General features: G+C 36.6%; 1 pseudogene; it reads left to right on the plus strand.

The window, feature by feature from the left end:
• The first annotated feature begins 29,652 nt into the window (after positions 1–29,652).
• LOC114888069 lies at positions 29,653–31,349 on the plus strand (annotated as a pseudogene).
• Positions 31,350–72,089: the final 40,740 nt, after the last annotated feature.

Consider the following 72,089-nt stretch of genomic DNA (forward strand, 5'->3'; position numbering starts at 1 on the left):
CACTCTTCTCTAATAGATATGGTTGTCTGTCAGTAATAGGTTTGGGTTTCAACTTTTGAAAGATAAATGGAGCCCACAAGGTGAGGTTCCCAGGTGAGGCTGCCTTGAGCAGAGAGCAGGGTTGCCTCAGACATCTTGTGAAAACACACAGACTGACAGCACTCTACCAACGGAGTTTTGACTCCTGCTCACACTCAGGACAGAGGGACTGGTTTTCTCCTGGCTGAAAAGGCTCTCTGGGTTTACAGAAATGTACTCAAGATCATAGAGAAAGGGGAGATTCAAGATGGCAGACACAAGAGATCTCCCAGCTCCAAGTAATACCAAACGGTGAAAATCTCCCAGAGATCTCCATCTCAATGCCAAGACCCAGCTCCACTCAACAACCAGAGAGCTACATTACTGGACACCCTATGCCAAACAACTAGCAAGACAGGAACACAACCCCACCCATTAGCAGAGAGGCTGTCTAAAATCATAATAAGGCCACAGACACCCTAAAACACACCACAAGATGTGGGCCTGCCCACCAGAAGGACAACATCCAGCCTCATCCATCAGAACACAGGCACTAGTTCCCTCCACCAGGAAGCCAACATAATCCACTGAAACAACCTTAGCCACTGGGAGCAGACACCAAAAACAACGGGAATTACGAACCTGTAGCCTGTGAAAAGGAGATCCCAAACACAGTAATTTAACAAAATGAGAAGACAGAGAAACACACAGCAGATAAAGGAACAAGATAAAAACCCACCAGACCTAACAAATGAAGAGGAAATATGCAGTCTACCTGAAAAAGAATTCAGAATAATGATAGTAAAGATGATCCAAAATATTAGAAACAGAATGGAGAAAATACAAGAAAAGTTTAACAAGGACCTAGAAGAACTAATGAGCAATCAAACAGTGATTAACAACAAAATAAATGAAAGTAAAAATTCTCTAGAAAGGATCAATAGCAGAATAACAGAGGCCAAAGAAAGGATAAGTGACCTGGAAGATAAAATAGTGAAAATAACTACTGCAGAGCAGAATAAAGAAAAAAAAAATGAAAAGAATTAAGGACAGGGCTTGCCTGGTTGAGAGTCAGCCTGCCGATGCACGGGACACAGGTCCATGCCCCAGTCTGGGAAGATTCCACATGCCACGGAGCGGCTGGGCCCATGAGCCATGGTCACAGAGCCTGCATGTCTGGAGCCTGAGCTCTGCAATGGGAGAGGCCACAAGAGTGAGAGGCCTGCATACCACAGGGAAAAAAAAAAAAGTATTAAGGACAATCACAGAGAATTCTGGGACAACATTAAACACACCAACATTCGAATTATAGGGGACCCAGAATAAGAAGAGAAAAAGAAAGGGACTGAGAAAATATTTGAAGAGATTATAGTTGAAAATTTCCCTAAAATCAGAAAGGAAATAGTTAATCAAGTGCAGGAAGCACAGAGAGCCCCATACAGGATAAATACAAGGAGAAACATGCCAAGACACATATCAATCAAACTACCAAAAATTAAGTACAATGAAAAAATATTAAAAGCAGCAAGGGATAAACAACAAATAACATACAAGGGAATCTCCATAAGGTTAACTGCTGATCTTTCACAGAAACTCTCTAAGCCAGAAGGGAGTGGCAGGATATGTTTAAAATGATGAAGGGGAAAAACCTACAACCAAGAATACTCTACCCCAAAAGGATGTCATTCAGATTTGACGAAGAAATTAAAACCCTTACAGACAAGCAAAAACTAAGAGATTTCAGCATCACCAAACCAGCTTTACAACAAATGCTAAAGGAACTTCTCTAGGCAGGAAACACAAGAAAAGGAAAACACCTACAAAAACACACCCAAAACAATTAAGAAAATGGTAATAAGAACATAAATATCTATAATTACCTTAAATGTAAATGGATTAAATGCTCCAACCAAAAGACATAGACTGGCTGAATGGATACAAAAACAAGACCCTTATATATGCTGTCTAAAAGAGACTCACTTCAGACCTAGGGACACATACAGACAGAGAGTGAGGGGATTGAAAAAGATATTCCATGCAAATGGAAATCAAAAGAAAACTGGAGTAGCAATTCTCATATCAGACAAAATAGACATTAAAACAAAGACTCTTACAAGAGACAAAGAAGGACACAACATAATGATCAAGGGATCAATCCAAGAAGAAGACATAGCAATTGTAAATATTTATGCACCTGACATAGGAGCACCTCAATACATAAGGCAAATACTAACAGCCATAAAAGAGGAAATTGACAGTAACACAATCATAGTAGGGGACTTTAACACCTCACTTTCACCAAAGGACAGATCATCCAAAATGAAAATAAATAAGGAAACAGAAGCTTTAAATGATACATTAAACAAGATGGTCTTAATTGATACTTATAGGACATTCCATCCAAAAACAGCAGATTACATTAACTTCTCAAGTGCTCATGGAACATTCCCCAGGACAGATCATATCCTGGGTCACAAATCAAGCCTTGGTAAATTTAAGAAAATTGAAATCATATCAAGTATCTTTTCTGACAAAAATATTATGAGACTAGATATCAATTACAGGAAAAAAATCTGTAGAAAATACAAACACATGGAGGCTAAACAATACACTACTTAATAACCAAGAGATCAATGAAGAAATCAAAGAGGTAATCAAAAACACCTGGAAACAAATGACAATGAAAACACAATGACCCAAAACCTATGGGATGCAGCAAAAACAGTTCTAAGAGGGAAGTTTATAGCAATAAAATCCTACCTTAAGAAACAAGAAACATCTCAAATAAACAACCTAACTTTACAACTAAAACAATGGAGAAAGAAAAACAAAAATACCCCAAAGTTAGCAGGAGGAAAGAAATCATAAAGATCAAATGAGAAATAAATGAAAAGTAAATGAAGGAAACTATAGCAAAGATCAATAAAAGTAAAAGCTGGTTCATTGAGAAGATAAACAAAATTGATAAGCATTAGCCAGACTTATAAAGAAAAAAAGGGAGAAGACTCAAATGACTAGAATTAGAATTGAAAAAGGAGAAGTAACAACTGACACTGCAGAAATACATAGGATCATGAGAGATTACCACAAGCAAGTATATACCAATTAAATGGGCAACCTGGAATAAATGGACAAATTCTTAGAAATGCACAACCTTCCCAGACTGAACCAGGAAAAAAAATAGAAAATATGAACAGACCAACCACAAGTACTGAAATTGAAACTGTGAATAAAAATCTTCCAACAAACAAAAGCCAAGGACTAGATGGCTTCACAGGTGAATTCTACCAAACATTTAGAGAAGAGCTGACACCTATCCTTCTCAAACTCTTCCAAAATATAGCAGAGGGAGGAACACTCCCCACCTCATTCTACAAGGCCACCATCACCCTGATACCAAAACCAGACAAAGACGTCACAAAGAAACATCAGGCCAATAGCACTGATAAACATAGATGCAAAAATCCTCAACAAAATACTGGCAAAGAGAATCCAGCAGCACATAAAAGAATCATAGACCGTGATCAAGAGGGGTTTATCCCAGGAATGCAAGGATTCTTTAATATATGCAAATCAATCAATGTGATACACAATATTAACAAATTGAAGGAGAAAAAACATATGATCATCTCAATAGATGCAGAGAAAGCTTTCAACAAAATTCAACATCCATTTATGGTAAAATCCCTCCAGAAAGTAGGCATAGAGGGAACTTACGTCAACATACTAAAGGCCATATATGACAAACCTGCAGCCAGCATCATCCTCAATGGTGAAAAACTGAAACCATTTCCACGAAGATCAGGAACAAGACAAGGTTGCCCACTCTCACCATTATTATTCAACACAGTTTTGGAAGTTTTAGCCACAGCAATCAGAGAAGAAAAAAATAAATAAATAAAAAGAATCCATATCGGAAAAGAAGAAGTAAAGCAGTCACTGTTTGCAGATGACATGATACTATACATACAGAATCCTAAAGATGCTACCAGAAAACTACTAGGGCTAATCAATGAATTTGGTAAAGTAGCAGGATACAAAATTAATGCACAGAAATCTCTGGCATTCCTATACACTAATGATGAAAAATCTGAAAGTGAAATTAAGAAAACACACCCATTTACCACTGCAACAAAAAGATTAAAATATCTAGGAATAAACCTACCTAAGGAGACAAAAGACCTGTATGCAGAAAATTATAAGATACTGATGAAAGTAAGTAAAGGTGACACAAATAGATAGAGAGATATACCATGTTTTTGGATTGGAAGAATCAACATTGTGAAAATGACTCTACTACCTAAAGCAATCTACAGAATCAAGGCAATCACTATCAAACTAACATGGGCATTTTTCACAGAACTAGAACAAAAAATCTCACAATTTGTATGGAAACACAAAAGGCCCCAAAAAGCCACAGCAATCTTGAGAAAGAAAAACGGAGCTGGAGGAATCAGGCTCCCTGACTTCTGACTATACTACAAAGCTACAGTAATCAAGACAGTATGGTACTGGCACAAAAATAGAAATAAAGATCAGTGGAACAGGATAGAAAGCCCAGATATAAACCCACACACATATGTTCACCTTATCTTAGATAAAAGAGGCAAGAACATACAGTGGAGAAAATACAGCCTCTTCAATAAGTGATGCTGGGAAAACTGAACAGCTATATGTCAAAGAATGAAATTAGAACACTCCCTAATACCATACACAAAAACAAACTCAAAATGGATTAAAGACCTAAATGTAAGGCCAGACACTATTAAACTCTTAGAGGAAAACATAGGCAGAACACTCCATGACACAAATCATAGCAAGATCCTTCTTGACCCACCTCCTAGAGAAATGGAAATAAAAACAAAAATAAACAAATGGGACCCAGTGAAACTTAAAAAAAATTTTGCACAGCAAAGGAAACCATGCAGAAGACGAAAAGACAACCCTCAGAAAGGGAGAAAATATTTGCAATGAAGCAACTGACAAAGGATTAATCTCCAAAATTTATAAGCAGCTCATGCAGCTCAATATAAAAAAAGACAAAAAACCCAATCCAAAAATGGGCCGAAGACCTTAGTAGACATTTCTCCAAAGAAGATATACAGATTGTCAACAAACACATGAAAGAATGCTTGACATCATTAATCATTAGAGAAATGCAAATCAAAACTACAGTGAGATATCACCTCATACCTGTCAGAATGGCCATCATCAAAAATCTACAAACAATAAATGCTGGAGAGGATGTGGAGAAAAGGGAACCTTCTTGCACTGTTGGTGGGAATGTAAATTGATACAGCCACTATGGAGAACAGCATGGAGGTTCCTTAAAAAACTAAAAATAGAACTACCATACGACCCAGCAATCCCACTACTGGGCATATACCCTGAGAAAACCATAATCCAAAAAGTTTCATGTACCAAAATTTTCACTGCAGCTCTATTTACAATAGCCAGGACTTGGAAGCAACCTGTCTATCAACAGATGAATGGATAAAGAAGATGTCATACATATATATAATGGAATATTACTCAGCCATAAAAAGAAACAGAACTGAGTTATTTGTAGTGAGGTGGATGGACCTAGAGTCTTTCATACAGAGTGCAGTTAGAAAGAGAAAAACAAATACCATATGCTAACACATATATATAGAATCTAAGAAAAAAAAGAAAATGGTCATGAAGAACCTAGTGGCAAGATGGGAATAAAGACGAAGACCTACTAGAGAATGGACTTGAAGATATGGGGAGGGGGATGGGTAAGCTAGGACAAGGTGAGAGAGTGACATGGACATGGACATATATACAAAATATAAAATAGACAGCTATTTGGAAGCAGCTGCATAGCACAGGGAGATTAGCTTCTATTTTTAGTTTTTTAAGATTTGTTTACCTAGAGCAGTGGGATATGGAGGGTGGGAGGGAGGGAGACACAAGAGGGAAGACATATGGGGATATATGTATATGTATAACTATTTACTTTGTTATAAAGCAGGAACTAACACACCACTGTAAAGGAATTATACTCCAATAAAGATGTTAATAAGTGCCCCCCACCCCAAAAAAAATGTTGAATGGAATACTTAAAACTTAGTAAATATTTGGTGGAGAATAAAAGCAAACAGTAAGTCATATTACTATAAATATCAAGGATGAAAATTACACAGGAATGAATAGTGGTATTAAATTTAATTTTTAGAAAACTGATAAAGTTAGATGATAAAAAGACATGAAAAATAATTATGGAAATAATATCTGAGAATTTTAGTTAACTATGACTTGTATAATATGAACTCAAAAATACTATCTATGCATATTATCCTTATGTTAGTGAAATAAATTATGTACTTGAGATTTTTAAGGAAGATAATTATACAATAGTCTTATGCAGAGGTTATATCTCAAATAGAGTAACAGGTTCACTTCTAGGCAACAAATTTTTAAAATGTTTTAAAATAATCTAAAAACCTTAAGATTAAATTTACTAATTGATTTGAATTATCTGCTTTTCATAAACTAGATTCATTGATTAGTTTAAAAGATATATAAAATAAAGTCCTTATCCTTAAAGAACTGTCATAATGTGAGATGACAAATTCATCTGAAGCATGTGAGATAATACCTCTTAATCCTGTGAGAAATGGGATTAATAGAATTGCCATATGATCCAGGAATCCCAATCCTGGGCATATATCTGGAGAAAACCATAATTCAAAATGATACATGTGGGACTTCCCTGGCAGTCCAGTGGTTGAGACTTTGCCTTCCAATGCAGGGGGTGAGGGTTCGATCTCTGGTTGGGGAGCTAGGATCCCACATGCCTCATGGCCAAAAAACCAAAACAAAAAAAAGAAGCAATATTGTAACAAATTCAATAAAGATGTTAAAAATGGTCCACATCAAAAAAATCTTAAAACAAAATGATACATGTACCCCAATGCTCATTGCAGCACTATTTACAATAGACGGGACATGGAAGTAAGCTAAATGTCCATCGATGGAGGAATGGGTAAAGATGTGGTATGTATATACAATGGAATATTACTCAGTCATAAAAAAGAACAAAATAATGCCATTTGCAGCAACATGGATGGACCTAGAGATTATCATACTGAGTAAAGTAAGTCAAACAGAGAAAGACAAATATATGATATCGCTTATATGTGTAATCTAAAAAAATGGTACAAATGAACATATTTATAAAACAGAAGTAGAGTCACAGATACAGAAAATAAACTTATGGGTTACTGAGGGGGGAAGCAGGGGAAGGAATAAATTGGGAGATTGGGATTGATGTATACATACTATAATATATAAAATCGATAACAAATAAGGACCTACTGCATAGCACAGGGAGCTCTACTCAATAATCTGTCATGACTTATATGGGAGTAGAATCTAAAAAAGAGTGGATATACGTATATGTATAACTGATTCACTTTGCTGTATAGCAGAAACTAACACAGCATTATAAATCAACTATACTCCATTAAAAAAAATAATTTAAAAAATGAGTATACACACCAAGGATGAATGCAGTTGACTTAGGAAAGCACATTACACACAGAGTAACTGAGGGCATTACTATAATTGAACTCATCTTTCAATCCACTATATTCTTGACCTGCTTGGATGATGTAATGAGGACAAAGGTCAGCTGGTATTATAAAGTCTTAATAAAGGGAATGGCTCCATAATGCTGGTAGCAATAAGGGAGCAGGCAATGCAAACACCTTGTATCTACACAAAGGAAAAACTTTCACTGATAATTATGTAGGTTTTATGGGTGCACTCTATTATGTTCAGTTCAAAACTTCTTTCCTTCTATCAAAATGAAAACCCACTTATTAAAAAAAATCATAAGAAGTAATTAGAAGTGTGGTCCTACAAATGCAAGTTTGCCCCCAGTTTGTTTAGTCACAAGAATTTCATCCAGTCAGTAATTTATAATGTTGTGATTATAAAGATAATGTGGTATCTTGAGGCATATCATCTAAACATGAGAATTTTAAAAGTCCTTATTTTTCAACACTTGTTATGAAAAAATATTGCCTTCTTTGTGTACAATATCAAGCAAATACAATAATTTCATATATATACATATATATGTGTCAGTTTTATATAACTACAGACACAGCATGAAGATATTTTAAATAAAGAAGTAAATTCAAGCAGATAAATTCACACTATGAGAAGAATACAGAGAAATGGGACAGAAGCAAAACAAATGAGGTCTATAACACTGTCCTTTTAGCTGGGTGCCCAGTTTAGCTTATCCTCATCCATGTGCATATATACTATTTTAGAATCTTTTCTAATTGAGAAAATTGTTTACAGCATTCCCCCCTTATCTATGGTTTCACTTTCTGTGATTTCAGTTACCCAAGGTCAACCATGGTCAGAAAATATTAAACACAAAATTCCAGAAATAAGCAATTCATAAGTTTTAAATTGCACATCATTCTAAGTAGTGGGATGAAATCTTGTGCCCTCTAGGTTGGTCCCACCTGGGACTTGAATCATCCCTTAGTCCAGAGTATCCACACTGTATACTCTACCCACCCATAAGTCACTTAGTAGTCATCTCAGGTATCCGATCAACTGTCTTGGTATAACAGTGCTTGTAAAATATACCCATATTTTACTTAATAATGTCTCCAAAGCCTAAGAGTAATGATGCTGGCAATTTGGATATTGTCTTACTGCACCTAATTTATAAATTAAACTTTATCATAGGTATGTATGTATAGGAAAAAACAGAGTATGCATAGGAATCAGTACGACTAGAAGTTTCAGGCATCCACTGAGAGTCTTGGAACACATTCCCCATGGATAAGGGGGGCTACTGTATATTTAAATTATAAAACATTTAGTCACAACTTGACACTTTTCTTCAAATATTTGGAGATGTTCATCTAAAAAAGGATTTTGACATATTTCGTGATGGCACATAGACCAAAAGAAATAGATTAAAAAATTGCTTAGAGACAGATATTTTTATAAGGTAGAATATAATAATAATTACAATTGTTATACCAAAGATTCTCTTTTCTTTCCCCCCCAGAAACAATGAGCAACTGATCACTGGAAGTATTCAAACTTACATGGTATGCTTGTATTTCAGAGTGGTTAAGAAAATATTTCCAAATTGAGTCAAAAGGGAGATAGCCTTTAAAATAACATCTCATGCAGAAAATCTGTGATTCCTTAATTACTGAATGAAAGAAATAAAGCAATAAACACTTTTTCTTTATAATTTCTCACTATTTTTAGAAATATGCTTACAATGTTACTTATTATTATTTAAAATGATGAAACTTCATTTTTACTAATTCAGCCTGATTAGAATTTATTTCAAACTTAGTAAGGTGGGTCTAAAAAATATGGACAACAGATGAATGAAGATTTGTTAAAGAAAATTAATGAAAGCATAAACTGCAAGGGAATAGTCATATCATTTGAGAAGCTTATTTCTCTCCAGGGTACTGTTGTAACTATTAGCACCATGGTCATAGAAAGAGCTCCTGACTCTACCCATTAACCAGATAAGAGATCTTGGACAAGCTTCACAGTCCCTCTAGGGCTCTTCTTTCATCTGTGACAGAAAGGATTTAGTCAAGATGCTCTCTGAGATGATTCCAATCTCTATGGATTTATTACTTCAGGTACCACATAGAACCATATCAAGAGGAGAATATCATTTATTGATTTTGGTAACTTTATCTTAAATAATGAATTACATTAAAAACTTCTCAGGTGGTACTCTTTTTCATATTATCAAAATAGTTGAAAATACATCTTTAAAAATGATGCTTTTCAGGTTTGTTTATAGGCTTTCATGGAAAATGGAGCATTTCACAAGCGGTGATAAGCAATACAGCCATTTTTATAGAAACACAGATATAAAGTTATATATTTTTAGAAATTTTCCATCCGATGTCAACTACATATGTCTTTATCACCTACAGTTATCTTTGGAATTAAATCTTTTGGGAGATGAATGATATAGACTACTTAATGCTTCAGCAGGTTTAGATGCTTATAACTCATAAAAAGTTAAAATGTTTTTCCTTTTATTTCATATTCATTCTAAGTCTTTATTGTTGCCTTTGAAACAGACCCCTTAGAAACAAAAAAAAAAGATGTTAATGATCATTTCGCCCAGTTTTGGCATTTTCAAACCAGGACCACAAATTCTTTTCCTTCCTCCTGTCAAGAGGTGAAAGCTAGAAGGCTTGCCCCAGAAGCTCTGAGGCACCCTGTGAGAAGTTTCACTACACTGAAGTGGTTGCCATGCTGGAGAGGCCACGTGGAAAAATTCTAGTTGATTCCAGCTGAGGTTAGCCTTCCTGCCACTCCCAATGAAGCATCATGTGACTGGAATTGGTTTGGGACCTTCCATACCAGCCCATCTGCCATCTGAATACCCCTGAGTGACTTCCATCAAAGTCACATGAAAAAGCAGAATCACCCATTTGAACGCTGCCAAATTACTCTCATAAAATTATTAAATATAATAAAATAATTGTTTTAGGCAATTAAGTTTGGGCAGATTTTTTTCTTTAATGTAGCAATAGATAAATAGAATGTGGTAACTGGAAGTGAGGTGTTAACATTACAAAAACATTACAAAATCTAAAATGTGTGACTTTGGTTTGCGGACAAGACAACATGAAAAATCTGAAAAGCCTTGAAGTAACTGGTATAGAGGACTTGACAGAGATTGAAAAAAATACTATACTGGGAGCTGGCAGAAAGTTTGGTAATACTGCCACCCGACGTAACCTGAGAAATATAAAATATACTTAATGAACTTGATAATAGAGCTAAGATGATTTCTGGGCAAAATTTTGAAGGTGCCACCTGGTTTCTTCCAGCTGTCTACCTAAAGGAGAGAAAAGAGAGATGGACTAAATAATCAACTGTTTATAGAATATGGAGTTAATGTAAAAGACTTTGGACAGCCTCTCCAGGCAGCAAGTTCTCCTCAAAGTAGGAGACAGTCTCAGGGTAAAGATCAAATTTGGGGCACTTTGAGGAGAACACAGCCTCAGCAAATCCAGGCTGTGGTCATAAGGTCCTTGGTTAGGACTTCAGAAGGATTTAAGTCTATATCTTAGTTACAAAAAGAAAAAGGGGGCTTCCCTGGTGGCGCAGTGGTTGAGAGTCCTCCTGCCGATGCAGGGGACACGGGATCGTGCCCCGGTCTGGGAAGATCTCACATGCCGCGGAGCGGCTAGGCCCGTGAGCCATGGCTGCTGAGCCTGCACGTCCGGAGCCTGTGCTCCACAACAGGAGAGGCCACAACAGTGAGAGGGCCCGCATACCGCAAAAAAAAAAAAAACAAGGGCATGCCATATAGATGCCCTGAGACAGACAATAGTGCTTAGTGCATAGTCAAAGAGCAATCTCACAGGAAAACCAATGTTGATGAAAATAATCAATAAATAATCTATAATAGGAATAGAAAAGCATTTTATTGAAGCCAAACTGAGGGCTATGGCCTGGAAGACCCTCCTAGATAACTCTGAAGAACTGCTCTGGAGAAGCATGGTTTTCATAACAGTTTTATATCTTGTCAGAAAAAAGAATATCAAAGAAGTCAGGGATACATTCTTTCAAGGTTTCAACAACAAACAAACAAAAAAACCCAGAAAGATCAGCACGTACACAAACTCAGTATGAACTTGGCACCTGGGAAGGGAGTCTTATCATTGAAGGAGTACCAGCATTGGCATCCCAGGAAGGGAGACATTTAATCTTTATTTTTAACATGGACATTCTTTACTTCTGGTCAATGTGACCTTTTCTTCAATAATTAAAGCAGATGTATAATATATGTTTGAGAGGCCACAAGCAGGCTATTCTAGTTAGCATAAAATTTAAGTTAACTCATGTATAAGCCAGAATGACTTCCCCATACCCAATATGTGAAAATTTCTTTTATCACAAAGTTAGAGAATAATTTATCTTAAATAGATTCATGGATATGGTTTTGTCTAATGGGATAGATTAGGAACTGATACACAAGAGACTCACAAGATTTTAAAGGAATTATATTAGCATAGATTGAGAGGGACAGAAAGAATAGAAAAAAAATTGAGAAGCCCCAAATTCTCTAAGCAGGGAAAAAAATCTAAGAAAACTGGATTTTAAGGAAACTAGATTTTATGGAAAAAGCTACATTACTGTGTATGGACTAGGACATTTTCAGAGGGCAGGTCCAAAACCAAGAGCCATGTAGAATTATACTCAGAGATCAAGACTGAGCCTTAATTAGGGAAATGAACACATCTACCAGATTATATTTAAGAATTGCTGCAGGACAGTGATTGTTACATGTCTCTCATTTTTCCCCTTGTAGAACAGGAGTGTTTATTCTAGTTAACTTATGCCTGTCTCATCTTTGGACATTAGGTGGACGGGGAACAGATAAATTGTCTCTTAATTTCATAAGTCTTTAGACTAAGAGCAACTTTATCCAAGGCATAAAAGCCAAGGAGATTCTTCTGTAGCTAGATATGATTTCAATGACGAGATCCAGGACCTTGAACCTGAACTTTACAGCATAATAGGATGAGACTTTTGGTGGTTCTTGCATGAGGAAGAAAGATCAGTAATTTTGTGGTCAGGGCATTAACTTAAGTGGTTTCAAACATGGAAGCAAATTATTTGAAATTTCTCTCATGGGTATTCAGGTCTGTGGTCCCCCACCTTGAGTATGTGCTTGGTTGGGTCTGCTTCAACCAACAGTGTAGGGCAAAAGTGGTGCTAGATTATAAAACTTCATGCAGCTTTCACCTTCTTCACTGGAAAAATTTCTCTTGGCACACGGACCCACCATGTAAGAATTCAACCTTGAGGCTGCCATACGGAAGAGGCCACAATTAGGCATTTTGTTGACAATTCCAACTGAACTCAGCCTTTCAGATATACCCTCCAAGTCACCATATATGTGAGTAAGCAATTTCTGCCTTCTAGTCCAGATGGTTTAACAATTGAATATCATCAAGTGACTTCTATTATGTCACATGGAATAGCAGAATTATCCAGCTGATCTCTACCGGATGTCCTACCCACACAATTTATAAGATACAGTAGAATGACTGTAGGATTTTTACCACTAACTTTTGTGGTCATTTGTTCCACAGTAATAGATAACTGAAACACAACCCTTCTCTTTTACAAGATAAATCTTTAACAGAAAAATTATGGCAAGGAGAAATGAAGTAATTTTCACAAGTTCATGCAATTATACGGGGGAAGACAGGGATGTGAAGCCAAGATCCATGGCTTATTCTTATTTCCACTATACCTCTTTGTCCTGACAAAGTGCATTTTTAAAAATATAGTGCTATCTTGTAATGTTTAGATATTAAATAATCAACTTTACGAAAGTCAAACGTTTATTATTAGTCCTTTCTTTTTTTCTTTTTATCTCATTGTCTTGTATTATTTAACTTTTTTCTTTTTTTACTATTTAACATTTTAAGACTTAGCCCATATATGAAGAAAATAAGCATAGCTGAATTTTTAAATCTTAGTGGACTTCAAAATATAAATTCATTATTTATGTGATGAAGATTTATGCCCTGATCTATTCCTCTGCCACATTCACTGTCATCTCTTATAAGTTTAACTAGGAACATTTAATTTCATACTGACATCCTGACAAATCCAGCACGAGGATCAAGAAAGATTCTTATCAGACAGAATTTAAAGACTCCAATCCAGTAAATTAGCATTTCAACACTGAGGTAACTTCTTGGAAACTTCACTCTTTTCTTGCAGTCACATTCTCCTTCCTAGATTTGTTTTTGATGAAGCCATTCTACATTCTATGTCAAGTAGCTGAGTCGTCCGCCCTTGTTTAACCTCATGCCAGGGTCCTGGTTTGGATTTCCTGCCCATCTCCCCTATGTACCTAGGATTTTAGTCCCACCATATCCTCCTAGATTCTGAAAATTTTAGCCCTGACGCAAGAATTATGCCAGTCCTCTTCAATTTCCTTGGTGTTTCTTTAATCTTGTCTAGATTCTTTGCTTTAGTACTTAGCTGCCTTAACTTAAAGTTACTTAACACCTAACTTTACTCTCTTGCTTGTCTTTCTGGACATGAGTGTGAATGCCTGCCTGTCTGTCCACCTGTCTTGATCCATTATTGCCTAGTATTCACTGTTGTATTCTCCAGATGAAATGCTTTGTCTGTCTGGCTGGATTTCCATCACTCTGTTCTTGTACAATTTCTAAGAGCTGATTTTATGTCAGCATTAGTGTTTAGCGTCCCACTTCTACCCAATCTAAACTCTTTCTGCCACTGCCAAGTCCCAGATTGGTTACAGAACAATTGTTGTACAACAGCTAACAGGCAGTCATATCACTCTAATAATTAAAAATACATTGTAAATCAATTGTATTAATAAAATTTTAATAAAATTTACCTCTTTTCATAACTTTGAAGAAAATAATTGTGTTGTGCTTTCTTCCTTGTCTTTGACAGAAATAATAACGGAAGGCCACAGATTTACGAATTGAATCTCAGTGTTTTTAATGTGTACATTTTACAAAGGCTCTGACTTTCAGGTCACCTATTAGTAAAGTGAAAGTGATAGTTTTTATAACTTGCTTTTCAAAATAGCATTCTCACAGTGGAAAAATATGGCATACTTATTTAAATATAAAACCACAGCTTTTCTTTGTGATGCACTGAAGTAAAGTCTATGACTGGTATGCGTATGATGGTTTTTCCCTAGAGCAAATAAAGTTCATTATTCTGAACTGAAGTCTTGATCAAACATGATGATATATATACATATATGCATATCAGCTATTGTAATTACTTACAAAGTAAGAAAATAAAACATGTTACAAAATTTTTAAATGTGCTTCATTATATTGTATGTGGGCTGGGTCCAATCAGGAGACAGAGAGACATAGTAACTGAAGTAGAGGAAGTTTAATATAAAGAGTTATTAAGCTATGACAGAATCATAACTGTAAAAATGAAAGAGAACTCTAAAATGTACTCTGAAGCATTCCTCTGTCTTTTCCTAGAGCTAAGAAAATGTACCTAAGTAAGGACATACTTCCCTCCATGCTACTGCCCCCGCCCCAGCGGGCCAGCATAGGGTTCAGACCTAGTGAAGAGTGAAGAAGTTTCTTGTATTGTCTGAGACAAAGCTAGTTTACAGACATCAAGCAAACAGGGAAGAGAACCTCTGGGCTGGGCCAGCATGGTCACCAAGGGACTGGGTGTTCTGGGTGCACAGATGGGGCAGAGTGACACTAAATGTGCCCACACACCTGCTCCTTGACAGACAGCATGTCAGGAGCAAGAAAAAACAAAATAACACTTATCCTAACCTGAAAAGGAGAAACCCCTTTCCACCTTTCTCCAGCGCCCTCTACCGACGAAGCTTAAAATCATGCTCACTGTAAAGGAAAAAATGTTCAAAGAGTCTATTATTTAGAACAGGTATACAAAGCTTGAATTTGCAGTTGTGAGACAATACATGGATAACTGTCACACACATCATATAGGCTATCTCACCATGTTGTAAATATATGTTAAACGCAAAACTGAACAACTCGTTTGGGTCACAAATTTAGCCTGTAAATATTATAACAAATGTGCAATAAAAATTAAAAAATGCAAATGTATGGATACCAAGGGGGAAGGGGGGGTGGGAGGAATTGGGAGATTTGGATTGACACATATACAATATTGATACTATGTATAAAATAGATAACTAATGAGAACATACTGTATAGCACAGGGAACTCTGCTTAACGCTATATGGTGACCTAAATGGGAAGGAAGCTCAAAAATGAGAGGATATATGTAGATGTATAGCTGATTCACTTTGCTGTACAGTAGAAACTAACAGAATATTGTAAAGCAACTATACACCAGTAAAAAATAATTAAAAATAATAATTATAAATACTTCATCATTTTAAAAGATTAAGGTGGTCACTACTGACAGTCTAGATCTTTTGTTTCCCTCTAAATTAGAACTTGATATAACCTTTGTTCTAGATAATCTTATCTGTGCTGCCAGAAGGAGTGTAAATTAAATTCCATGAACTTTTTATCAATTTTTATATTTGACTTCTATTATATATAAAAATAGACTTCTATGTCTTTCTTTTGTTTTAGTTTCTATATTAGGTTTCAAATACATGGCAGTGGCAATAGTACACAGCAATAAATGCTAAATTGCGATGCAGCTTACAGCAAATGCCTGTCCACAGACTAGTTTTATCCATCCTTTTTGCCTGATATGATTAGAATTACATGTAATCTTTCTGTGCTCAGAACAAAGTATCTTTCATTGTTCCAACACTGGCAAATTGGGACCCCACAAGACAGTCAGCATTTGTTGTACTATAAAAAAAAGTGAAGATAATTCCAAAGAATTTGACCCCTCTTGGGTTATCTAAATTTATTCTGAATGGGAGACTAAAAATCCACTGGAAGAGTGTTTCTCGCCATGCTGAATGTGAGCCCCTTTGATCTTCTTATATTAACAACCACGCATTGACTACTTTAATGTAGTTTTTGTCTCACCCCAAATTAAGGAATTATTTATATTGGTGGTCATTAACATAATGATATTTTTATACCAAAATTGTGCTTCTAAATGCCTTAATCTCCCAGGAGCAATGGAAATCATTCTAGAATTAGATTTATGCTTCTCATTTCCATATGAGCTAAGAGTTTTTGTTCTAGAAATTTAGTCACAAGGTAAGCCTAGTTCACTAGTTAAAGATGTGTGGTCTAGGGGCTTCCCTGGTGGCGCAGTGGTTGAGAGTGCGCCTGCCGATGCAAAGGACACGGGTTTGTGCCCCTGTCCGAGAAGATCCCACATGCCGCGAAGCGGCTAGGCCCGTGAGCCATGGCTGCTGAGCCTGCACGTCAAAAAAAAAAAAAAAAAAAGTGTGGTCTAGAGTTAAAATTTTGAATTTTAGGTTTATATGTATTTACCCATCTCCTAAGTCTTTCAGCCATTACAGGACCCTGTGCTACAGAAAGAGGACATAGCTCTGAGCGAGAGGGACTCAGCCCCTGCCATCATCCAACTTATCTTCTAGCCCAGAAGAGACACACATTAAATAGTTGAATATCAACTGAACTATTGAAAATTTTGGTAGGTAGTTTGAAGAAGTATGTATGGTACTATGAAAGATGAAAAGGAGATCTTTTCTGTCCTATGTATTAGGGAAGTTTTGACCAGGGAATTACACTTGACTTCAGGTCTGAAAAATGACTAGGAATTGATAAATGTTGGAGTTGTGGGGTTAAGTGAGTTGTCCAGGTAAAAGGAGTGACCCATGAGGTATGGAATTGCCTGAATGATAGAGGATCTAACAGAAAAGTATTGTTCTCAAGGGAACGCATTGTAAGAAGAGTCTAGGGAGGGGACAGGGTCTTTATCAGGCATTATTTAAAATTATTAAATTTATTTATCAATTAAATAATTATTAGTTATGAAAAACCTCATGGAACCTCATTTTTCTTCCTATAAAAATGGAGCAAATAATGCCTCCGTTTCAAAAATGTTATAAAGATTAAATAGTAGAACGTTTACAAAGTCTTTGACACAGAGTCTTGCCAGGCTAAGCAATCTGTGAAGTATTTGCAACAGCAGGGAAATACAGTTTGTTTCTATTCATTTTTCTAATCTATAGGTTTTGTGTAATTTCACCTCTAATTGTAATTTTTAGTAGTATTTTTACATTTTAGATTGTTAAAACCAATCTTGTCATTATTTATATATTTAGAAGTGACAGTTCTAGAGAGATAAGGAAGGCACTAAAGTGTAAATAAGTTTAAATATATATATATATACATATATACAAACTATATATATATACCATATATATACATATATATAAACTAGAATGTATATATTTTGGAAAACAGATGCTTATGTATTTCAGTACATAAATAATTAGGTCTCTAATTTGAAGAAAGGTGACCTTAGGCATCTCCCTATTAACACATTTCTCTTTTTCTTGAAACCGTGGAAAGCACAATTAGCCATGTGGCGTCTGTTTGATTTTCCTCATTGGGCCAGCGAAACTGCTTGAACTTTTAAGGTACTTTCCAATATTCAATCAAATAAGCTTTGAAGTATATGAAAAAACAGTGACCCTTCTTGTACCCCTGTTAAAGGAACACTGGGCCTAAGTGTCAAGGTAACTTGACTTCATTTTTAAGGGGAACAGGAACACCACAGGAAGGTGTCAACGTTCCTCACTAAGCATTTTATTATTTAAGGGCTGTCAGAAGCCAGCTTGAAGTGGACATGTTGTTTTTCACTTTTACCTTTTCAAAATAAAAGTTATAAAAATCTCTTTAAACCTCAATTCTTGTACTTTTGTATGTATATTTTTCCCTCAGGGAGCATTTAAATGGTTTGTTCTTGTCATTCCCTGTCTCCCATTTAGGTTTGTTCCTCTAGGGTATTCTTCTTTTGCATTGTGTTTTACACCAGGAACTGACAGCTCCAGTCTTGCTAAAAGAATACACTGTCTGTTTTTCTCTGATGAAAATACCGGCCCAATGCTCCATTGACCTTTTGCATTTTCCCTCTTTACCTCTGCTGAATCCTTGTTGCAACAGGAGCTCTCCTTTCCCAATATCGCATAAAAAAATGCATGTATGACAACAGAGAAAAATGTCAGAAACATGAAAACCAAGTGCTGTGTTTTGGGTCCGTATCACTGTGAAAGTCTAACTTCTAGCGTCCTGAGAACAAGAAAATGTATTTCATGCCTTCCAAGGAAGTTGAGAAGAAAAAAAGATATTTACTGAAATATTAGGAATGGTCCCATCAATTTCTTTATGGATACTGGAGAAAGGCTAGTATACATGTGTTTACTGGAGGTCAAAATCTATTCATGGACAAAACCTAAGAGCCAGAAATCATCTGGTTAGGCCTGCCATTTATAGCTTTAGAGTCATTTGTAAAATAACAACATTAGTGGTAAAGCTAAAAAATGGAAAGCATGTGACACCATGGAGTAGTATTTCCCTTAGCACGCCATGGCTCTGAGAAATAGAATATTTCCTGCCATATCAGTAAACAAAGGATGTCACACTCATCAATGATTGCAGCCCTCCAGCATGAGCTGGTGAGCCCTGAGGAAATGGAGGGCTGAAAAGAACACCTGCTATCTAGCAGCTATCAGAGTGCAGCCACTCCCCGAAGCCACTCTCTACTGTGAGACCTGAGGAAACTCAGGATGTGAAAATACAGGACACTCGCCCCAGAGAGCTGAGGTGCATATCAAAGGAATGATTTCAGTGAGTCCAGACTCTTGCATCTTCCCATACATAGAAAAGTACTAAATTCCTTAACTCAAGATACCTGGTTTTCTTTAATTAACAATAATATTTTGATGTTCAGACTACCTGCACTTTGTTACAAAACTTCTATATAACCTGGCTCCCCCGCCTCGCCTCCTCAAAGCAGTTTCTCAGAGCTATATGAAACGCTGTCTCCCGGGTTGCAGTCCTCATTTTGCCCCAATAAAACTTAACTCGCAACTCTCACATTGTGCGTTTTTTTGTTTTTTTTTTTTTTAAGTCAACAGTTGCCTCATTTAAGAAAACAGCCACCCCATTTGCCTTTCAGGCTTTCTTCTTTTATTCATTTTTGTCTTCATTTTTACAGTGACACCCTCTATGGTAGTTGTAAAAAATTAATAAACAGAAATCTCAATTAAATACGGCTGGGGGGCTTCCCTGGTGGCACAGTGGTTGAGAATCTGCCTGCCAATGCAGGGGACACGAGTTCGAGCCCTGGTCGAGCCACAACTACTGAGCCTGCGCGTCTGGCGCCTGTGCTCTGCAACAAGAGAGGCCGCGATAGTGAGAGGCCCACGCACCGCGATGAAGAGTGGCCCCCGCTCGCCGCAACTAGAGAAAGCCCTAGCACAGAAACAAAGACCCAACACAGCAAAAAATAAATAAATTAATAAACTCCTACACCCAGCATCTTCTTAAAATAAATAAATAAATAAATAAATAGGGCTGGGAAACCAGAAGGAGGAGCTCTCAGGCCCTGCTAGTATAGCAGAGCCCAACAGGAAGAAGAAAGAGTCCTCTTCCTTCCTGGCAAGGATGCAGCCAATGAAAAACCATGGACTCTAGCCTCCCAACTTCCTTTCTCCTCTAAAAAAGAGTTCTCCTTCCCTTGCCATGCAAGGACTTGTATGTGGCTGCCGTGGTTGCAGACTTTGAGTTGCAATTCTCTGCTGATCCTGAATGAACCCATCTTTGTTGGAGAAATATCTGGCAGTCTGTTTCATGTCTATGTAGTACTTATGGAAAATTAGTAAGCTTTGAAAGTAATGCTGTTATAATTAACATAAACACTGTGTCTTTTCCTGTTAGAGTATTATGGGGTGCTACTGGAATAATTGTCAAGAAAAATAAAAATTAAAAATAAGATCCTTAATTCTCCTCTGTGAAAATAAGGGAAGAAACTACTCCTCCCTCTCCCAATTTTCTTAATACATTTATATTAGAAAACTTGTCATTGTAAGTATTTCTCATTTCTTTGAAATGTATATAAATCCTTTTAAAAACTAGACAGACTTTTTGTTAGCTTTATGACCTAGGAATGCTTTTCTCAAAGACCTAGGAGCCATCTCTTTAAAATGTAAAAATTAAGGGAGATTGCATTACTATTTCCAGTTTCTGTGAAAGGGTAGGAGTTTAACTTCAGTGGGAACCTTATTCTGAATTGGAAAACTATCTCCTGTTATGAAGATATGAGAAGTTTGTTTTTCCTCTAGTAGCCAATTAGCTAACACAGATGGTCACCCCAATTACCAGGTAGAGTTAGTATGTACATGTGTGACAAATGGTGCTGTCAAGTTCTCTTACTTGTGAACTAGTTGCTGTTTATCTTATTACATGCATGTAATGAATTACATCTGCCGGCTATATAAGGGAATAAACATTTTTTTTCCATCTTTGCAATCTCTTAGCTTAGCAGACTACATGTGACACACATCATATTCTGACTTAATGCTGTTAAAAAGAAACAACAGCTCCAAATGGAGTCCCCTATGCTAAGCCCTATCTAGACTTAATAGCAAACCTAATTGAAGTTTCATGAGTGGAATTTTAAACCAATCAATTTGGAATTTCCTGATCAAGACTAGTGAGGTAATCTTGATAAAAGTCTTGCTTTTCTCTAAGGAAAGGGGACCTTGCCTGAAACAATCCGATATTTTAACTTCCTTGTCCCACCTCCTTTTGCCTATGAAAGCCTCCTATTTTGTACAGCTCCTGGAGCTCCCTTCTAGGTGTTAGATGGGATGCTGCCCCATTTATGAACTGTTGAATAAAGCCAAGTAGATCTTTAAACTTCTTCAGTTGAATTTTGTTTTTTAACAATGCTTATTCAATAATAAAAGTGTTTTCTTACTCCACTATGTTTGTGGAGAGGATTTCTGGGCTGGGACATTTTGTTTTTAACTATATTTCCCCAACAGAATATGATTTGAAATAAAGATACCCTTTAAAATGGGTATGTGTAGCAATCAACCAAGAAAAATATAACAGACCCAAATGTCTCCTATCTGAAATAAGTTTACTTCAGTCTTTTCAAGGCCTTGTCTATGGATAAGGAAGAATTTGTATAGAAGTGGAAAATCTAATCTATAGCATCAAGAAACTTGTTGAGACAGATAGAAATGCTATTTATCTTCATTATCGTAATTCTCTGAACCTGTCATTACAGTTGGGTTAGTTGTGAATAAAAAATAAACATGGTTAGTGATGATATAAAAGGATTTTCAGTATATAATTCAATAATATATTTCAAGAGTGTCATTCAATGTTTTCTATTACATCTTCCTGATTCATAAAGCTTCTGAGAAATAAGAACTGTATCAATAAGTAGAATCCAACAAAACTTTTATTAAAATTTGTCACAGAATGCCTTTTGCAAATCAATATTTTTATCACTATGTCCATGAAATGATATACTCACTTTTTTACTAAGTAGAAGTCAGTGGAGTGTCTTATCAAAACTTTGGATTGGTGTTTATTTGACTGTTTTTACTGTTGATATAATCAACAGAAATTACTTAATTCAATTAAATAGACACATATGGCATGGTAATTATTAAATGTTAAATAGTGATAATCCTTAATTTTAATGTAGCCATATGAGCAAGGAATGGAAGACACAAGGAGGGCAAAAGAGTTGTGTGTGTCTAACACTGAAGAATTTCTAGTGGGAACTTTCCAGGTGGGACTCATCTGAGGAAAGTTTATCTTTCACACCAAAACCATAGTGGAAAAATGGTATATAATTCCCTCACTGATATAAAATAGGGCAGATCAGGAGAATACAAATACAATTCTGTTTCTTTTTATTAAATCAGGGTATAATTAAGTAATGTCTTTCCACAGGGTCATTTAAAGCTCATCTATTATATCTTCCTGATCACATAAAAGATTCTGTGAAATGGGAAACATGAGTAGTTTTTAGGTCTAAATCTTCCATGTACAGATATCAAGTCCTGAACACTGCCTGGACTTGCTGACACTGTAGAGAATCTTGGAGGAATCACAGGCTGAGAATAGTCATATTAATACATTCTCTAAAATGAGGGATTTTTCATTCTGTTTTAAATGTAGAGGATGAAATCTTTTCTCTCCTTCCTTTCCAAAGATCGGTTCTTTGGCTGATCTGATAGTTAAATTGACATAAGAAAGATTAATGGGAGAAAAACAAATTTAATTCATACATATAGGAACCCTCAAATATGAGCCTTCCTGACAGTCAGGAAGTTGCAGCTTATATGCCATCCTGAGCTTAGGAGAAGGGGATAGGAGTCTGGGATGTCAAAGGGGAGAAAGACAAATCACAGAAAGTTGGGAAGAGCAAATGTTTGGTAAACAAATGTGTGCCAGGCCATGGAGGTAAGTCTTTCTGAGATAAAAAGTTATCTCTGGTAATAGCTCTCTCCCTGGTACAAGTCCCCATCTAAATTATTTTTGGCAGTTTAGGAGGAAGTTAAAAGATCTTCTTCAGTCTGTTTGGCCTTGACTGTCTTTAGCTCAAAATAATCCACTCGGCAAAGTGACACATTCTGGGGCAGCCTGCCCTGAACTCCATCATAAAGCAACATGGAACTGATAAAGAGGCTTTAAAGAACTGAAGAAAACAAAAGAAAAGCTGCTTGTTGCTAACAATTAGACATACTCACCTCAAAGTATACTAAAAATTTCCAGAATAAAGTGTCATCAATAACAGACTGCATCATCCACCTCATGACCTACCCAGGACCTCAGGTCTGGTCAATAGTGCAGGATCTCAGGCTGGACATCTGTATGCAGAGTGAGTCCTAACTCTCCATATCAGATATGGAGCTGCCTCTTCTCCCTCATGCAAAAACGTGACTGTAACTTTTTTTAGTGCTTAGTTTACTCTAAGCTTTCTCTGTGGCCTAGCCTTGCTGATAGCTCTTGAGGACACCTGCATATGGACATTGCATATTTGAATAGCATGGAGTACAGTTGCCCTGGGAAACACCAGGTCTTTCCACTTTTTCAGCCACTCTAGGGTTGGTGTCATTTCTGCCTGCATCATATTTCTCTCACTCAGCAAGGATATTCTGAGTGCCAGCTTTGCTTCTTGGCCCAACTTTTAAACTCAGTTTAGTGGCTATGATTCACGAAGTAGGGTTAGGGGAAGGGAAAGAGCTACACCCCGGCTCATATATATAGGTTCTGGGGCCTGGCTTATAAATGATTATGGTCCAAGTGGTACTGCATTAAAGTCCAAAGATTCTAGATGAGATCAGAAAATATGACCTGTATGACATATTCTTTGCTTTTCTGTCCCTCATGGTACACCTCTAGTATTTGTAAGGTATAGAAAATTTACCAGAGAGATCAACCGGCTTCTCCAGCCTAGTTGGTCTCTGTGATTCATAATGAGGAAACAGCAAATGCCTCTCAGATGGCCATGGGGGGCAGGAGGTGTTGGGTACTTTTTTCCCCTCCCTATTGTATATACCTCCTCACCTATTATTCTCCAATAAAAATTGCACTTCATTCTGATGAGCCCAAATATTTGATGAGATCCAATAGAATTTGCTTCTATTCAACTAATTTTGTATGATTCAACTTAGAGTTCTTCATAAAAGTGTTCCGGTAAATACCACAAAGCCTTAACAATTTGGGGGAAAAGATAAGAAGTTATGACCTTCGGCAAGGAAAAAGGTGTACATGAATGCAGCATATCTACTTTCTGGGCCGTAGTTGGTTCTCTCCTACAATATCTGAAATCAATCAAACACATTTGTCACAGCAAAGCAATACCATGTTTTTTGGAGATACACATCTGATCTGTATGAGAAATTTCTTTATCTTTTATTGTCAAACCTTGACCCATTTTCTACAAAATAAACTTGGTCTTAGAGGGCGTCTTTCTCTAGCTTACATTACAAACCCGCTTATAGGTAAAGGTAACAAGTGGTATTACGTCCAAAATGTTTTTATTTTATCCATGCAACTTTTTTTTTTCCCCCATTGGGGAGTGAAGAATGGGAGTTTCAATCTTTCAACATTCATGTAATATGCTCAGACACTAATTCATACCTATGTTAACTATGTTTGCTTCTTAGGACAAAGTTAGGGTGCCTCTAATTTCCAGTTGGAGTTATACTTTGAATCTTTTAATTATAATGAAAGGAAACTTCCATACTATTAAGAGACATAAACCTCTCAAAAGGGTAGTATTTGCCTTTTTATTTTCTTTCGATTCCAATAGACAGAATATGTTTAAATAAAATCTGTACTGTTTTCACCCTTCTGTATGACAGGAGGCTATTTCACTTGGAGCAGAATCCTGAGCCCCCAACCTGGCATTGTTCCTTTGTAATTTGGAGCTGGCAAAGGAGAGAGCACCAAAGCATTGGGAGAAACTATCTGGGCTACTGCTCTAGCCAAATGGAGAGGGTGTCTTATCTGCTCTTATTTTGTATCTCAGAGAGAAATCATGAACATCCCTTAACTCTGCCCACAACTTCAACTAATGGACTGATTGAATTAACCACTCTCAGGCAAAGTTCCTTTTCTTACTAAGGGACATGTCTTCCTAAGTAGATTAGAGAGATAAATATTCAAGCAGGGCATTTGTACACATTTTTTTGTTGTTGTTGTTGTTGTTGTGGTACGCGGACCTCTCACTGTTGTGGCCTCTCCCGTTGCGGAGCACAGGCTCCGGACGCGCAGGCTCAGCGGCCATGGCTCACGGGCCCAGCCGCTCCGCGGCATGTGGGATCTTCCCGGACCGGGGCACGAATCCGTGTCCCCTGCATCGGCAGGCAGACTCTCAACCACTGCACAACCAGGGAAGCCCTGTACACATTATTCATATTTCTTCGGTGCCTTTATCCTATAAAGAAGGATGTGATGACTTTAATTGGAACAATGACCACAATTTAGCAGTAATTTCTGTTCCCTTAAAAAGGACACATCATTGCATGGTGGGTCCTGGAAAGATAAAGCCTCAGAAGAAATTCTCTGAGGGTCAACCATAATCCCATTTAACAAACTATATTTAGTTTTAGCAATATAGTGTGAATTTTGTTATTGCCAATTAATTATTTGATTGTCTTTACTGTGTCCTGAGTTTTTTGCCTAGAGGCCATTGCTCACGGGTCTAGCCGCTCCGCGGCATGTGGGATCTTCCCGGACCGGAGCACGAACCCGTGTCCCCTGCATCGGCAGGCGGACTCTCAACCACTGTTCCACCAGGGAAGCCCCGTCCTGAGATTTTTAAAATGACCTTGGAGTATCATTCAAGACAGTATCCTCAAGCAAGTAGAACTCTACTAACAATTATGCCCATAATCCTAAAGCTCCATGTTACCAGTTTAGCAGATCCTCATTGAAAAATAATTTCTGTACAGCGGTGCTACATTGCTCCTAAGACGCTACACTAATTACGGCAGGGATTATAAAAAGACCAAGACACCAGCATTGTACCCACCTAACTCTGGAAGTAAGGAAAATCAAACATGTATACAAATGACTATAACAGTGTTTATAATCAATAAGATCTATCTGTGTGTGCTCTATAAACAATAAAGAGCTATACAAAAGCAAATAAATTGCTGTTTCTCTGTTATTATTTAAAGTAGGGAGAAATAACATTTTAAAGGTATTTGAGAGGAGCAACTAATTTTCCTGGTAGAGGATAGTTGGTTAACTAGTTAGCTAGTTAAATTGTTTATGTGTTTGGGATCTTAAAGAATAATAGATATTTTTCATTAGCAGTTATTTGATGGGAATTACATTCTAGTTTAAAGGAAAGAATGACCAAAAAACATAGCGGCAGGAAAGCAATGGTTTGTTTTGAGACAAACTAAGCCAGTTTAACTAGAGTTTCGAATTATAGCAGAAAGCACCTCTGAGAAAAGCATGGATCTTGAAATGAGGGAGTGTTATTAAATACCAAGAGAATATGTTTACGCCCCATTTCAGGAGCTTTGATAAATTATAAATATTGTTGAGCAAGGAAGTAGCATGACCAGAACAATGACTAATGAAGATACTTTGGCAACACAGTAGTAAATGATAGCATACCAAAGTGGAATATGAGTGGAGAAGTATAATGGGTTGAATAGTGTCTCATGAAAAATCATGTCCACCCAGAACCTTAGAATGTGACTTTATGTAGAAAATGTTATTAGTTAAGGATCTCAAAATATAATCATCTTGGATTTAGGATAGGCCCGAAATGCTATGACCAGCAAGTGTCCTTAGTAAGATACAGAGAAACACAGAAAAGAAGGTGATGTGAAGATGGAGGCAGATTGGAGTACTGTATTTGCAAACCAAGGTATGTGAAGGACTGCCTGCAATCACCAGAAGCTAGGAGAGAGGCATCGGATGGTTTCCCCCTCCCAGAGCTACAGGAAGGAACCAACCCTGCTGACATTTTGATCTCTAGCTCTGCTCTCCTGAACTAAGAGAGAATAAACTTTGTTTTAAGCCACCTGAGTTGTGGTCATTTGTTATGGCAGCCCTTGAAGACCAATAGAAAAAAGACATCCAGGGGAAGCATAATGAAGGTCTGAACTAGAGGGAAAGGAAGTGGAAATAGAAGGGAGCATGTGGACACACTACTTACCGTAAAGTTTATGTGTCTGAGACCCTCACTTGGGCACCCTCCTCCAAGGCTTGTACCAAATTATATATTAATAATTTGGAATTATTTTATTAAATAAAACCCCCATATCATATAAAGTACAAAGCCTAGACTAGTCCTTGTGTACATAACACCACAACTAACCTATTCAAGTAGGCTGGAGTTTAAGAGTCTAGCTTTTCTAATCCAACAATCTCAGAGGCTGGTGGTATCTTTTATCAGAAATGGTAAATTTAAATTTAGAAAAAGAGCTTTTGGAGAATTAAATAAAAATGATGTTTCCGAACAATTTGTAATGTACTTATCCTACAAGACCCAGTCTGGTGCTGGATTTGGTCTGCAGTCTATAGTTTGCTGACCTCTGGTGCAAAGAAACAAGCGTAATACAATGTGGTAAGTGGTAAAATAGGGGTATGTGTAAAGTGCAAAATGAGCACATGGTGAGAGAAGCAGTTTATTGCCATTGTGTACTGGGAAAGTCTTTCTAGCTCCTATTGTGAATTGGGTTTACTTGGTCTTCTTTGGAAAAAGAAAACAAAGAAGAAGAAGAAGTTTGTTGACCTGTGGTTTAGGCCACAAGCTCCACAAGGAAAAGGCTGCATTGTGTGTTCCCCTTTGTACCCACGGTGTTGACCACAGAGTACATCAAATAGATGCTCATTCATCTTGAAAAATGGAAAACCTGAGTCTTGAATACTGATAGGCACTCAAATGCAGATATAAAGCAGGTGTTAAACATATGAATCTTGATCTCAGGAAAAAATATTGGGGTTGGCAACATGGTATTAGGTAATCAACACAGATGGAATTGCTGAAACTCTGGTATTGACTGAGAGCCTGGAGGGGAGGGTAAGGCCTGAGGATGAACTTTGATACTTACAAGCACCATGTCGGTTGCTGTGATGAGTATAGAGAGGCATTTTAGATATACTAACTGTAGAGTCAAAAGAGATACTTTAAATAAATATGCTCAATAAGTTGGTGAAATGGAACTTTATTGTAACTCTGACTTTCTCTGGCTTTTTCTTGTTTGGCCCATCACTTACAGGAAATGTCAAGTGATTCTGAAGACCACCTGGAGTTGCTTTAACTTCAAACCCCTGAGAAGCCTCAGAAGGTCAAGTATTATCTCCTACTGCTTCTCAGATGCCTTTACATCGTACTGAGTTCCTAGTTAATCTTCCCCATTCCTGTAAAATTCACCTGTGCCACTGCTCTAGGAAGAAATGACACACATTCTTTCAATTTTGGAAACTGAGCTTTTCCTCATACACTCAAGGGGATAATTCCACATTTTGAAAATAGGTTTAAAAATATTGAAAGCTATAAAGATTAGAATAGCTCTTTGAAAATTCCCTAAAAGCACATTAAGTGGTAATAATGTACATGGTCTTAAAAATATATATGAATTTAGATTTCAAAAATAAAGTAAGAAATCATTTTAAGTGAATTTAGAGATACACATAAAACATGATATTATAGTATATAAAAAACACACACACTTATGAATGTACACATATAGAAACCTAAATGCACTCATATACACACAAGTTCCATTTGTGTTTATTACTGATAACAGTTCAACAATAGCAATGCAAGCATTAACTGAGATCTTACTGTATGCTAAGGATGAACTAGGTCACTCTAAATATTAGCTTCTTTACCCTACCAACAACTCTGTGAGGTAGATAATAATATTTTTACATTTTTAAATTGCTACTTTGTATAGCCTACACAAAAAAATGTTAAAGGAGTCAAAAAAATAAAGCAAAAACTTACTATTCAATTTACTTCAATAAATTGTTTATTTGGCATCTTCTATCTTCTAGTCAGTGTGTCACATGCTTAGACAAAATGCCTTACTTCTGCATAAGAAAGATATATTAATGCAGTCATAGGCATCAAAGGAGCTGTGTGCCCCCAAGGAGAATAACAGTCTCCATGCTAGAAGACAGAAACTAAACTGTACAAAATTTTTCAAAAGGGAGATTTTCAGCTTCTTAAAAACAAACAAACAAAAACAACCCAATATCCAGTTACCAATGAAACACTGTTATTTTTCCTTATTCTTCTTCTTTTCCTTCTTCTAGCTTCCATGTAGATCTTGGCTCTATCTTTTGTATTTCAAATAACCCCTGGTTCAGTTCAAAATGGGATCAAGAGAGGAGTGGAAGTGTGCAAATTTCTTCCCTGCTATTCCCCAAGACATGCTTTTAATTCCTGCTTAATTTTAAGAGCCTGACTGCTAATCTCTTTGGGAAAAAAAAAAAGGTGAGAGTTGGGGTGTGAGGCCCCAGGGCCTGGGTGGGTTGGTGGCTGCCACCATGTCCTTGCCTGTGTGATGCTGGGCTTCAAGGCAGCCCAGTCCTGCCTGGCTGGGGCCACAACAGCTGTGACAGCTGCTACAGAGAGGAAGGAGAATGCCACAGCCCTAGTTTGGGAGTCATGAGTGTACCTTTCCAGGGTCTTCACCCTGATGAAGAACCTGGAAGTAAAGCCTACAGAACGCACCCCCTGAAGTTGTGTGGGCTTTACACCCACACCCCTCAGGCTACACCCTGGAGTTTTTCACTCTCTCTAGTCTACACTCAGCCTCCAGCACCAGGTTTTGGTTCACAGCTTCTGCTCCAGGAAATTGAGAAAGGCCTTTCAGCTGTGCTAGGTCAATAGTGGGAAGTGTCACAGTCTGATATTTCTGTTGGGTGCCTTTTTATGTCTGTGTCCTGTACAGTTTTTCTTTTTGTTTATTTCATCTTCAGTGAAGTGACTCAGCTGCTTAAGAATGTGTCCATCAAGGGGTCTGGGTCCCTTGTATCACTCCCCCCCACCCCAAATTCTATCCCTGTTTCATTCCAAGTCTGGTATTAGAGTCATAATTAAATGCAAACAAAATTGTGATATGATAGATAATCATATTGAAGATCCAGAAGAAGGCAATGTGAAATTCTCTTCTGAACTGGATATGATTTTTAATGAGAGTGATCAGGAATTGTGATACTTAGGCTATCAGAAACATGCCTTTGTATGATTATTAGTAACTACTTGGGCAGTCATGGGGGTTTGTCAGACACGAGGAGTGAAGCATGTAAAAAAAGTCTTGTCTGACTGGTTTGGGTTGTCTAGTCAAAGAGACACTAAGCCACTAGTGTTGTTATTTGTTTCTATAATGAAGCTTTGTTGGCCTTGCACAGAGTCATAGATGGCACACCAGCACATCATCTCCATGAAATCATCTTTGTGGATAATGATAGTGACTTTGGTGATTTAAATGGAGAGCTAGATGAATATGTCCAAAATAAGAAATACAAGTGTGAGGAATTGATTGAAGGAAGAATGATTGGAGCGACCCATGGTCTAAGAGAACTTCTGGTGTTTCTGGAGTGCAACTGTGAGGTGAATGTGATAGAGCTGCAGCCTTTGCTGGCTGTTATCCAGGAGGACCAGCAGACCATGGCTTGCCCAGTGATTGTTATCATCAGTGTGGATGCACTCACCAATGGCTCACTGTCCTCTATGATACAGGAAGGATTTAGCTGGGGGACACACTTCAAGAGGGATCTTGCTCTCATTTCTGAGCCAGGAAGACCAGAAGGAGCTCCTGCCTCAATAAAGTCACCTACAAGGGCTGGAGAATTGTTTGCCAGGAACAGATGCTATTGCAATGAATTGGACAGTGTAACAGTGGCATGGATTTCCGGGAAGGAGAAAATGTGGAAATATCATTTAGGATCTGAATGTGTGCAGGTAAGCTCTTTATTATCCATTGCTCTATAATAAGAGATGTTTTCTGAAAAAGGTAATCATATGGATCTCCTGAAGGCTAGGACACCATGACACATAACTCCTTCAGGTTGGCACATGTTTGGTTGAATAAATATAAAAAGTATTATATTTCCTTAAGCTGTGATCTGAGGACCAACAGCTATGCAAATAACCATGAGTGTGTTGAATTGAGAAAAAAATTGAGTTGTAAATTATTTAAATGATATCTGGAACGTACTTACCCAGAAATGCAGATATCAACACAAGGACAATTTGAAAGTGGACAAAATAAGTGTGAGAAAAAGCAGCTAAGGAACTGTTGCTTAGCCCAGAGAAGAATCAGAGGAAACAAGAGGAGACCTGAGGAGACTCTGATGTAAGTCAGGACTTGATTACCTCACACTATGTGCTGGAAATTTTTAAAAAATTTTTATTGGGGTATAGTTGATTTACAATGTTATGTTAATTTCAGGTGTACAGCAAAGTGAATCTGTTATACATATGTATATATCTATCCACTCTTTTTTAGATTATTTTCCCATTACAGAGTACTGAGTAGAGTTCCCTGTGCTATACAGTAGGTCCTTATTAGTTATATATTTTATATATAGTAGTGTGTAATGTCATTCCCAATCTTCCAATTTATCCCTCCCCTCCTTTACCTTCCCCTACCCCAGGTAACCATACGTTTGTTTTCTACATCTGTACCTCTATTTCTGTTTCATAGATAAGTTCATTTGTACGCATTTTTTTTAGATTCCACATATAAAGCGATATCATGTTTGTTTTTCTCTGTCTGACTTATTTCACTCAGTATGACAATCTCTAGGTCCATCCATGTTGCTGCAAATGGCATTATTTTGTTCTTTTTCATGGCTAAGTAATATGACATTGTATATATGTACCGCATCTTCTTTATCTATTCCTCTGTTGATGGACATTTAGGTTGCTTCCATGTCCTGGCTATTGTAAAAAGTGCTGCAATGAATACTGGGGTGCGTGTATCTTTTCGAATTATGGTTTTCTCTGGATATATGCCCAGGAGTGAGATTGCTGGATCAAATGGTAGCTCTGTTCTTAGATGTTTAAGGAACCTCCATACTGTTCTCCATAGTGGCTGTACCAGTTTACATTCTCAACAACAGTGTAGGAGGTTTCCCTTTTCTCTACACCCTCTCTAGCATTTATTGTTTGTAGATTTTTTGATGATGGCCATTCTGATCACTGTGAGGTGATACCTCATTGTAGTTTTGATTTGCATTTCTCTAATAAGTAGTGATGTTGAGCATCTTCTCATGTGCTTTTAAACCATCTGTATGTCTTCTTTGGAGAAATGTCTATTTAGATCTTCCACCCATTTTCTGATTGGGTCGTTTGTTTTTTTGTTTTTGAGCTGCTTGAGCTGTTTGTATATTTTGGGAGATTAGTCCCTTGTCAGTTACTTCATTTACAAATATTTTCTCTAATTATGATGGCTGTCTTTTCATTTTGTTTATGGTTTCCTTTGCTGTGCAAAAACTTTTATGTTTAATTAGATCCCATTTGTTTATTTTTGTTTTTATTTTCATTACTCTAGGAGGTGGATCAAAAAATATCTTGCTGTGATTTATGTCAGAGAGTGTTCTGCCTATGTTTTCCTCTAAGAATTGTATAGTATCTAGCCTTACATTTAGGCTTTTATTCTATTTTGAGTTTATTTTTGTTGTATGGTGTTATGGTGTGTTCTAATTTCATTCTTTTACCTGTAGCTGTCCAGTTACCCCAGCACCATTTATTGAAGACACTATCTTTTCTCCAGTGTCTTTTCCTCACAGTCTTTTCTCTTTTGTGTTAGATTAGGTGACCATAGGTGAGTGGTATATCTCTGGACTTTCTACCTTGTTCCATAGATCTATACTTCTGTTTTTGTGTCAGTACCATACTCTTTTGAAGACTGTAGCTTTGTAGTATAGTCTGAAGTCAGGGAGCCTGACTCTTCCTCCTCCATTTTTCTGTCTCAAGATTGCTTTGGCTGTTTGTGATGTTTTGTGTTTTCATACAAATAAGGGCACACAAAACATTCTCCATGATAGATCACATCTTGGGTCAAAAATCAAGCTTCTGTAAATTTAAGAATATTGAAATGATATCAAACATCTTTTCTGACCACAATGCTATGAGATTAGAAACGAATTACAGGAACAAAACTGTAAAAAGCTCAAACACATGGAGGCTAAACAATATGTTACTAAATAATCAATGGATCACTGAAGAAATCAAAGAGGAGATCAAAAAATACCTAGAGACAAATGACAATGAAAACACGATGACCCAAAACCTACAGGGTGCAGTAAAAGTAGTTCTAAGAGGGAAGTTTATAGCAATGCAATCTTACCTCAGAAAACAAAAATCTCAAATAAACAACCTATCCTTACACCTAAAGGCAACTAGAGAAAGAAGAACAAACAAAACCCAAAGTTAGTAGAAAGAAAGAAATCATGAAGATGAAAGAAGAAATAAATGAAATGGAGACAAAGAAAAACAGACAGCAAAGATCAGTGAAGATAAATGCTGGTTCTTTGAGAAGATAAACAAAATTGATAAACATCTAGCCAGACTCATCAAAAAAAAAAAAAAAAGAGAGGACTCAAATGAATAAAATTAGAAATGAAAATGGAGAAGTTAGAATGGACACCACAGAAATACAAAGGAACATAAGAGATTACTACAAGCAACTCTATGCCAATAAAATGGACAACCTAGAAGAAATGAGCAAATTCTTAGAAAGATACAACCTTCAAGATTGAACCAGGAAGAAATAGAAAATTTGAACAGACCAATCACAAGTACTGAAATTGAAACTGTGATTAAATATAACACAACAAACAAAAGTCCAGGACCAGATGGTTTCACAGGAGAATTATTTCAAACATTTAGAGAAGAGCTAACCCCTATTCTTCTGAAACTCTTCCAAAAAATTGCAGAGGAAGGAACACTCCCAAGATCATTCTATGAGACCACTATCACCCTGATACAAAAACCGGACAAAGATATCACACAAAAAAGAAAATGACAGGCCAATATCACTGATGAACATAGACACAAAAATCCTAAACAAATACTAGCAAACCAAATCCAACAACACATTAAAAGGATCATACACCATGATCAAGTATGATTTATCCCAGGGATGCAAGGATTTTTCAATATCTGCAAATCAATCAGTGTAATACACTACATCAACCTTTTTTATTCTTTTTTAAATTAATTTTTATTGGAGTTGTTTTACAACGTTGTGTTAGTTTCTACTGTACAGCAAAATGAATCAGCTATACATATACATATATACCCTCTTTGTTGGATTTCCTTCCCATTTAGGTCACCAGAGTGCATTAAGTAGAATTACCTGTGCTATATGGTATGTTCTCATTAGTTGTCTATTTTATATATAGAATCAACAGTGTATATGCGTCAATCCCAATCTCCCAATTCCTCCCATGCCTCCTTTCCCTCTTGGTATCCATACAGTTGTTCTCCATGTTTGTGTCTCTATTTCTGCTTTGCAAATAAGATCATCTATACCATTTTTCTAGATTCCACATATATGCATTAATATACGATACTTGATTTTTTCTTTCTAACTTACTTCACTCTGTATGACACTCTCTAGGTCCATGCACATCTCTACAAATGACCCAATTTTTTTCCTTTTAATGTCTGAGTAATATTCCATTGTATATATGTTTACATCTTCTTTATCCATTCACTTGTTGATGGACACTTATGTTGCTTCCATGTCCTGGCTATTGTGAATAGTGCTGCTATGAACATTGGGGTGCATGTGTCTTTTTTAATAATGATTTTCCCTGGGTATATACCCCAAAGTGGGATTGCTGGGTCATATGGTAGCTCTATTTTTAGTTATTTAAGGATTCTTCATACTGTTTTCCATAGTGGCTGTATAAATTTACATTCCCACCAACAGTACTTCAAAACTACAGTAATCAAGACAGTATGGTACTGGCACAGAAACAGAAATATAGATCAGTGGAACAGGATAGAAAGCCCAGAGGTAAACCCACACGGCTATGGTCACCTAATCTATGACAAAGGAGGCAAAAATATATAATGGAGAAAAGACCGTCTCTTCAATAATTGGTGATGGGAAATCTGGACAGCTACATGTAAAAGAATAAAATTAGAACACTCCCTACCACCATACACAAAAATAAACTCAAAATGGATTAAAGACCTAAATGTAAGGCCAGACACTATAAAACTCTTAGAGGAAAACATAGGCAGAACAGTCTTTGACGTAAATTGCAGCAAGATCTTTTTTGACTCACCTCTTAGAGTAATGAAAATAAAAACAAAAATAAACAAATGGGACCTAATACATCAACAAATTGAAGAATAAAAACCATATGATCATCTCAATAGATGCAGAGAAAGCTTTTGATAAAATTCAACACCGACTTATGCTAATAACTCTCCAGAAAGTGAGCATAGAGGGAAACTACCTCAACATAATAAAGGCCATATATGACAAATCCACTGCAAACATCATTCTCAATGGTGAAAAAGTAAAAGCATTTCCTCTAATATCAGGAACAAGACAAGGATATCCACTCTTGCTGCTATTATTCAACATAGTTTTGGAAATTTTATCCTAGCCACAGCAATCAGAGAAGAAAAAGAAATAAAAGGAATCAAAATTGGAAAAGAAGAAGAAAAGCTGTCATGTTTGTAGATGACACGATTCTCTACATAGAAAACCCTAAAGATGCTACCAGAAAACAACTAAAGCTCATCAATGAATCTGGTAAATTTGAAGGATACAAAATTATTACACAGAAATCCCTTGCATTCCCATACTCTAACAATGAAAGATCAGAAAGAGAAATCAAGGAAACAATCCCATTTAGCATTGCATCAAAAAGAATAAAATACCTAGGAATAAACTTACCTAAGGAGGCAAAATACCTATACTCAGAAAACTAAAAGATACTGATGAAAGAAATAAAATATGACACAAACAGATGGAGAGATATACCATGTTCTTGGATTGGAAGAATCAATATTGTGAAAATGACTGTACGACCCAAAGCAATCTACAGATTCAGTACAATCCCTATCAAATTACCAATGGCATTTTTCACAGAATTAGAAAAAAATTTACAATTTGCTAGAATTTTTTGTTTGGAAAGTAGGATATAAGTGCTACTGCATTAAAAACAAACAAATAAAAGATCCTAGTTCCATCCATTGCTTCATACCCATTAGAGTTCTATTGTGTGAAAGAAAGTTTAGCAAACCCTAAGTATTCAAAGATGAGTAAGACTAAGCTTGTTTCCCCAAAGAACATACAGTATACCATGGGAGACAAATAAGCAGATGATCATGCTGCTGTTCATTCAATCACTAGGAGTCAAGGCGAAGAGGGAATTAAAGGATGACTCCCACAGGATGGGAATAAATGTTGACTTCACCAAAAAAAAAAAAATGACAGGGTGTAGTGGAAGAACACAGCTGGCAAGGGAGATGATGAATTAGAAAGTGGAAGACAAAACACAAATTTTGTGGTGCATTTAAAACATTTTTGGAAGAAATTAATATATCTAGAGGAGTATTACATCAATAGGTTTACAGCTATAGAAGCTATTAGAGCTGAAGATAAAGGCTTCTGTGTCATCCCAATCTGGTAGGGAGACATTATGACGCAAGATGGAATGGAATAAAAAGACACACTTTGTGTAAGTTTGCAATGTAGTGAGGGATTGATTTAGAATGTATTGTGTGTGACCTTTCACAAATCAGTTCACTTTTGGTCCCCATTTTACTGTTCAGTAAAATTAGAAAATAATACTAAGAACTTTTTCCAAGAGTAACATGTATTTTGAATGAATTCCATTTTTTCTCTTTTCCTATCCCTCTGTATCTCCACCAAACTTTGAGAATATCCTTTTAACACACAATAGAATCAGCAAGGTTAACATAATGGGGATTTTTTTTAAATGTCAATTTCCTATGAATTTCTCACTGATGGGTCATGCTACACTGGAAAAAGGCCATCATTAAACAATTTTAAAAGCTGCTCCTGCTCTAAGCTGGAAAAACCATCTTATTTCCATTTCTCCTGCAATTGGGTGGCATTTCTGCTCTTGGAAATCCAAAGGACAGCCCCATGGAAGCCCCACTGGTCATTGTATTGGAGTATGCTGTGCATTCCCATGTCAATGTTGGTCAAGTTCAGCTTTCTCCATAAAAGCTGTAGTCAGTTTCTACCATGTGGAACAGCATTAAGTGGTGGTAATAGAATACTCAGCCTTGCACAGAGTAGGTGCTGGTAATATTTTTTAATATTTTATTTATTTATTTATTATTTATTTATTTATTTTAGCTGTGCCAGATCTTATTTGTGGTGCGTGGGATCTTCGGGGTCTTTTTTTTTTTTCTTTTTTGTTGTGGCAAGTGGACTTCTTAGCTGTGGCATGTGGGCTTCTTATTTGCGACATACAGACTCTTAGTTGTGGCATGTATGTGGGATCTAGTCCCCAACCAGGGATCGAACTCACGCCCCCTGCATTGGGAGTATGGAATGTTACCCAATGGACCATCAGGAAAGTCCCCAAAATTTTTTTTTAAAAATTCAAATCATTTGTTTGTGCTAAAAGTTAAGATTTATTTCAGCAGTGTTCAGCATGTGATTCTGTGTTAGAGTGCCAAAGATCCTCTGGGTGTTGATCACATAATTTCTAAATTGAACAACAAACAGTCTAAGACTGAATAAGAACTTTGGATAAACATAAATCAGAAATACAGCAGGTGTTTTTAGCATCTTTTTTTTTTTTTTTTTTTTTTTCAGTACGTGGGCCTCTCACTGCCATGGCCTCTCCGGCCACGGAGCACAGGGTCCGGACGCGCAGGCCCAGCGGCCATGGCTCATGGGTCCAGCTGCTCCACGGCATGTGGGATCCTCCAGGACCAGGACACGAACCCTCATCCCCCGCATCGGCAGGCGGACTTGCAACCACTGCGCCACCAGGGAAGCCCTTGCATATTTTATCACATTTAAAAAATACAATGGCATGGGTCAGTGACTATAAGTGTGTATTAAATTAACATGACTGTCATATTCTAATTGCAAAACTCTGTAGTATTATAATTCCTGGTTACCAATTCAGAAAAATGCATCTTAGGGCATGGCAGTAGATTATAATAGAAAAAGATGGACCAAATCAAACTTGAGAAGAAGGAAAGTAAAGCTGAATACAGGTGAACATTTTTGAATGAGATGGATGAGCATCTCTGAATGAAATATTCAAGACTGTGCAGCAAACTGCCTCCTGAGGGAAATAAGAAAATTCAATTTCATGGACAAATTAAAATTAGAATCAAAAGTCTCTAAAAGACACACACACACACACACACACACACACACACACACACATATCTGTGTTTAGCAAAGACAAGAAGATTACTAGTTAAGTTAATAGATCCTTTACAACTGTATATGTTTTGCTTCCTTTGTTACCATAAATACTTGTAATCATTATTTCTGGACCAAGGTTGATATTTTTCGTTTAAATTTAGATACTGTATTTCCTTATCTCCTCTAAACCTGAAGTAAGTGTACACATTGTATATTTTTGAATAATTTATCACAGTAAGAAGCTGCACAAGTATAAGTAACAGATTTAAAACCACAATTGACAGAGAGGGCACTCTGCAATAACAGAATCCAGAGTCCAGAATTTTAAAGAGTTTTATTCAGTTCTAGAAATCTTGTTTCCTTTCTTTTTTTCAAATTAAATCAAATTATTTAAACAAATCTCCTCATCTTTGTTTTAAATATTGCCAACACTAAGTTATTGTGCTGAGGTACTACTGTACTAAAAACCTTACATATCTTATTGTATGCCCTCCTACAACATTCTTATAAGATAGATATTATGATCTCCATGTTAGCTATTGAAAAACTGAGGTGTAGAGAAGATATGTAAGTAATGTGTCCAAGTTTATACAGCTAATAAATAATAGAACCAAGATTGGAAATTTTGACTCCAAAGCCTGACTCTCAGCCACTCCCCCCAAAACTTGTGATCAGTTCTTAAACACTTCAAATATTAAGTGTATACTTTAGATAAAATGTAGTTTTCTCCAAAATGATACTAGACCTTCATAAAAGATACCCATAGGTATCAGAAAGCTCTGATGGGTATAAATTAATATCAGAATAATACTTTATAACAAGTAAAATAGAAAAGAACTACAATTGATGTGCACCATGAACTTAGTGTCAAAGAAGAATAGTCTTTTACCATTGATGAAGACTCTCTCCTTGACCAAATGTTAGTCAAGTTTCCCTGTGCCCTCTTCTGGACTAGGCCTCAACCTTTTCCCCATCTTGCTGGGCCTGCATAGCCCAGTGTTAGCAAGAATAATGCTAAGTCAGTTTAGAGAGAATCCCTTACTTTTTTTTTCTGGGTAGAAGATCCTTAACAGTCTTTTTTTTGTTTTTTAACATCTTTATTGGAGTATAATTGCTTTACAATGGTGTGTTAGTTTCTGCTGTATAACAAAGTGAATCAGCTATACGTATACAGATATCCCCATATCTCCTCCATCTTGTGTCTCCCTCCCACTGTCCCTATCCCACCCCTGTAGGTGGACACAAAGCACCGAGCTGATCACCCTATGCTATGTGGCTGCTTCCCACTAGCTATCTATTTTACATTTGGTAGTATATATATGTCCATGCCACTCTCTCACTTTGTCCCAGCTTACACTTCCCCCTCCCCGTGTCCTCAAGTCCATTCTGTATGTCTGTGTCTTTATTCCTGTCTTGCTCCTAGGTTCTTCAGAACCATTTTTAAGAATCCCTTACTTTTCATATCTGGTCAAATTCCTCATCTTCCATCATCCACCAGACGATATTTGAACACCCTGACCTGCCTTCAGCAAGAATCCTGTTGAGTCAATTTATCAAGAATCCCCTGCCCTTGATGTCTCCTTAGTAATTTTCAATGTATTAACCAACCTTCCCTGCTCCCTGTCTATAAATCCCCACTTGTTCTTGTATTGAGTTTGATACTGAGGTCTCTATTCCCCTGTCACAATAGTTCCTGAATAAAATCTGTTTTTACCACTTTAACTACTGTCAGGCTCTATTTTTTAGTTTAACATTTCACATGTAGGGCAGAGAAACTTTAGGAAAGAAATAAGTTTTGAAGAAAATGACATTTTATACCCCATAGTTTTTTCTTCCTATATTTAAAAGACTCTTTGCATGGAAGTTTTTGTTCATTTGCTTTGGCAATATTCCTAAACTCATGGGAGGAAGGTGATTGTTTACTTAACTTCTTCAAAATAACAACTTTGTCAGGCACCGATGGCCTGCATCTTTTAGTCAACAAGTGGGTACTCTCTACTGAAAAATTACAAAATCAACCTGAAGCATTCTTTGGAGCTACTCTTTCACACCAGTACTCTGCTACTTTGATTAGGATTTACTGTGGCTAAAATAATATCTTATCTTCCTGTTCACTAGCTTTTATGAATAGAAAATATCTTTGAAGAAGAAAAAAAACAGTTTGATCCACAATCCTTTCTCCACAGGGTAAACCACTGTTATCATTGATAGTGTTCTTATGAGTAAGATGGTGTTGTTTGAAACTGCATTTCATGAGACAGTCATAAAAGATTTTCAAATATTGTCAAGTGAGCACTTTAAATACTGGAATAACAAAAGCAGAGTTTATCTCACAGTTGATAACAAGTCTTTTGTGATTTTTCTTGTGTGGCAAAGAAATCATTTACATCAACTGCAGTAAAACATCAAAACACCGCTTAGCAGCAGGTATTAGATGAACAAATTTCCACCAGCAAAGTTAGCCCTTAGCAAAATGTATAACTTGTGCCTTTATGTCTTTTGAATTTTTATAATATATGATTAAATTATAAGTTTTGCAGTCCAGAGAAAGCCCCTTCACTCTAACTAACATGCTCATTTTTAAAATGACTCTGTGTTGTTTCAATGGCATAATTATGCAATGTATTCCATTGCCCAGGGTCCTACAACAGAAGATTTCCCATTATTTTCTAAAAGATCCAGTAAAGCATTCTTGATTTCAATCAGGTCAGACACCCTGTCAGAATCCAATCTTGACACATCAATGACAAGGCATATCAGAGCTGTCAAAAGTTTACAACATGTAATAAAAACTGAACTAAAGTCAAGCATGCTATCCTCTCGTAGGCCCAGTGAGACTCTAGGCAACCAGTGATTTGTAGGCTTCATTACATCCCAAATGTTCAATGTATCTAGCCCTTGGCAGGGTGTCAAGGACAAGAAATAATCAGTCTTTAGAGATCACTTTTGAAATGCTATGCCCTCTGCTTCCTTCAGGTAAATCATTCCTTCCACGTTTTCAGGATCCACTGATGAAAGCTGATGATTTTCAGTAGTCTGTGACAAGTGAGATATCCCCCTCCCCAGCCATGGAGAAAATGATCTCATGCAGTCAGCTTTCACCAGGTGGGCTGTGCGTGATGAGTGATGATCCTCCTGAACTCCTCTTTCAGAGTCAAAAGTAAAAACCAGAATGCCGTATGCGATCTCGTACACAAGAGTGGAATGAGCACCAGAGGAGCAGACAGGAAGAAATTTTAAAATTTATTTCCTGATATTTCATGTCTAGAAACCAAATTTTGTTATGTTGAATTTTTGCATTCAAAACAGTGGACTAATATGAAGTATCTGAAAATGATGTGAACGTAAATGATGCAAACTGGTGGCACTGCTTACATTGCCATAACCATTAAATGAAGCTTCTTGTCTTTTTTTATCAACAGACTTTTATTGGAGTATAGTTGATTTACAATGTTGTGTTAATTTCTGCTGTACAGCAAAGTGATTCAGTTATACATATTTGTACATTCTCTTTTAAAGTATTCTTTTCTGTTATGGTTTATCATAGGATATTGAATATAGTTCTCTTGTCTTAATATGACTTTTAGTCCAGCTAATAACATGCTGATAGACCTGCAAAGAAAGTTGTTACTAATTTTCAAGTAGCAACTTTTTTCCTCATGATAGGCTTGCACTTTTTTTTTCACTCACTAAAATTCCAGCTACTTCAACCATAACAACCACAACAATTTAAGTTGCTCCTACCAATACAGTATAGCTAGTACATTTATTTTAAAAAAATATTTTTAAGAACTGATGATCTATTTTCTAGTTAACTTAGACCTCTAATTTCAGCATCTCACTTCATACGTAGTCCAGGTTTGGTTAATTCCCTATAATTTGTGATTAGAGATGATATAATGCCAATAAGGGTAATAAGAAAAGCGAATGGCACCCCAAATTTCCATTTTGGAGAAAATATGTGGAATGATATGCTGATAAGAGAGATAGAAAACAAAGATTCAAATATAATAGCAACAGTTACAGAACATGGTGGATGATTTCTGGTTTTACTGTAATGTTATGTGTTAATGTGAAAATATGACACATTGAATTTATTTCCCAAATATCTGGCTTTTAAAAACTGAATGGATAAGAAAGTATTGATTATGAAATATAATTAATTCAATAATTGAGTCATATATATTCCCAATAATTCATGAAAAATATACATGTATATAGACATATAATCTTTTATAAAATTTTAATAAAAATATTTTTGCTTCCTTACTATGTAAAATTTAGTAAATATTTTATGAAACACTGCAAATTGTAATACAGCACTATATTCTTCATGACAGAAAAAAATTTTCCAAAATGTAAAAGTCAATTTGAAAAGCAAACACATCCCAAATTACAGATTATTTTCTGCTGGTGAATTATCTTTCATTATTTTTATTTTTAAGGAGGTAAAATAAATATTTTCTTGCTAAATGCTTGATGTTTCTTTTTTAAAAAAAATTTCTTCCATGTGTTTTAATATTCTAGTTCAAGGTGAATAATATTGGGCCTTCATGTTACAGTTGTTTAGGATATATGTTAAGATATATATATATATATATATAATTGCAGAATTTTGTGTAGTATATGCCATTCCTTTAGAAAGCTTATATAAGTATATATGTATATATATCTCTATACTTAATTATATACTTTATATATAGAGAGATATAAAGGCATAGATATAGTTATCTATACCATAAAACTTTTGGAAATCTGCAAAGTTTTCTTTTGCAATTAATTACCACATTTATATTTATCACTGTAAAGAAGAAATTTTTTTCAAGTTTTATCTCTCTCAGGCAGTTAGAATTGCCATGTATGCTTATTTTCTGGTCCCAGTCTCTCACATTTTTTTAATTAATTATTTCTTTTATTTCAAATCCCACCTCCCCCAAAAGCACCACACACACACAACAGAATGTTCCAATTTCTCCACTACTTTAAAAAATAATTTAAAAAATCCTACAATTATATCCCTCTGATCCTAGTCAAATAACCCACAAACAAATGAACATAATCTAAATAGAGGCTATATGGCAGATATCTCAATCCACAACCTATTATAACCTTAAAATACAAATGGGGAATGCTTTTCAATGTGTTGTAAAATGAATGTCACTTTGAACTGAAACATCACAGATTGAATACATGTGTTTATGTACCAAAAATCTGTTAAGAATTTTAAAACATACATATCCACCAACATAAAATAAATAGGAGAAAAAAATGAAAAACAGATGTCAACCAAATTTGGAAGATGGCAAGGTGACAGACAAGTGATACCTGACTTGCCAGGAAAACAAAAAAAAGATGATATCTCCAGGATCAGAGGAGAGTCAGCTAGAAGCTGGCCTGGGAAAGGTTTGGGTGTTTTGGCAACAGCTAGCTCTGAGTGAAAGTCTATGGAAGAATTAGTCAAGCCTCCATAAGCCTGGAGCCCTTGCATCTAAGCAACTGTCTCTACCAAAGATGAGGGGAAACAGGAAGCTATCCATCCAAAGAGAGCTAACTGAAGAGATTCTGCACATGGAATTTTGGGCAAAGTTGAGAGTAGAGGTGAGGCTAAGTACTCAACACAGAAAGTTGAGGTAAAGGCCTCTATATTGATATGGCCAATGCCCCAACCTAGAATATTAGAGAGTCCAAGAGAAAAGATCTATAGACCTCTGCATTTAGAGGAAATTCCTACAGGTCTGCTAAGTCTTTGTGTTATCACTGCGGAGTGAGGCCTGGTAGAAACAAACCTCGTTCATACACCAAAGCTTACAATCACCTTTTCAGTGCCTCATAACATAAATATAAATGGAAAATAATAATAAGCAGACATTTGAGGAAATCCACTGCTATAAAAGAGACAAAACCAAACAACAAGCAACAAGCATGCAACAAAATAGATAAAAGGAGCAAAGAGCAATTTGGAGGAAACAGGGATCACTAGGGAGTGATGGGAAACTTCAAAATATCTATTAATCTTCATAGAGCTGTAAATATTACCAAAAAAAAGGTACTACAGGAAAAGAAAATCCAGACAATAAGAAAAAGCTCCAGGAAATTCTAAAAAGAAGGGCAAAACCAAAAAACAACAACCACCTCTACCACCACCACCACCACAAAAACAGAGGAGAAGGGAAGTTGAAGTTGGGGATGGACTTCAGAAAGAAAAACTGGAGTAAAAGTGATATGGAAATGTAGAAAGAAAGAAAGAGTTTTAAAATAATTAATTTACAAGTTTCAACATTCAATTAATACAGAAGTAAACAAGAGAAAATATAGAGGGAAAATCTTTTAAGAAATAATATAGGAACATTTTCTTAAACTAAAGGATATAATTTTTCACTGAAATAAGCTATAATGGGTATTTAGAATAATAAATGAGACTCCATGCAAAAACATAATTTTAATAAAATTTCAGAATCATAGGCAGAAAAATAAGACTATGATCTTACAGAGAGAAAAGAACTGTGCATATATTAAGAATCCAAAGTAAGGATAGCATCCAATGTTTTAATAGTATTGCAACTAGAAGGCATTGGAACAATGCCTTTTAAAATATGAGGAAAAATAGCTGTCAGTCCAGAATTTTTCATCGAAATGAACAGCTACTCAAGTGTAAGAAGCATAATATTTCAAAAATGTTTCAAAAATATTTCAAAAGATCAGCCAAGTATCTTCCTAAGGCAGTTGACCTAGAAGACCTTAACCTTCCCCTCGGCAACACTAAAATTTAGGCAAGCTTCTTCCTAATTCTAGGTCCCTGACTTCCTTTTCTTAGAGCATTTACTTTAGAAAGCTTAGAATTATAAATTATCTCTTTATTCCTTTGAGATGTAAATTTTTTAAAAAGACTTGGCGGTTTTACAACCCAGGCATATCTTTCTCTGGGACCTGGGAGCCATCCCTTTGTAATGTCATCACCGAGGAGGATCATGGTCCTATCTCCCATTTCCCTGGCAGAGTAGGAGCCTAACTTAGGCAGGCACCTTTCTCCAAGCTGTAAAACTACCTCTTGTTTTAAAGATATGAGAGTTTATTTTACTTTGGATAAAGCCAATAGCAAGCACAGATGGCCTATGATTCCTCCACCCCACCTCTTAAAAACTTGCCAGTTCTTTGTTTCAGCAGAGTTGAACTCAGACAGAGTTCTGGTCTCACTCCCCTGTTATAATAGCCTTGAATTAAGTCTTCCTTGCATGTTTACATTTGTACAGTGCAATTTTTGCTTTGACACAACTATAACTTATATTCCAAAAGAAGGCGTAAGAGATAGCATCCAAAATAGAATATGTAACAGGAAAGAGGCAAATAGAGTCCCCGAGCTATGAAAGAAATCCTAAATGAGAGTTGTCAGAGTTTGAAAGCATAAAATACATTGGGAGAGAAAGATGGAAAGTATGAGGAGAATGAAAGCACCCAAATAGAACTAGTAAATTCCTAGATGAGTCTTACCATATTAAGAGGAGCTGTATGCTTCTACCAGAAATTTGGTGGTGAGTTAGTGCAAGGGTACATAGAAAACTTAACCAAAGAAGTAGCTAGGAAGTTATTAATACCATCGAAGATAAAAAGTTGGATGATAAAAACAAGTATTTTTTATGCTCTGAAAAATATTTACACAAGTCAACATATTAGAAATCCTAAATAAAAGTTAATGTAACCAGTAGTGTCATAGAATTGTGTCAGGAGGATGGGGTGTGGGGATGTATTTGTGAGTGAGAGGCACAAGAGAGTTAAATCCTGAACTGCAATATTACAAGTAAAAAGTTAATGTCTAAACTTTAAATAGATTAATATCAGAAGCAATGGTTCAAACAGGTGAAGTATTTGATTGTCAAGGGACTAGGGGTAGGGATGGTGAGGCTACAAGATAATTTCTTTCCCTTACAGGACTGGAAGTATTATTTGACTTTTTAAATGGCAAAAATGTAAATTTGAAATATAATAAGAACAGGATCTGCAAGGGGCAAAAAAGCATCTGTTTGCTGAAAATAAAAATGAAGAAAAAAGAAAAAAAGATAAAGTGAAGAACAAAAAGAGGGAGAGGAAAATTTTTTAAAGGCGAGATGTAAAGGAAAGGAGCCAAAAACAACAAAAAAAGAAAAACTGCATTTTTCATACTTAATCATTTCCTGGGATGTTATCTCTGAATGATTGTATGAATGACGAATGGCCTTGACCAATACTGTATTAGCAAACAGCAACTCTTATTTTCTTCTAAGAATTTATTTTATTATTTTCACTTATTTTTTTAAATTGAAATACAGTTGATTTAAAACATTGTGTAATTTCAGGTGTACAGCAAAATGATTCTGTTATATGTACAGATATATCTATTTTTACAGAATTTTTTCCCTTATGGGTTATTACAAAATTTTTAGTATAGTTCCCTGTGCTATCAGTTCTGATAAAACATAGTATTGAATTACTGTGAGGTCTTCAAAACTGCTCTGCAATGTTCACCATGTCAATGTTTTTTGTCCCACATGAGCTATTTTAAGAATTCACCAACTTCCTTAAGTCCTATCACCACTCCCTGCCTCCTTCATTCTCAGTGATTAACCTTAGCTCTTACCTTACAGAGAAATTAAGACACCATCACATCCCATCTCTCTCACTCTTAAATCTTACCCCTTCAAATGTATCCTAATTTTCACCTAAATATTTTCCTTCTCTCTCTTCACAGGAAACGTTTGAAAACTGGCACATGTACCCCACTTCCATGCTCTTGGTGTAAATCTCCTGGATGAAGTTCTGAGTACCAAGGCCAGTTCAGCTCTATTGCTGGTGAAAAACCTGTTAGTTGCACAAGAATATGTGATAAAATACCTCCAGTCTTGCTGTTAGAAAAGCTATTAGAAATATTTATACAGGTATTTCTATTATTTAAGCATTTTTGTCTATTGCAAATTTTTTTCAACCCTCACAGACCAATATCACACTTCACCTCTGCTATTAGGTGATGCTGCTAAGGAGAAAAATTGGACGGCTTTTGATTTTGCCCATGAAGATATAATCTTCTTGAGGGTGCCTGCCGTCTTTTAATCTTTTATTTTACTGTCGGTTAACAAATCCGGGCTATATCTTAGTTTAAGAATCATTTTGGTATCAGGGATGCCTCATTGGTTTATAATTATTCTTTACAACAAACTTATTTTCTGGATCTGATTCCTTTAATTCTCATGGATCACACTCAGCTTTGTTTTTAATCTGTCCATCTTTACTGGTTCTTTTCTCTGAACACAAATATGCTCAAATCTCTGCAAAGAAAAAAGGTAATATTTCCACTCTTTGCTCTAGAAATGTTTCTTTCTCCAATAAATCCTGTGAATTTCACTTCATTAATATCTCTTAAATGCCTCCTCTCATCTAAATCCTCATCACTACTGTCCTTTCTATTTATTATTTTGGTTACTTATATAATCTTCTAATTGTTTCTCTGATCAATTTCCTCCTCCAACTCTATTTCACCATTATCTCCCTTTAAGCCTCAGATCCACATATCTGACTGTTTATTACACATGTCCACCTGTATGTCCCATGCACACCTCAACTCAGTATGTCCAGACCTAAAATCAGCTTTTCCTCATATGCCTGCTCATTCTTCTCATGTCACTGCACATGGTTGTTCAAGTAGATATGTGATCATCCTTGATTTCATTCTGTCCTTTACTCTCAATATGCTAACAGTTATCAAATTGTAAAAATTCTATTTCATAATTGTCTCTCAAGTCTAGTCACAGCTCTCCATTCCCATGTCTGTATTTAGATAATCATTTTTTTCCATATGGATATCCAAAAACCTCATGGCTGATATTTCTGCCATCAGATTTGTCCTTCTGCTCATTCTTCTGAGGAGAGCACAGAATGCACTTATAGTGATTTTTATAGACTGCAAGTATAATTATATGCTTCCCCAGTTTAAGACCATTGGATATCTTGTTATTGCCCTGAAGATAAAGTTCTAACATCCTTCAATTGACTTAGAAGCACCTTGATTATCCAGCTCCTATATTTCTCCCTTACTTAGTCTCTTGATCCCACACTTCAATATTTCAACATATAAAAATAGTTTTGTGATTCAAGTGCAAAATTGTCTCCCTCTCCTCTGGATATTTATGCATCTTGTTTCATTTTCCTCGAAATATTTCCTCCCTTTAACACCCATTCTCTTCAACTTTCCTGAGGTTTGATTTAGATGCTCTATGAGATTCCTAGGGCTGTCCTAACAAATGGGTGGCTTAAAAGAACAGAAATGTATTCTCTCACAATTCTAGATGCTAGAGTCCATGGCTGGGTCATGGTCCCTCTAAAGGCTCTAGGGAGAAAATGTCCCATGCCTCTCTACAAACTTCTGGAAGTTGCCTGCAATTCTAGACATCCCTAGACTTGTAGAGGCATCAATCCAATCTTTGTCTCCATCATCACATGGCTTTCTTCTCCCAGGTGCATCTGTGTTTTCACATGACCATCTTATGACCACACCAGTCATTGAATCAAGGGCCCACTAACCCAGTATGACCTCATCTTAACTGATTATACTTGTAAAGACCAGATTTTCAAATAAGGTCATATTCTGAGGTTCCAGGTGGACAAGGGTTTTAGAGGGACCCAATTCAGCAGAGTATAGATGCTCTTTTTACATCTTTTTATTGCAACCTGAACAGCCCCTAACACACCAGATATAATATTACACTGAAAACTCTTACTGATTTGTATTTTCCCAAATTGCACAAGGACCACAAACATGCTTACCTTGTTTACCATTTTATCTTTAGTGCCTAGTACAATGTTTGACAGAGAGAAGAGGCTTAATATATATATATATATATATATATATATGAGTGAATGGAGGATTTAAAAATCTGCTTTTTTTTAAAATTCTCACAGCCTTCTCATAGTTTTCAGGGTAACTAGCTAAACTAAAACAGAATCTAAAAGAAAGGACTGTGTTAAAGTTTAAAATAGTCATTCCCTTTTCTCTCTACCTCCTTTAGGACAAATACAAAAACAAAAAGAAACAAACTCTTAAACAAACTAAGGTCTTCTGAAGGTAGCATGCTGCACATTATTATTATTTTTTTTTATCATCCTACTTCACGCTTCATCTTCCCAACTCCTACTTATCCTTAAAAACTTGGTTCATTTAATTTTCCTATTAGAAGGGGCATCCAGTTCTCCCCCAACCTCATTCTTCTTTTGGGGTAGATGCATTTTAGTCCATTCCTATAACAAGCACTCTTAACATCCTGCCCATGTTCTAACCTCTCTCATAGTCCCCATGCCACCTGGCTACATCTTATGGCAAGAACCTACAAGTGCTGGACTGGTTGAGATGTCACAGAGCTGAAGTCCATGACAAACCCTAGCCAAGGACAAATGCTGAGTCCAAATCACTGAGATCAGCAAACTTAGGCATGTCACGTGACATTTCAGCATCTCAGTTGACCAAAACAGTAACCTGCTCATTAACACAAACTGTGTTGTCTTCTTTCCCTTCTGTTTCACTTTCTCCCTGACCTCCTGGTGTTTCTTAGGATCACTAACCAAATAGAGCACTAGCACTCCAGTCCTCTCTCAGGATCCACTTGTGGTTAGACCCAGTTTGAGGCATTTCATAACAGTCTTCTAATCCTGTTTATCATACTCTGTAATCTATTTACTTGTCTTTTGTTACTATTACTATATAATGCCCCCAATGGCAGGAATAGTACTTTACTACCCACCATCCAGCACAGAGCTCATAGTATGGTAGGAATGAGTAAACATCTATGGTTCATGGGAATGTAAACTGGTGCAGCCATAATGGAGAGTAATATGGAGTTTCCTCAAAAAACTAAAAATAGTTACCATATGATCCAAAGATCCCACTCCTGGGTATATATCTGGAGAAAACTATAATTCAAAAAGAAAAATGGACCCCAATGTTCATAGCAGCACTATTCACGATAGCCAAGACATGCTTAGAAGCAACCTAAATGTCCATTCGACAGAAGAATGGACAAAGAAGGTGTGGTACATGTACACAATGGAATATTACTGAGCCATAAAAAGAATGAAATAAAGCCTTGCGCAGCAACATGGATGGACCTAGAGATAATCATACTAAGTGAAGTAAGCCAGAGAAAGACAAATATCATATGATACTGCTTATATGTGGAATCTAAAAGAAAATGATGCAATTGAACTTATTTATAAAACAGAAGTAGACTCAGACTTAGAAAACAAGCTTATGGTTACCAAAGGGGAAAGGAGGAGGGGACAGATAAATTAAGCATTTCAGATTAATATATACACATGACTATATATAAAATAGATAACAAACAAGGACCTACCATATAGCACAGGGAACTATACTCAATATCTTGTAATAATCTACAATGGAAAAGAATCTAAAAAAGAATATATATATATATATATATATATATATATACACACACACACACACACATACATATATAAAATTTCTGGTTCTATTTTTCTTTTAATGTATGAATAATTTCACAATTTTATTATTATGTGGCAAAAATTGAATTGAAAGGCAGAGACATTATGGTAAGGCACATGATATTAATCATATAAAATTCGTAACTTTAACTATATTAAAATATATTCATTTTTATAAGCAAAACACATTAAGCATATCTTTTAAAATATAAGGAATTTTAAACATATTCTACATGTCAGTTCTGTAGACATTTGTAACTTGTTTTGAATTTTTTCCTGATCCATTTTTAAGCATATTTCAAACTATTGAATATGCTTTTCAAATGTGTTTCCATGTCTATGGCTAAGTAATCCATTGCTTTATAACCTACTCATAATTGACTTAACAATCTTATCATACATTCTAGCTTAAAATAATGTCAAAAGGCACTCTTCAAAGTTACTAGTTTTATGAAAGTTCAGTCATGGGCACAAACGTACCCATTTAACACTGATGGATTGCATACCATTGTTTTGACAAGAATACATGTAACTAGTGTTTAGCTCACTTGTTTTCTGAACACTTGAAATGCAGTCTGAACAGGTTTTTTATTTAAACTATAAAGCACATCTTGTCTTTTATTTCTTTGATGTTTACTCCCCTCATGGCTTTCTATTTTATTCCTGAATAGCTTTCCCCAACTGGAGTAGTGAGCACTACATCAAAAGTGTACATTGTGAATAGGCTCTGCCATGCTCAGTGGGCCCCAGGAAACCCAGGGGGAGGCACTGTGGGCCAGCGGCCTGGGCTTGGCTTGTGATGGGACAGCAATTTTGGAGACATGGGAAGCAAGGTAGTTGTCGAAAAGGAGCAGACCAGTGTAATGCAACCAGAAAAAATAAATAAAAGATCTTTCCCAGAGGCCTTCAAGATGGTGGAAGAGTAAGACATGGAGATCACCTTTCTCCCCACAAATACACCAAAACTACATGTGGAACATGTGGAACTACATCTACATGTGGAACAACTCCTACAGAGCAACTACTGAATGCTGGCAGAAGACCAGACTTCCCAAAAGGCAAGAAACTCCCCATGTACCTGGGTAGGGCAAAAGATAAAAGGAAAAACAGAGACAAGAGAATAGGGACAGGACCTGCACATCAGGGAGAGAGCTGTGAAGGAGGAAATGTTTCCACACATTTGGAAGCCCCTTCACTGGCAGATACGGGGATGGTGGCGGGGGAAGCTTCAGAGCCACAGAGGAGAGCACAGCAATAGGGGTGCAGAGGGCAAAGTGGAGAGATTCCCACACAGAGGATTGGTATCGACCAGCACCCACAAGCCTGAGAGGCTTGTCTGCTCACCCGCCAGGATGGGTCGGGGCTGGGAGCTGAGGCTCGGGCTTCCATGGGATCACAGGGAGAGGACTGGGGTTGGCCGCGTGAACACAGCCTGAAGGGGACTAGTGCACCACAGCTAGCCAGGAGGGAATTGGGGAAAAAGTCTGGAACTGCCTAAGAGGCAAGAGACCATTGTTTTGGCATGCGTGAGGAGAGGGGATCCACAGCACCACCTAAAAGAGCTCCAGAGATGGGCGGGAGCCACAGCTATCAGCGCAGACACCAGAGACGGGCATGAGACGCTAAGGCTGCTGCTGCCACCACCAAGAAGCCTGTGCGCAAGCACAGGTCACTGTCCACACCTCCCCTCCCGGGAACCTGTGCAGCCCGCCACTGCCAGGGTCCCGTGATCCAGGGACACCTTCCCCAGGAGAACACAGGCCCACCTCAGGCTGTTGCAAAGTTATGCTGGCCTCTGCCGCAGCAGGCTCGCCTCACATTCTGTACCCCTCCCTCCCCACTGGCCTGAGTAAGCCAGAGCCCCATGATCAGATGCTCCTTTAACCCCATTCTGTCTAGGCAGGGAACAGATGCCCGCAGGAGACCTACACACAGAGACAGGGCCAAAACCAACCTGAACCCCAGGAACTGTGCAAACAAAGAAGAGAAAGGGAAATTTCTCCTGGCAGCCACAGGAGCAGCAGATTAAATCTCCACAAGAGGTTCCCTACATCTGTGGAATACCTGAATAGACAATGAATCATCCCAAAACTAAGGTGGTGGACTTTGGGAGCAGCTATAGGCTTGGAGTATGCTTTCTGCATCTAAGTTGTTTCTGTTTTTATGTTTATCTTAGCTTAGTATTTAGAGCTTATTATGATTGGAAGATTTGTTTATTGATTTGGTTGCTCTCTTCCTTTTTTTTAATACACATATATATGTTTGCCATTTTCTCTTTTTGTGAGTGTGTATGTATAGGCTTCTTTGTTTGATTTTGTCTGTATAGCTTTGCTTTTGCCATTTGTCCTATGGTTCTGACTGTCCATTTTGTTTTGTTTTGTTTGTATAGTTTTTAGCCCTTGTTATCATTGGTGGATTTGTTTTTTGGTTTGGTTCCTCTCTTCTTTCTTTCTCTCTTTCTATTTTTTATTACTTTTTAAATTTTTAATACTTTTTTCTATTTTAAACTTATTTTTATTTTATTTATTTGTATGTTCTTTCTTTCTTTCCTTCTCTCTCTCTCTCTCTCTCTCTCTCTCTCTCTCTCTCTCTCTCTCTTTCTTTCTTTCTTTCTTTTTCTCCCTTTTCTTCTGAGCCATGTGGCTGACAGGGTCTTGGTGTTCTGGCGGGGTGTAAGGCCAGAGCCTCTGAGGTGGGAGACCCAAGTTCAGGACATTGGTCCAACAGAGATATCCTGGCCCCATGCAGTATCAAATGGTGAAAGCTCTCCCAGAGATCTCCAACTCAACGTCAAAACCAAGCTCCACTCAACGACTAGCAAGCTACAGTGCTGGACACTCTATGCCAAACAACTAGTAAGACAGGAACATAACCCTACCCATTAGCATCCTAAAATCATAATCAGGTCACAGGCACCCCAAAATACACCACCAGAAGTGGTCCTGCCAACCAGAAAGACAAGATTCAGCCTCATCAACCAGAACAAAGACACCAGTCCCCTCCACCAGGAAGCCTACAAAACCCACTGAACCAACCTTAACCACTGGGAGCAGACTCCAAAAACAACATGAATTATGAACCTGCAGCCTGAGAAAAAGAGACCATAAACACAGTAAGATAAGCAAAATGAGGAGACAGAGAAACATACAGCAGACGAAGGAGCAAGGTAGAAACCCACCAGACCAAATGAATGAAGAGTAAATAGGCAGTCTACCTGAAAATGAATTCAGAATAATGATATTAAACATGATCCAAAATCTTGGAAATAGAATGGAGAAAATACAAGAAACCTTTAACAAGGACCTAGAAGAACTAAGAGCAAACAAACAATGATGAACAACACAATACATGAAATTAAAGGATCTCTAGAAGGAATCGATAGCAGAATAACTGAGGCAGACAAACAGATAGTGACCTGGAAGATAAAATATTGGAAATAACTACCACAGAGCACAATAAAGAAAAACAAATGAAAAGAATTGAGGACAATCTCAGAGACCTCTGGGACAACATTAAACTTATGAACATAAGAATTATAGGGGTACCAGAAGGAGAAGAGAAAAAAAAGGGACTGAGAAAATATTTGAAGATTATAGTTGAAGACTTCCCTAATATGGGAAAGAAAATAGTCAATCAAGTCCCAGAAATGCAGAGAGGCCATTACAGGATAAATCCATGGAGAAACATGCCAAGACTCATATTACTTAAACTATCAAAAATTAAATACAAAGAAAAAATATTAAAAGAAGCAAGGGAAAAGCAACAATTAACGTATAAGGGAATCCCCATAAGGTTAACAGTTGATCTTTCAGCTGAAACTCTGCAAGCCAGAGGGGACTGGCAGGACATATTTAAAGTGATGAAAGGGAAAAACCTACAATGAAGATTACTCTACACAGCAAGGATCTCATTCAGATTTGATCAAACTCTTAGAGGAAAACATGGGCAGAACACTCCATGACATAAATCACAGCAAGATCCTTTTTGACCCACCTCCTAGAGAAATGGAAATAAAAACAAAAGTAAACAAATGGGACCTAATGAAACTTCAAAGCTTTTGCACAGCAAAGGAAACCATAAACAAGACCAAAAGACAACCTTCAGAATGGGAGAAAATATTTGCAAATGAAGCGACCGAGAAAGGATTAATCTCCAAAATTTATAAGCAGCTCATGCAGCTCAATAACAAAAAAAACAAACAACGCAATCCAAAAATGGGCAGAAGACCTAAACAGACATTTCTCCAAAGAAGATATACAGACTGCCAACAAACACATGAAAGAATGCTCAACTTCATTAATCATTAGAGAAATGCAAATCAAAACTACAATGAGATATCATCTCACACCAGTCAGAATGGCCATCATCAAAAAATCTAGAAACAATAAACGCTGGAGACGGTGTGGAGAAAAGGGAGCCCTCTTGCACTATTGGTGGGAATGTAAATTGATACGGCCACTGTAGAGAACAGTATGGAGGTTCCTTAAAAAACTACAAATAGAACTACCATATGACCCAGCAATCCCACTACTGGGCATATACCCTGAGAAAATCATAATTCAAAAAGAGTCATGTACCAAAATGTTCATTGCAGCTCTATTTACAATAGCCCAGAGATGGAAACAACCTAAGTGCCCATCATCGGATGAATGGATAAAGAAGATGTGGCACATATATACAATGGAATATTACTCAGCCATAAAAATAAACAAAATTGAGCTATTTGTAATGAGGTGGATAGACCTAGAGTCTGTCATACAGAATGAAATAAGTCAGAAAGAGAAAGACAAATGCCATATGCTAACACATATATATGGAATTTAAGAAAAAAGAAATGTCATGAAGAACCTGGAAGACAGGAATAAAGACACAGACCTGCTAGAGAATGGACTTGAGGATATGAGGAGGGGGAAGGGTAAGCTGTGACAAAGTGAGAGAGAGGCATAGACATATATACACTACCAAGTGTAAGGTAGATAGCTAGTGGGAAGCAGCCGCATAGCACAGGGAGGTCAGCTCGGTGCTTTGTGACTGCCTGGAGGGGTGGGATAGGGAGGGTGGGAGGGAGGGAAACGCAAGAGGGAAGAGATATGGGAACATATGTATAAGTGATTCACTTTGTTATAATTAAAAAAAAAAAAATCTTTTCAGACAAGCAAAGGCTAAGAGAAATCAGCATCACAAAACCAGCGCTACAAGAAATGCCAAAGGAACTTCTCTAAGCAGGAAACACAATAGAAGGAAAAGACCTACAATAACAAACCCAAAACAATTAAGAAAATGGTAATAGGAACATACATATCAATATCTACTTAAATGTAAATGGATTAAATGCTCTAACCAAAAAACATAGACTGGCTGAATGGATGCAAAAACAAGACCCGTATATATGCTGTCTACAAGAGACAGACTTCAGACCTAGGGACACATACAGACTGAAAGCGAGGGGATGGAAAAAGATATTCCATGTAAATGGAAATCAAAAGAAACCTGGAGTAGCAATTCTCATATCAGAGAAAATAGACTTTAAAACAAAGACTATTACAAGAGACAAAGAAGGACACTACATAGCGATCAAGGAATCAATCCAAGAAGATATAAAAATTGTAAATATTTATGCACCCAACATAGGGGCACCTCAATACATAAGGCAAATGCTAACAGCCATAAAAGGGGAAATTGACAGTAACACAATCATAGTAGGGGACTTTAACATGCCACTTTCATCAATGGACAGATCATCCAAAATGAAAATAAATAAAGAAACACAAGCTTTAAATGATGCATTAAATGAGATGGACTTAATTGATATTTATAGGACATTCTATCCAAAAACAACAGATTACAATTTCTTTACAAGTGCTCATGGAACATTCTCCAGGGTATATCATATCATGGGTCACAAATCAAGCCTTGGTGAATGTAAGAATATTGAAATCATATCAAGTATCTTTTCTGACCACAAAAATATGAGACTGGATATCAATTACAGGAAAAAATCTGTAAAAATACAAAAACATGGAGGCTAAACAATACACTACTAAATACACAAGAGATCACTGAAGAAATCAAAGAAGAAATTAAAAAATACCTAGGAAATGGCTTCCCTGGTGGCACAGTGGTTGAGAGTCCGCCTGCGGATGCAGGGGACACAGGTTCATGCCCCGGTCTGGGAAGATCCCACATGCCGTGGAACGGCTAGGCCCGTGAGCCATGGTCGCTGACCCTGCACATCCGGAGCCTGTGCTCTGCAACGGGAGAGGCCACAACAGTGAGAGGCCCGCATAATGAAAAAAAAAAAAAAAACTAGGAACCATTGACAATGAAAACACGATAACCCAAAATTTATGTGATGCAGCAAAAGCAATTCTAACAGGGAAGTTTATAGCAATACAACCCTACCTCAAAAAACAACTCAGGTAACTGAACTAAATTTACACCTAAAGCAATTAGAGAAAAAGAACAAAAAAACCCCAAAGTTAGCAGAAGGAAAGAAATCATAAAGATCAGATCAGAAATAGATTAAAAAGAGATGAAGGAAACAATAGGAAAGATCAGTTAAAGTAAAAGCTGGTTCTTTCAGAAGATAAACAAAATTGATAAAACTAAGTGTCCATTGACAGATGAATGGATAAACAAGATGTGGCACATACATACAATGGAATATTACTCAGTCATAAAAAGAAACAAAACTGAGTTATTTTTAGGGAGGTGGATGGACCTAGAAACGGTCATACAGAGTGCAGTAAGTCAGAAAGAGAAAAACAAATACCATATGCTAACACATATATATATATAAAATCTAAAAAAAAATAAAGTGGTTCTGAAGAACCTAGGTGCAGGACAGGAATAAAGACGCAGACATAGAGAATGGACTTGAAGTCATGGGGAGGGGGAAGGGTAAGCTAGGACGATGTGAGAGAGTGGCATGGACATATATACACTACCAAATGTAAAATATATAGCTAGTGGGAAGCAGCCACGTAGCATAGGGAGATCAGCTCCATGCTTTGTGTCCACCTAGAGGGGTGGGATAGGGATGGTGGGAGGGAGACGCAAGAGGGAGGAGATATGGGGATATATTTATATGAATAGCTGATTCATTTTGTTATAAAGCAGAAACTAAAGCAGAAACTAATGCACCATTTTAAAGCAATTATACTCCAATAAAGATGTTAAAAAGAAAAATAAAAGTGTGCATTGTTCTGAAATCAGATTTACCTGATTTTATTTGCCATACGATACAAAGATTTGTGTTTTGTTCCCCCTGCATTGTCTTCTGCTTTCTTACTGTGTCTACTGCTGTGAGGAAGAGTGGGGCTCACAGCCTGATTCAGTCAGGCTTAGCAGCATGAAACAGCATATTCAAGCTGGCATTGTGGGCATGTTTACTTAATTGTCCTACCAAAATATTCTAATGTACCTGCTGCTAAAATAAGAGCATGCTTTGAAGAGAAGCAATGTTTTCTAGTAGGAAAATAATTAACTAGAAAATGGAAAACGTTGCTTTAATCTTCAGTTATTAAAACACTGAAAGAAAAATTCTTTTTTAAAATTTCCCCAAATTTGCATTTTGAAAGCCAGTTGAAACTTTTCCCATACTATATCTTATAGCGAGCGAGCCAAAAGCACAAAAGATTTAAATTCAAGCAAAGGTTTGTTTCTATGCCTATTATTAGCTTAACTGCTTTTCCAAATATATGGAAGCATATATACAAAAATGTATATAGGATATATTTCTTCTGTGTTATATAAATTAGAGATTATCAGTAACTATCAATAACTACCAGAAAATTCAATGGGTTTTCTTGTTGGAAAATATAGTGAAGAATTTTTACTTATAGCTAAAAGTAATTAATAATTTCCTAGGATAAGTTAATTTTGCCAGTAAGAAGGCTGAGGTATTTTATTGATATTATATGAACCTTTTTTTAGCTGATCATCTCTGCCTGTTTCTTGTCCATAGAATTTGGGGGTCCAAACTTGAAGTCTCAAAAAAACAATTATCTTAGGTCCAATGGTTTGCTGGTTTGTATAATTCTGTCAAAAAGTTAACCGATTTATTTACTTGATTCTCATGAGTCTCATGTGTCAACAGACACACTGGCTTTTCTGGAACCATGCCTCTTTCCCTGGATTTAATATGGGTAACTTAAGCCTATCATACTTCCATAGGAGAGAGATGCCATTTTCTTTTCTTCTTTTTTAAACCATATTTTTCCAACTGAAAGAATTTCCTGGGAAAATGATACCCATTAAGAGTTTTTAAAATGGGTGTAATAACTACACCCTGATATTGGTCTTTAAATCTGAATTTTAATTGGTTATTTTTATTCAGCTGCTTTGTCAGTTCTATATATTAAAGGGAGATTAGTGCCAGTTAAACTTCCAACACAGACAGCCATTCCACTCTGTATTCTCTGTTTTCCTTAAGTTCTGCTTGCAAAGCAGTTCTTTTCTGAACTCACCTCTCTCGCATTATCCTGGCAAGTGCAACCAACAGGAAGAAACTCAGACTACTAACACTGGTTTCTCACCTCTTCATTTACAAATAAAGCTTAGTGGGTACAATATCTCCCTTCTAAGTTATCACATATGATACTTTTTCTAAATAGTTAACCACTGCATGACATGCATCACCATCCTTCTAGGTTCTGATTAAAAAAACTCATGCTCCAAGTTCCTGGCCTCAAATCCAGGGCCACATTTTTCAGTTGTCTATTAAGGGAGCACCTTTGATCCAAAATTAATTTTTGTACAACAATCATGATGGCCAAGTTATTCTGTAGGAAAGAAACATTGGAACATTTCAGTGTCTTAAAAGAATAATGTCTACACCTTATTCGTGAGATGTGTTACATAACATGTCTTTTCCAGGCTGATGGATATTCCATTTTAATATGCAGGGTCAATTTTAATATGCATTTTAATTGGCAGAGTCAGGAGAAAAAGTAAGAGAGGGTGGCAAACAAAGTGTTAGCTTTTAAAATTTAAGCCCAGAATCCATGGAACATTTCTGCTCACATTTTATTGGTCAAAACATGTAATGTGATGTACTGAATTAAATAAAGTCCCCCCCGCTCCAACCTCTGCCAAAAAAAAAGTATGCCCATCTAGAACATCAGAATATGAGCTTATTTGGAAATAGGATCTTTGCTGTATAGTTTGTTAAATTAAGACAAGGTAATATTGGATTAGGATGGGCCCTAAATTCAATGACTGAAGTCCTAATATAAAAGTCACAGGAAGACACACAGACATACAAGGAAGGCTATATGAAGATTGGAGGCAGAGATTAGAGTGATGTGTCTACAAATCAAGGGACACTAGGGATTTCTGGCAACCACCAGAAGCTAGGAGAGAAGCAAGGAATAGTTTGTCCCTCAAAGCCTCCAGAAGGAACCAATAATGTTGACTCCTTGGGTTTGGACTTCTGGCCTCCTGGACTGTGAAAGAATACATTTCTGTTGTTTTAAGCCATTCAGTTTATGATAATCTGCTATGACACCCATAGAAAACTAATACACATGGAATACTTAAATTCAAGGGAGTTCAGATACATAGTTCTTCCATAGATGGGACACTGAATATAACACAAGTTCAAAAGACAGGTTATTTCCATATAAATATGAGTAGGATGATAGGATTTTTAAAACAAGTTTTCTTATTTTAGGCATAAATTTTGAGGTGATGGACATAATACTTTTTGGTCCCTTATTTGATAAGTGAATTAAGCCAAATCGATCCAAAGTGATGGTCTATCAGACATAAATAAATTAAGTTCATGAAAGCACAAAGATATTTGGGAGAAGACAAAATATTTCCATATTAAGAGGTTTTTTGTTGTTTTGTTTTGACATAACTAAAGTAAGCATTCTGAGAGTAAATAAACTCACTAAATCAGTTTGCTTCTGGCCCTTTTATTCTATGTCATTGTGTTAATTTTTATTAGGAAATAAGATATGCAACTCTGAATTATCTGTGGTTCTGAGAATTCAGTTCAGATAAGAATTTTAGCAGAGTTTAAATAACAAACCAACCACAATCAAACTAATCCTGCCTGTTCACAGGCCAAAACTATTTTTTAGGGAAAAATAATATGAGCATCATTTCTCCAAAAAGCAAACATAATATCATAAGATGTCCAAATTTAAGTTGGGAAAATAGCTTATTGGGAAATTATTATATGTATTCATCCATTTCCTATTAGTTGAGGTTGATGTTACTTACCACAGTAGAGGTAGCCCTTGGAAAATCCAAGTGTAGAACATAATATTTCCCATTAATGTCAGTAGCCAGTACACACCCTAATAAATCAGCCACCATAATTCTAAATGGCCCATTCTGTCATATAGACCTTGATACCAAGAAATAAACAAGAAAGATTTCAATGATACAGCAAAGAGGATTTCTTTTATAACTTGTCTATAGATAGAACAGAATAAAAGAATGTTGCACATAGTCTTAGCCTAGAAGATGAGACTGTTCAAGGAGGATAGAAAGGGTATCATGTATTTGTAAACAATACTTTGTTAGGGGAAAAAAATTTGGGGCACAAAAGGTTTGACTCTTGGGTACTGGAAAATATTTTCAAGATAATAATCATCATCAGGGAAGGCAAGTACCTTGTGAGCAAATAAAGGTTCTTCAAATCCCATGCAATGGATACGCCAAATGTAATACTTGTGGAAAGATGAAATCAATTAGAGAGTTTAGGACATGACATAGAAGAATCATAAAGTCAAGAATGGGAATTACGTATAAATGGAATTAATAACTGAGAAGGGAAGGTGAAGGAAAAAGGAGACAAACACATTATTGGATTATGGAAAGGAGTAGCCCTAATGTTCTCTCCACCAGAGTCCATTCTGTAGACTGGCTGAGATTCCCATTTCAGAATGAGCTGTTGGCTTTAGTTCTTATTGGCTTGACTTACTTTTGGTGACTCCTTATCTCTCTTCAACTCCTGTTCTAAGGGTAGATGCTCAACTGATTGGGCTTGATTAGGCTAAATTTCCATTAAAAGGACAAGATTTTGGGGAAAATTTGTATAAGAAATTTTTGGAATTTTGAAAAGCCACCTTAGATTCAAGCCATTTCCGCAAGTATTGGCTCCTGTGATTTGCTTTACTAGGCAGAAAAAGACATTGATAATGATGTTTTTATACTTAAAATTATGTTTTCTTTGGTCTACACTTCTTAATTTTAATGTGCCTCAATTTATGTTGATCATGAGGGCTTTTTATTTACAAGCCATAAAAAGAAATGAAGTTGAGTTATTTGTAGTGAGGTGGATGGACCTAGAGTCTGTCATACAGAGTGAAGTAAGTCAGAAGGAGAAAAACAAGTACTGTATGCTAATGCATATATATGGAATCTAAAAACCAAAACAAAACAAAACAAATGGTACTGATGAACGTAGTTGCAGGGCAGGAATATAGATGTAGACATAGAGAATAGACATGAAGACACGCGGTTGGAGGGGGAAGCTGGGGCGAGGTGAGAGTAGCATCGACATATATACGCTATCGAATGTAAAATAGTTAGCTAGTGGGAAGTAGCAGCACAGCACAGGGAGATCAGCTCCGTGCATTGCGATGACCTGGAGGGGTGGGATAAGGAGGATGGGAGGGAGGCTCAAGAGGGAGGGAATATGGGGACATGTTTATGCATATGGATGATTTACTTTGGTGTAAAAGAGAAACTAACACAGTATTATGAAGCAATTATACTCCAATAAAGATCTATTAAAAATATATAAATGTTCTCAAATGCATTTATTCTGGTGAATATCTGTATCTATGATATGTGTACATATATATAGATAGATAGATAGATAGATAGTTAGATAGACAAGTGTATTAATATGCAAACTACTGAATGCAGCCATGCAGCAACCTATTCAAGAATCAAGAGACTTAGAATCAAGAAGTAATTAAACAAGGACTTCTGAAAGATGAAAAAGTTACTTAAAATTGATGTACTTAAACTTATACACTATTTTTTTTCAAAATAATTTTGGGAGAGTGCTGCCAATTGGGTACTTTGTCAGATTAATGAGACTAATGGCATAATATTTACAGGGGCAGAAATGTCTCAGTTACAGTTTTCTTCTATTAGTGGTTAAGAAGATCATGTGCTTTGAGGTCTGAAAAACCTAAATTCAAATTTCCCTTTCAAAACTTTCCAGCTGCATAATCCTAGGGAAAGTATCTAACCCCATCTGGACATTTCCTTCCCAGTTTGAACATGTGGATATTACCTACCCATCAAGTCATTTTGAGTATTAAGGTAAGAGATGCTAGCTTATAACAAGCACCCAGTAAATATTGGTAATTATTGATTTCTTGCAAAAATGAACTCACACCTGGGAGGGGTGAGATGAGCATTGAGAAGAAGAAATTGGAATCTAATGTAAGTAAGAAGATTATAAAGAAAACCTAGCTGCTCTGAGTTCAAGTGTGTGGCTTGTATACTTTTCAAGACACTTAGAGTTTCAGCAGCTCAAGTTAATGAGCTCTGCGAGACACAAGAGAGGAGACATCTGTATGAGACTGTGTCTAACTCCAGCCCCATTGTTCAAAAGGGGGAAGAACTCAATACCAAAAATTTCAGAGGTTTATTTTTAGAATTGGTTATTAAAAGCAAGTATGCAATAATTTAGGAGGAAACAGTTGGTGATCATCAGGAACCAACAAAAAATCATTGAATCCAGAATGGGAGGTAGGGGATAACAGCTCTATTTAAATGTATCAAGGGCATTTATGAATATAGCAATATACCTTGTGTGAGATTAACCTTGAATTTTTTTTCTGCCTTAGCCGTCAAGATACCAGATGGTTATCCTCTAATCTAAACTAATTTTGAGTCACTACAGATAGCTGAAATTAGGGTAGGAGAGGGTTCAGGAAACTAGAGGGGGTGGGAGGTAAAGTGTAGGGTGACTAACCAACCCAGTTTGCCTGAGACTGAGGAGTTTCCCTGGATGTAGGACTTTTGGTGCTAAAACCAGGAAGGTCTCAGCCAAACAGTGGCAACTAGGTCACCCAATAAGTGGAAGGCAGGACTAGGACTCCCAGAATGCACTTAAGTCTCCGTCTTAAGATTCAGGTCTCACATCCTTGCTGTGTGGGTAGCATCAAAGTTTTTGTTTTTATTTATTTATTTATTTATTTATGATGAGGATAAAAATGGAGACGTTTATTGATTGATGGAGGTACCCTAAAAACATCAAGATCAAAACCTTACTATGATAAAACACATATTTTGTGTCATGTAATATTTAAAATATTTTATAACTGCACATTTTAATCTTATACCAACTTTGCAAATAAGATATTATTCTCATTTTATAGATAATAAAAATAAATCAGGGGAGAAATTAAGTGTCCTAAGTTCACATACGGTGAATGTTTGCCCTTGAGAGTGGGTATATTGCTTGAGTGTTCTGCATGTCTCATACAGTCAAATCTTTGGTGTATGAGTTTCTAAAATGAGAAAAGTCTAGGACTCAGAAAGAGATAGGGAGAAGACAATGTGTGTTTGAGATTTTTGGTCTGTCAGTTAGTGGAGGCCTCAGTAGCCCTATCCCTTACATTTTAAGAGTAGCTAAAGACTTGGGAGTTGGCACAGGAAATGGATGCTGAACATAGGTAGCAGGAAGTGCCTGGGTTTGATGTCAGAGTAGAAATCCTAATCCATTGGCACATTCTTGAATTCAGTTCAGGCAGGTTACATCTGCAATCAGAGCTGCAGCCTCATGGGCAAAATAAAAGATGTTGCTCACTCATCTCACTGGAAACCAGGTTAATTCCCACAGATAGGGAGAGCTTGGAAGGCAGTGGCTTTGCACACAACCTCTGAGCCTGTGCGTCTGCAGACACATGGCCTGCTTGGGTTCCTATTGTAGTCACAACAATTGATGCCACTTACTAATGAGCTCCCTGGCCCAGTAAAATTCTGGAAGAGACTCTAGTGAGATAGAGATTTCAAATCAACATTCCGTCTCCAAGAGACTCTAGTGAGATAGAGATTTCAAATCAGCATTCTCACTCCTGGAGCTGGGTGGCAGAAGAGAGAGAATGCCCTGTTATTCCCCTAGATGGGAACTGAACTTAAACCCTGCTCTCTGGAAAGGAAACTATTGGTATAATATGAATGCATAGATGGAGAGGAGGAAGGACGTAATGGTAGAAGAGAGAAGTTTCTTCTCTTTTTTTTGTTTGGCTGCACTGTGCACAGCATGCAGGATCCTAGTTCCAGACCAGGTATCGAACCCTGCCTCCTGCATTGGAAGTGTGGAGTCTTAACCATTGGACCACCAGGGAAGTCCCAAAATAACCTCATTATAGAAGACAAAGGTTTAACTTCTGTTATACACTTCATAGGATTGTAATTAATAGATACACATTAAAGAGAGTCAAACAGTACTTCATTATAAGTAAAAACATTTATGACAACTTTTCTGAGCATGAGAGAGGAAGTCTCCTATATTTGTAGGTTTTCAAATTTAAAAGCTATTTATTTGATATAGGAAAGTTTCAAGTATTAGATGATAAATGACCTTTTAGTTCCTCAAATGCCCAAGTCCCATTACTATGATTGGAAGTCAGGTTTTAGCCACATTTTTCAGCATTCTTTCTGTATTATTTTCTATACTTCTCTGTGTACTTGAAATGTATCATGAAGAATCTCTTTTATATCTCATTGGCCAGATAGGTTGAAAGTTAACCCTTAAATACCAAGACAATTTGGTTTTTAATATTACTGTGATTTAATAATTTTGATAACTTCCATTATGTTGGAAAAGAGGGTTTAAAAAAAAATAACCTATGTTTTTCTGAGTTTTAGTCTCCCACTTATAGAGTGGAGAAACAGTATTTACATCAATTTCCTAATCTCATAATGCTTTGTAGACCAAGTAAATGAAATGCTAAACAAAATATATCACTTATAATGAGTATAGCATTTATATTATATGTGATTTTTATTATCAATGCACATTTTCAGCAAGTATTAATGAAAGGGTTATATAAGAATTAATTGGTGATATAATAAAGGCATTCTAAAAGGTAATATGTAGTATGTGGATTCCCTGGAGGCTTTGAGTTTCACTTGCCCCTCTCTTTGGCCTTAATGATAAGGCCTTATGATTACCAAGAGGGGTACTCAAATTAACCAGAAGAAAAAAAAGCAACTTAGTTCATTGATGGCTGTTAGCTTTTGCTGAGTATATGGCTTTGTGATAATGAATTTGAACAGTACTTTGATTATACTCACCACAAAACTGTGCAGATACAATTTAGTTGGTTACCATTTAAAATCATCATCATCTCATAAAACAAGCAGCCTATGTTCATTGCATCTTCCTTTATAACTCTGGAATTGTCATCTTTGATTTATTCCTGAAAAAAATTATGTCAACAATTTATTAAGTGTCAAGTAATATAAGGACTGAGAAACAATATTCTAAGATATAGACAATCTCCATCTTCAATGAGCTACAGAAGATAAGGACTGGTAGGGAGATATGTACAAATAAGATAATTCCTACTCAAACTGTTAAGAGCTAAGACAGGTAAATCCCAGAGGGTAGGGTATCATGAGGGCACAAAGAAAATAGTAGGCCAGAAAGAATTCATGCAGGATGTTTCAAAAACTGAAAATTAACCAGAATAAAAGGGCAGAGGGCACCTGGAAGGGAGAAAAAGCTGTTCTAAGCAGCTGATATGCTACTATTTAAGAGTAAAACCAAGCATGATGTATTCAGGAACTAAAAGAACTTCATAATTAGAAAGGGTGGGGAGAGATAATGGAAAATACTATAGATATAAATGGAGGATAATTATTAAAACTATTGAATATCATGATAAGCATATTTAAAATTTATCTTGAGGGCATAACGAAAATGGATGGTATGATCCTATTTATATTTTGGGAGAACACTGTCCCTGCAGGGTAAGGAACAACCTAATGGATAAGCAGAGGGCAAGGCTAGGTGAAGGCATCTTGGTGAAGAGGTTTTTGCTGAAACCCAGGTAAGAGGTAATGATGTCTTGAACTAGGGTGATGGATTATAAAGAATGGAGAATGCTATTTCCAAAGTATCAAAGTTGAAGCTAGAGAACTTGCTAATTGAAGGGAGAAGGAGACACAGGAGCCAAATATTATAAACAGGTTTCTGTTTAGGTAGTTGAACCTATGTGATTTTTGTATGCAGCATAAGAAGGTGATCAATAAATTTTGTAACCAAGAGATGATTGTAATCTTGCACACACAGTTTAAGTGAAGTAACTGGGAAAGAATCTAGACTGCAGTGGATTGTAGAGTGTGTAGGAGGTGAGGAAATGGAGGCAGCAATTGAAATGAATATGTTCAATAAAATTTGCTTATGAGAGGAAGTCCAGAGCCAGAGCAATAACTGACAACTATATGGTAATTGATGTTCAAGGAAGGAATTTGGGTTTTTTCATGAAAAGGAGGCTCAAACGGAATAAATGCCAACAAAGGGGAACTAAATGTAACAGAACAAGAAAGATAGAAGAAGCAACAGAGGGAACTAGAAGTCCCTAAGAAGATGTGAGGAAAGGGAAAGTAATGCTCACTGGAGAATTTATCAAAGGAATTATACCTGTTCCTCTGTTACAGTTGCTCCTTATTTCCTGCTTTTACTTCAGATTCCAAGTCTGGGACACAGAGATGGGTAGTTTTATAAAAGTATGAAAAATTGTCTTGGTAGCTATTTGTGATGTACTAGTCATCTTGAGAGCATTTTAAATGCTGTCTTTTAAAATATTTTTGTAACTTATTTTATGTTATTGTTCTTTCTTCCTTCGTGATGCTCTAAGATTCTTTCAGTCATTTTATTATTTTCTTTCTGCATGAAGAACTTCTTTTAGCCTTTTATAGAATCAATCTGCTAGTAACAATTTCTTTATTACTTCTGAAAATATCTTTATTTCTGATTTGTTCCTGAAGGACAGTTTTCCAGATATAGAATTAACTGTTGATAGTTTTTTCAGCCCTTGAAAAATGTTGTGGTACTTCCTTATGGTCTCCTTGGTTTCTGATAAGAAATCTGCTGTTATTTGAATAGGAGTTCCTGTATATGTAATGTGTTATTTTTATCTAGTTGCTTTCAAAATCTTTTGTTGTCTTTTGTTTTCAGAAGTTTAATTTTGATGTGTCTTGGCTTGAATTTCTTTGAGTTTACCCTGTTAAAGTTTGCTCAGTTTCTTGAATATGTGGGTTTATGTCTTTCAACAAATTTGTGACGTTTTCAGCCATAATTTCTTTGAATGCTTTTTCAGCCTACTCTCTTTCTCCTCTCCTTCTGGGATTGCAGTGATACTAACTTTGTATCTTTTGATATTGTCCCACTGGTCCTGGAGGCTCTGTTGTTCATATTGGGTAAATTTTACTGATCTATCCTCAAGTCCACAGATTCTAACTCCTATCATCCCCATTCTAATATTGAGCCAGGAGCTTGTTTTGCAGATTACTCCTTGCTGGTGCTTACTGTCCCCTGGCCGTGCAGTGTCACAAAGTAAGTGGGATGAGAGAGCCTCAGGCTTATTGCAGAAGGAGCAAACTTTCTCTGGTCTTTTACTGTTAGTATGGCAAATGGATCAATGATCCTCCTTGCTGGTTTAGTAGGGAGATCCTTGTGTTGTTGGAGGACTCTCCTTGGGTCCTGGTAAGGAATGAGTTTACCTGACCCACCTTTAGTTCCTTGGTCAGAGGTCAGGAAGCATGGACTTGGATTGTCTTCTTCTGTTGGGTAGAATTCTGTAAGAGTTATGCTGCTATATTGTTCCCCCTCTCCAGAGCTTCCTAACCAATTTTCCTTCCTCTTACTACATTTCATAGTTCTCCTCTGTTCATCTGTTAAGGTATTAATACATTTTATAGTTGTACTTAGGAGGTAGAAGCAGGCAGAGCTGATTCTATACCACATTATGTAGCAGATCAAAAGTCCTTTTTCTCTAAGTTAAATCAGTGGTTCTTTACCCCTGATGGTAGTTGACAATGTCTACAGGCATTCTTGGTTGACAAAATAGGACTAAGTGCTACTGGCATCTAGTGAGTAGAGCCCCCAGGTGATGCTAAATATCTTACAATGAACAGAACAATTTCCCACAACCAAAAATTATCTAGTCCAAATGTTGGTTGTGCCAAGGTTGAGATATCTTGATTTAAATATTCTCCTTTATTAAGAGGAAACACGTTGGCCACTTTTAAAATGTTTTAGGATTGGACATTGGTATTACTTTTCCCTTCTTCATCATAGCCACTGGTCCTAAGGTAAACTTGAGTTTTCTAACTTGCAAAGAGCCTTTCCAAAAATATGCTTGTAGATTTATAATTTTGAAAAATGGCATTTTATTTAATCTGCTGCACTTATAAATGAAAAAGGTAGTTATTTCATCATATGTCATTGAGACTATGTACATTACACTCAGGCAAGGAAACTTTTAAAAAGCTACTAACATTTGTCCCTCCCATTACATTTCACACAATTATATGCACAAAATTGGTCTGGGGCTCTGGGCTTCATTTACATATCTTTCCTTTTTATGCTAAATATAATTTGGCATGCTCTTTAACATTTATTATTCTGGTATCGTTTGGTGTTCTAATTTACTCTCTATGTCAGCGTCTAACTTACTACTAATCTTTTCAAGGGTTGAGTAAAGATCCTGGAAACCTTGCTTCTTTAAATACTGCTAAAGATTTGGGAACTCCCAGAGTCAAAGAAGGAGTTGGTGTGGCAGCTCATTACTGAACTGTGAGCTCTAAATCTATTGAGTTACTGACAGAAAATGTTTGCACTCTATAGTCATAGGCTTTATCCTTTCATCAATGAGATCTAAAGCAGACTACCTGAATATGGTTAATGCTTCCTGATGATCTTCCTTGGAACTAAGGAATCCTTGGCAATCTCACTGTAGCTCTGCCCTTTAAAAGTGGTGTGCCAGGGCCAATAAAGCAGGCAGGTATTGTTCCTGAATAAACAGCTCATCAAAATTCAGAGAACATGGGCTTCCCTGGTGGCGCAGTGGTTGAGAGTCCGCCTGCCGATGCAGGGGATACGGGATCGTGCCCCGGTCCAGGAAGATCCCACATGCCGCAGGGCGGCTAGGCCCGTGAGCCATAGCCACTGAGCCTGCGCGTCCGGAGCCTGTGCTCCACAACGGGAGAGGTCACAACAGTGAGAGGCCCGCGTACCGCAAAAAAGAAAAAAAAAAATTCGGAGAACAGAAGGTTTCAAAAGTATCAAAGCAATTGGCACAGTTGTTCACTAGTTAATTAGGAACACAAAGGCACTTTCGTCAAGCTGCCCAGACCAGGGGGCCATCTGTGTGACAGCACCGCCTCTCTGATGATATGTACAAATAGAGCTTAGCCAGAGTTTTCAAGGGAAGGCTTACTGACCTTCTTGCTTTAAAATATATATAAAGCATACGGAAGAGATGAAAAAATTGAATATAATCATCAAATGAGCCCCCTTTTTAGTGTTTAGCCTTCTGAAGAATTTCCTGGGGACTTATGTCCTATTTATGTTGGTTTCAATAATTGCTTTATTTTACTGGTACATATCTTAGTAATAGTTGTAATTATTTCCAGGGCACTTCTGATGCAGTAATACATAATGTATTATCATTGTTTAAGTTTTCTGCCTCCTCCAGTGTGTTTGTGAGGGTAGAAAGCATATCTATTTTGTTTAATTTTATGTCCCTTCTACTTAGTACAATTCTGGAATGTAATAAAATTATGTGATGCTATTGGAAAGTTTTGTTTATTTTTGAAAATAATGTTTTTGGTTTACTCTGACTTCTGAAAACCATATACTCACATTCATATTTGTAAACATATATATTTTAATATCTGAAATAGCTTTGTGCAATTATAGTTTTGTTTCTTATCATTCTTAGAGTTGAATGAGGGGAGAAAGCGATTGAAATGCCCTCTCTACCACCCTGGACATTTGAATATCACTTCTCTTAGTTAATTCTATACTCCTCTTTTATGATCTAAATTTCCATGATCATAAACACCATATGTTTATGCCAGAAAGATGCCATGTGAGGTCAAGGAAATTGTTACAATTTCATTTTTAACAGGTCAGGCACTGATAATGAATGTGTCTCATTTCTGGGATTCTTTATGCCTCACCCATACATTACCAAGAGACAGAAAGAACTAATATACATGCACCGTCACCTACTTTTCTGGTAAGTTATGTTTTTTCGGTAGAAGTAGATGTTTCCTTTTTGCATCACCAAAGTTCCTGATACTTCAACTATAGACTTACGAATGTGCATGTCTATTTACCCAAATAGACAGTGAATCTTGGAGTCCAGCGCCATATCTTATTTCTTTTTTTTTAATTTAATTTAATTTATTTTTATACAGCAGGTTCTTATTAGTTATCTATTTTCTTATTTCTTATTGCATACATTCCTCGAGTGCACTAAGGCTGAATGTACATAAAACATAACAAAATAACAATATGGGTGACCCTTAATGAGCACTTAGTGAATATATTATTCGAATTAATCATATAGGGACTCAACAGTAGATGACAAAGGTGTGTGTGTGTGTGTGTGTGTGTGTGTGTGTGTGTGTATATATATGTATATATGTATATATATATATATATATTTACCTGGCATTTTTTGAAACTAAGGAGACTTCCATTCTGTTCCTAGTAAGAACAAAGCAGGCTTTCTATAAATACAGTCTAGTATTCAAATAAATTCTAAGTCAATCTCTCTAATCATGACTGTTATTATCTTTTGTCTTTGGAAGTCATTTCTTCCTTTCTAAATCACTTAAGCACATGGCTAACATCCTTTCTTGTCATTAACTTTATGCCAAGACCTATCAGAACAACAGACTCCATAGAACAATAATTCCACTTTGTTATAATAATGCTTTATGTATATAAATAAATAAATAAATAAATAAATAAATAAATAAATAGCTTGCCTTCTCAATTCTCTAACTTCTTCTAAAATTAACTCTTTCCTTCCTTCCTTGTTTTTTTTTTTTTGGTTTTTCGCTTTTTCATTGAAAAGTCTAACCTCAGCCTTGAATGTGCTAGAAAGACATACAGGACTCAGTTACACCGTTATACAGTAATAACATTTACAGTTTATTACTGCAAAAAGATACAGACCTAAGTCAGCAAAGGGAAAAAACACATGGTCGAAGCCCAGGAGAA

The sequence above is a fragment of the Monodon monoceros genome, unplaced genomic scaffold (genome assembly GCF_005190385.1).
Source record: "Monodon monoceros isolate NGI ecotype Baffin Bay Population unplaced genomic scaffold, NGI_Narwhal_1 Super_Scaffold_8, whole genome shotgun sequence".
Lineage (NCBI taxonomy): Eukaryota > Metazoa > Chordata > Mammalia > Artiodactyla > Monodontidae > Monodon > Monodon monoceros.